The sequence below is a fragment of the Scleropages formosus genome, chromosome 13 (genome assembly GCF_900964775.1).
Source record: "Scleropages formosus chromosome 13, fSclFor1.1, whole genome shotgun sequence".
In the NCBI taxonomy this organism is placed as follows: domain Eukaryota; kingdom Metazoa; phylum Chordata; class Actinopteri; order Osteoglossiformes; family Osteoglossidae; genus Scleropages; species Scleropages formosus.
This window is the reverse complement of record NC_041818.1, coordinates 1,171,659-1,232,606: the sequence shown is the minus strand read 5'-3', so window position 1 is coordinate 1,232,606 and position 60,948 is coordinate 1,171,659. Positions and strand designations below refer to the sequence as shown.

The 60,948-nt window shown below is 43.2% G+C and overlaps 2 protein-coding genes across 4 annotated transcripts; both read right to left on the bottom strand.

The window, feature by feature from the left end:
- Nucleotides 1-742: 742 nt before the first annotated feature.
- Nucleotides 743-32,836, bottom strand: sncb (synuclein, beta). The gene is made up of 6 exons (XM_018746644.2): nucleotides 32,564-32,836; nucleotides 31,512-31,640; nucleotides 24,206-24,235; nucleotides 20,737-20,855; nucleotides 9,646-9,735; nucleotides 743-2,971 (listed from the first exon to the last, which is right to left on the bottom strand). Exons 2-6 carry the CDS (start codon nucleotides 31,630-31,632, stop codon nucleotides 2,936-2,938), a joined length of 396 nt encoding a protein of 131 aa, XP_018602160.1. The 5' UTR covers nucleotides 31,633-31,640; nucleotides 32,564-32,836; the 3' UTR covers nucleotides 743-2,935.
- An 11,589-nt stretch (nucleotides 32,837-44,425) lies between these two features.
- Nucleotides 44,426-56,113, bottom strand: LOC108931436 (pantothenate kinase 3). Of its 3 annotated transcripts, XM_018747390.1 has the most exons (7): nucleotides 56,044-56,113; nucleotides 54,006-54,358; nucleotides 52,385-52,638; nucleotides 51,485-51,661; nucleotides 50,181-50,304; nucleotides 46,577-46,702; nucleotides 44,426-45,447 (listed from the first exon to the last, which is right to left on the bottom strand). In XM_018747390.1, exons 1-7 carry the CDS (start codon nucleotides 56,072-56,074, stop codon nucleotides 45,397-45,399), a joined length of 1,116 nt encoding a protein of 371 aa, XP_018602906.1. In that variant the 5' UTR covers nucleotides 56,075-56,113; the 3' UTR covers nucleotides 44,426-45,396. The 3 variants fall into 3 exon arrangements, with proteins under 3 accessions (XP_018602906.1, XP_018602739.1, XP_018602812.1); XM_018747223.2 differs by lacking the exon at nucleotides 44,426-45,447 and having other exon boundaries at nucleotides 46,396-46,702; XM_018747296.2 differs by lacking the exon at nucleotides 44,426-45,447 and having other exon boundaries at nucleotides 46,396-46,699.
- Nucleotides 56,114-60,948: the final 4,835 nt, after the last annotated feature.

Below are 60,948 nucleotides of genomic sequence, written 5' to 3'. Positions count from 1 at the left end.
CTACAGAATTAGTGTTCTCTGTAGCCAATACTATGTGAGGGAGAGAGCGTTTCATTTGGGCCCCAGTTTCTGTCCAAAATCCTTGATGGCATCACTGGCCTTTTCCGCAGTCGTGCTTATGGCAGTCTGTGTCTGTTTTAAGGCCTCATCTGCAGCTGTGAAAATAGCACAGTGGCTGATTAGGGCATGTAAAAAAGGTTGTTATTTAACACTGCCATGTTAGAAACACTATGGCTGACTCTAACTCACTAAACACACTTACTGTATAACACTATTCTATTAATATTATTGCCACATAGAATTAACTGTTATTTTTTACCTCTCCCTGAACTAAATCCTGTTATGAAAACAAAGTTACAAAGACCCCATCTTGTTGGTTAAAAGTAAGACATTACATGTTTATTAGCTCAGTCAGTTTGTTAGATCACATATTTATTTTCAGCCACAAAAGAAAGATACAGTAATATATTGTTGTGTTGAGGAACAAAAATACAAAAGAAAATAATAATAGAAAAAAGAAAAACAAATACAATGCAAAATGTAAGAAATAAAATATGTAATATACTGCTGAATATTGGTGTGTTCGTGTTAGGGTTAAGGACACATTAGAACATTTACATCTACATGTATTCATTTAGCAGATATACATCTCATAGAAAAAACAATGCGTGCATTACATTAGGAGAAAGAGACACTCAATTCTAAAGTACAGTTAGTTTGTTTCTTTCCACCATATGAACCAATGTTCATCACATGAGTAGCTGCATAATTAGATATATAATAATACATATACATTATCTACCTTAACCTGTCTTGTCATTTAGGTATGGCAGTGTTCAAAAAACTAGAAATATTCCAGCAAGCATGTGAGTGGACAGAGTGCAGCGTGATGCCTACCAGCACTCGTGGATTCTTTGGCAGACTCTGCCACCTGCTGCACAGCATCCTGAGCTGCTTGGACTGAAATGAGAGGGAAGCTGTTTTATCTGTGCCTTCTTCAGTGTGAGTGGCAGAAAAGGGCATACATTGGAAATTGCACCTTCGTTTTGCTGTTAACGTGCCATTTTCAGGAGCAAAATCCACACAAATTTCTTTTTAATTTGGCTGTCTGAATTTTTCCAGTATAGCTAATATAATCATTTATCTCAGACATTTTAATATACACTGTTCCTATAAACAATGATCTCCATTTTGTTATCAAGATACTTCATAGTTATAAACAAATGGGGTTGTTTCTTAGGAGACAATTATGTAGTACTAATTGTGCTCTATATCTTTGTAAACCTGAAGTTGACATAGGGGCAAAGATCAATAGTTCTTCGTCTTTGCTATGCAACATAAAACAGCACTATTTTATACACTGTAATATGGGGTGCTGTTGCTTTTGGGTAAGTCTGTTTGGTCCACCTAAAATAACCATCCAGAATTATTTATTTTCACTCAATGATATAGATGTAATGAAATACACCCAGTTATACTGAATGCAGATTTAACATGTTACACACAGAAAGTATGTAGTTTAAGAAATAAAACAGCAACAATTTATTTGGTTGCTCTTGAATGAATGACGTTCTTGAGAACGTATTGCCAGAAGATGTCCCACAGAAAGGTTCTGTAAAGACTCTGTGGTTCCACTTCCTTTATGCTAATGATGAATTTCACCAAAGGCTGTGCATGAATGCATATTTCCAAGTAGTGAAGTGAAGGAAACATGGGAAGCTAGAGGGTTGTCCTACCAGCAGAGTCTGCAAAGCCCTTGCTGGAAGCCTGTGTGGTGCTTTTCAGCCCCTCCAAGGACTTCTTAATGGAGGTCATGTTCCTTGGGTGTCCCAGTGCCGCTGCCACCTGTCATCGGGAGCTTCGAGGAGGGAACGCCACTTTAATAGCCCCGACCCTTGGGCAGCGCTGCCAAGCCTGGGCACGTTAAACTGATTACACACACAGAACTGTTGATGGGCCCAGATTAAAGTATTGCTCAGCAGCGGAATGGGGAATCCTCGCACCTCAGCACTTTTTAAGCACTGCTGAACATCCCACAAAGATCACTGTATTCTCGCCATGTTTCACCTCACATGTGAAGAGATGAACATTAATCCTGTCACTTGTCTCTACAAACACTGTGGAATTTCACATCAAATTACTCCCCTCTGAAATTCTGAAACGGGATCATCTGAGAAAATGAAAACACACTGAAAAGTGTAAAACTTGAATTATTTTCTTATTTATATGTGATATATCTGCCCCTTTTAACACATACTTAGTTGCTGCATTTTGTAAAGCACATTTTATACTGAAACACACAATTAACCACATTAACTTTTATCTTTATTAAAATGATCAATACACACATACACACATTTATATACATATATCTTTTGTCATCCATTTCTAACATATGCATTAATGGAATGATTTCACAAGGAATTGTAAAGATACAATGTAGAAAATTCTAATATGTGAAGCATCAAATAAACAACCTCTATTGATAAATGAAAAAAGAACCCACGTACAGGCATTGTACACAGCTTTAAAGGATTATTGTTCTCTTATAGTTATAAGTAGAAAGACCTTTTCTACTCATATTTCCTATTGGAAGATAGGAAACATCTATATATATATAAACACAAGTACACAAATACAAAGGCACACAAACTAACGTCAGGTCTCATTTCATTGGGAGGGAAGCAAGGAGATGAGACCTGGTCAAACAGTTCTTCACTGAATAACTAGACCAAACACATTACAGAAAAACATAACATTTACAATATATCAATACAATATATTGTCATTTAAAAGTTTTTTTTTCTTTCAGGAAGAACATATCCATGGGAACCATTTTTTGCAACAGGGGTTACTGTGAGGATTTCAGCATTTGTCCTTTTATTGTTAGAATCTTTATTGTGCTGCTGGTCAACAAAAACCTGTGACAGGGAGCTTATGCTTCTGGTTCATAGTCCTGGTACTGCTCCTGCTGAAAGACACAAAAAGGAGCTCTGTGAAAAGCTGCTAGCTCAGGTACTGAACTTACTTTCATAAATGTCCTGTGTTCACCCTTTGCCACTTTTATCTTGTTGCTTTTAGCCTTAGATAAATTTTGTAGTAGTATGAGTTACACTGACATTGGCAGTCATGTATAGTGCACAGCATTTCATTTTTGATTCTCTTTGCATTATTATTATAGTGTATGCTTATTCCTCATGAACACTACAAAGAAATAAAATAATACAAAGAAGATGCAGCAGAACAAGAGGAAGAAGAAGAAGAAGAAGAAGAAGAAGAAGAAGAAGAAATCAGTGGAAAGAAGATGATGAAGGACATCCATCCATCCATCCATCTTCCTCCGCTTATCCGGGACCAGGTCGCGGGGGCAGTAGTGCAAGCAGAGTCCCCCAGACTTCCCTCTCCCCGCACACCTCCTACAGCTCCTCTGGGGGAACCCCAAGGCGTTCCCAGGCCAGCTGGGAGACGTAGTCTCTCCAGCGTGTCCTGGGTCTGCCCCGAGGCCTCCTCCCAGTGGGACATGCTCGGAATACCTCCCCAGGGAGGCGTCCAGGAGGCATCCGGAACAGATGCCCGAGCCACCTCAACTGGCTCCATGCGGAGGAGCAGCAGCTCTACTCCGAGCTCCTCCCGGGTGACTGAGCTCCTCACCCTGTCCCTAAGGGTGCGCCCAGCCACTCTGCGGAGGAAACTCATTTCTGCCGCTTGTATCTGCGATCTCATTCTTTCGGTCATGATCCAGAGTTCATGACCATAGGTGAGGGTAGGAACGTAGATCGACCGGTAAATTGAGAGCTTCGCCTTACGACTCAGCTCCTTCTTCACCACAACAGACCGGTACAATGACCGCATTACTGCGGACGCCGCACCGATCCGTCTGTCAGCCTGCCGCTCCATTTTTCCCTCACTCGTGAACAAGACCCCGAGATACTTAAACTCCTCCACTTGAGGGAGTAACTCCCCCCTAACCCGGAGGGGGCAATCCACCTTTTTCTGACTGAGAACCATGGCCTCGGATTTGGAGGTGCTGATTCTCATCCCCGCCGCTTCGCAGTCGGCTGCAAACCTCCCCAGTGCACGCTGCAAGTCTTGATTCGATGAAGCCAACAGGACCACATCGTCCGCAAAAAGCAGAGACGAGATCCTGCAGCCACCAAAACAGACACCCTCCGTTCCCTGGCTGCGCCTAGAAATTCTGTCCATGAAGATAATGAACAGAATCATACAGGGAACGAACAGCCCATAGCAACGAGCCCTGAACCCCATAATCCCGAAGTACCCCCCACAGGATGCCACGAGGGACACGGTCGAATGCCTTCTCCAGGTCCACAAAACACATATGGACTGGTTGGGCAAACTCCCATGAACCCTCCAACACCCTAGTGAGGGTATAGAGCTGGTCCAGTGTTCCACGGCCAGGGCGAAAACCGCATTGCTCCTCCTGGATCCGAGGTTCGACTATCGGTCGGATTCTCCTCTCCAGTACCCCTGCATAGACTTTTCCAGGGAGGCTAAGGAGTGTGATCCCCCTATAGTTTGAACACAATCTCCGGTCCCCCTGCTTAAAAAGAGGGACCACCACCCCGGTCTGCCAGTCCAGAGGCACCGTCTCCGAACTCCACGCGATGCTGCAGAGGCGTGTCAGCCAAGACAGCCCCACAACATCCAGAGACTTGAGAAACTCGGGGAGGATCTCATCCACCCCCGGAGCCTTGCCACCGAGGAGTTTTTTGACTACAGCCAGGGTAATGGACGAGTCCCCCTCCGAGTCCCCGGCCTCAGCTTCCTCTGTGGAAGGCATGTCGGAGGGATTGAGGAGATCCTCAAAGTACTCCTTCCACCGCCTGAGGACATCCTCAGTTGAGGTCAGCAGCGCACCACTTCCACTGTAAACAGTGTTGGCAGAACACTGCTTCCCCCCTCTGAGTCGCCAGATGGTTTGCCAGAATCTCTTTGAGGCCGACCGAAAGTCTTCCTCCATGGCCTCACCGAACTCCTCCCAGGCCCGAGTTTTTGCCGCGGCGACTGCCAGAGCCGCGCTCCGTCTGGCCCGCCGGTACCCGTCAGCTGCTTCAGGAGTCCCATGAGCCAGCCAGGCCCGATAGAACTCCTTCTTCAGCTTGACGGCATCCTTTACCTCCGGTGTCCACCACCGTCTTCGGGGATTGCCGCCGCGACAGGCGCCGGAGACTTTATGGCCGCAGCTCCGAACCGCTGCCCCGACAATGGAGGTGTGGAACATAGTCCATTCAGACTCAATGTCCCCAGTCTCCCTCGGGACCTGGTTGAAGCTCTGTCGGAGGTGGGAGTTGAAGACCTCTCTGACAGGGGCCTCCGCCAAACGTTGCCAACAGACCCTCACTATGCGTTTGGGCCTGCCAGGTCTGTCCAACTTTTTCCCCCGCCATCAAATCCAACTCACCACCAGGTGGTGATCAGTTGACAGCTCAGCCCCTCTCTTCACCTGAGTGTCCAAGACATATGGCCAAAGATCAGAAGAAACGACTACAAAGTCGATCATCGACCTCCGACCTAGGGTGTCCTGGTGCCAAGTGCACTGATGGACACCCTTATGCATGAACATGGTGTTCATTATGGACAAACCGTGACTAACACAGAAATCCAATAACAACTCACCACTCGGGTTCAGATCAGGGAGGCCGTTCCTCCCAATCACGTCCCTCCCCAGGTGTCACTGCCGCTGCCCACGTGGGCGTTAAAGTCCCCCAGTAGAACGACAGAGTCCCCAGTGGGAGCGCTTTCCAGCACGCCCTCCAGGGACTCCAAAAAGGCCGGGTACTCTACACTGCCGCTAGGCGCATAAGCACAAACGACAGTGAGAGACCGTTCCCTGACCCAAAGGCGCAGGGAGACGACCCTCTCATTCACCGGGGTAGACTCCAACACATGGCAGCTGAACTGGGGGGCTATTAATAAGCCCACACCCGCCCGCTACCTCTCACCCTGGTCAACGCCAGAATAGTGGAGAGTCCACCCTTGGTCGAGAAGAGTGGTTCCAGAACCCAAGCTGTGAGTGGAAGTGAGCCTGACTATATCTAGACGGTATCTCTCAACCTCCTGCACTAGCTCAGGCTCCTTCCCCGCCAGTGAGGTGACATTCCAAGTCCCAAAAGCCAGAGCTGGCGCCCGAGGTTTGGGTCGGCCGGGCACTCGGCCCCGACCACTGCCCAAATCACAACGCACCGGCCCTTTATGTCCTCTCCGGCAGGTGGTGAGCCAACCGAAGAGTGGCTCCACGTCTTGGCTTCGGGCTAAGCCCGGCCAGGCCCTGTGGGCATAGACCTGCCCCCCCCAAGGCCTGATTCCAGGGTGGGGCCCCGGTGACCCCATACCGGGCGGGGTGAACAAGATCCTTGATTTAATAGTCATAAGGGGATTTTGAACCGCGCTTTGTCTCGTCTGTCACCCAGGACCTGTTTGCCTGGGAGACCCTACTAGGGGCATATAGCCCCAGGCAACATAGCTCCTGAGATCATTCAGGCACTCAAACCCCTCCACCACATTAAGGTGGCGGTTCGCGGAGAAGATGATGAAGGACAAAAAGCAGGAAAAAATAATAAGAAAAAGAAGATGAAACCAGAAAAAGAAAAAAAGAGTTATCCCAAAAGACATCTCCCAACAAGGCACAGCATAGCCTTTTCAGAATTTTGCTCTGTGATTTTCAGCACTGAGTATTTATAAACAATACACCTCCAGGTAACAACAGGCCTGGGACACATGTCCTTTACTTTAGCGTTTAAATACACTGAGGTCACATAGCCACAGCAGTATCTTTTGTCCCCCAAGAGATTGTGATGGAACACCGAGTCTAAATTAACCCACAGGATCACTGCTGAGTTTAGCAATATTCCCTTCATTTATTTTTCATCCCACATTGGGACTGCAATAATGGCCAAAGCAAGGATGAACAGTCACAGAAGGGAGGCACGTGACATGAACAAATAATAGCTCTGAGTGTGTAGCTGTAAGATGCAGGGGAATCCCTATTTATAGCAGCACGGGGCTGTCTCTGCTATTACCCACAATGCACCTCTCCTTGCATCAGTGCTGCACCACACCCACACAGTCAGTGGAAACTGAGATGGGGGAGGGATGCTAAGCGGCACAGAAAGGAGAGTTTGAGGAATTCACAAAAAAAGCTGACACCCTTTCATCGCTACTCTGTCTTTTTACCATCAGGTGATCAGGTGCAAGAGCCGCATGCATTCAGATGTTTTTATTGCAAAAAGATAAAAAATGTCTTCTGTGAGTACCCCTGAAAAAGTAGTCTTTGATTCTCTGTGACATCACTGAATAGCACCGTTTAGAGACAAATCCTTAGGACAAAAATTATTCACTGTAGACATTTACCGGCAGCATATTTTTCATCAGCATCTTTTTTCTTATGTCAGTGATGCTGCTTACAGTAATTGGTTGCATCATAAACATGAGGGTCAAATCATTTATATATTAACTGGGTTCTCAACTTATGAATGTCTGAATTACAGATTTTTGAAAATACAAACATTTTCAGTTCATTCATTTGTTCATTTATTTGTTCAGTCATTTTCACATCACTTTCCTGATCAGGGTTATTGCAGTCCGGAGCCTATCTTAGAATTACTGGGCACAAGGCTGAACGGGGTAAATCTTGGATGGGATGCCAATTCATCACAGGATAATTTTCAGTTTATTTATTTATTTTGACATTTTCCTTACTTGTCTGTTTTAAAAAAATGTTAGTCAAAGAGCAAACATAACCTGCATTTCTCCACACAGCCTCAAGATGACCGTAAAATGTGCAAAGAAAGTAGGAGTGTGGGAATGAATAAGTTCAATGGACTTCTGCAATGTTTACTCTTGTGTCTGGTGTTCCTCTAGGATTGGTGATCAATAGCAATGTGAAAAATGTTTACACATTTAGGGAATAAACCAATTCATAATCAACATTCAATAGAAATTTGAGAAGGCAATAAAGACACCCCTCAACTTACGCAAATAGACCGTTCTTCAACCCCTCACATAAGTCAAAAGTTACGTATATCAGATTCCCCCACCTCCCCCACCATTCGGCACAGACCAGCTTAGCCTAGCCTAGGGATTTGTTGCACACACAGGTATAAAAAAAAATTACATTTCTATAGACAATAATCTTTGTCCACCTTCATACTTCCTTATTATTTTCAGTTTTATCCCCAAATCGATTGCCGTACGCTTGCAAGATGGTTCTCATTTTCCTTCAGGTGCATGTTTACCACCAGCCATTGTGAATAATGAAAAGGGTAAAAAATATGCAAAAAAAAGCACTACACTAATGAGAGGAAAAGCGTTTACGGCTTTTTACACACAGACACTGGGAAGATGCAGCTTCCTGCCTTGTCTGGCTACACTGACTTACGCTTAACGTATTTCATATGTTTTGTGTAAGCTCTAGCCGTGAATAACGTGTATGCCGGGAATTTTTAAGTCAAATTTACGTAAGTAAAGAGGTGTGTGTATGTTTTTCATTCAATGTAAATTAATTAGGGGGGCGTGGTGGCGCAGCAGGTTTGGCCAGGGCCTGGTTTCTGGTGAGCCTGGGGTTTGAGTCCTGCTTGGAGTGCCTTGCAGTGGACTGGTGTCCTGTCCTGCGTGTGTCCACCCCCCTTCAGCTTTGCGCCCTGTATTGCCGGGTTAGGCTCCAGCTCGCCACAACCCCACTCCAGACAAGCGGTTGTAGTGTGTGTGTGATTAATTAATTAGCTATTAATATTACTTTTATCAGTTCAAAGTTAATGCAAAATTTTAAAATGATACTAACAGTGAATTTTTGTACAGCTATTTCACAGAACCTACTCAGTGAATAAATCAAGCAATGTCTCTATTAAACATTATTATTGACGATCTAAGGTAATAAATGAAACAAAGTGGCCAAATGCTGATTAATGTAGAATAGGAGGTTGTTGAAATGACATAACATTTTTTTATTTTCAACAATTTCAAAGTAAAGTTTTAGAATTTCAAGTTAATAGAAGAAAATTAACTAAAAGTCCTGCAATGGGCTGGTATCCCATTCATGGTGTACCATGTCTCACTCCCTATTTTTCCAGCATAGATTCTGGAATGCAGAGTGACCCTGCATAGGAGGAGTGGTTGGTGAAAATGGAATAAGCAAATAAATAAATAAATAAATAAATAAATAAATAAATAATAATAAAATTTTACAGCAAATTTTTATTTCATTATAGCTTCATAGTATCAATTATCAGCTACACCAGCATTATTGTTAATAAACAGCTCAATTAAATCTTAAACTAACTGAAAGTTTTGCCAGGTTTAATGATTATTCTACTAAGGAAACTCAAAGAAAAACCACACCTTAGTCCATTCAAGCTTGGTTCACAACAGTATTACTTATACCATGTATAAAAGATGTACAATTCAATATGAAAAACCACCTGAAAACAAGGATCAAAATACTCTTGCATTTTAAGTGACATCTGTGTTTTTTCCCTGCCATTAGCAATGCAGGTTCAAGGGACAATAAGCTACTCATCTTCACCTCCTTGATGAACATGATTGTTAAAAGTGCAACGTTTCATCACGTGAAACGCTTGAAGTTTTTATATCCTGTGCATTTTCAGTAAGTGATTTATGGCTGCTTACTTGTGGGGCATCATCATATGTCTCGCCCTCAGGCTCCAGAAGCGATTCTCCCATGGCCTCTTCCATTGCCTCCTGGCCCAGCTCCTCCGGCTTTTTGGAGGAAAACACACAAACGCACACACGAGTGCATTAGACCTTTGCGAGGAGACTATAAAAATCCCATTAATGACACAACGTTAATGTTATACAATAAACTTATTCACTATTTCATGTTTTTCGGAAATGCTAAATCAAAATACAGAATCTGTCCATGTTACAGCTCTTTCCACAAAGTACGTAACATCTGAAATTCTACAGAAGCTCTTTAAACTTAGCAATCAACACTGCCCAAAAATGGCATGGTTTAACACAGAGAGTTCAACTGCCATATTTTCCATGTTGACAAACACAATGTTTTCCTTGCAGAAAAGCCTTTGAAAATCTCTTTTGAATGGACAATAATGCATTATTAAGATTTTTTAAATATAAACACCAACACTGCATAAATATGTTGGAATACTTTACAGCTTCACTAGTAGTACTAGTAAAGCTTTACTTTGCTACTATAGTTCCTGAAGTGATTTTGTAAGTGCATAATAAACGTTTCAGTGTTTATGCTTAATAATTTTTTTTTTATAATTAATATAATTTGTTTAATAGCAGAAAATCCTTTATACAGTTACTTGTATGATGTACAGTGGTTCATATGGTTGAACGTGACAAATTGACTATACTCTAGAATCTCTCCTTCTGCTGATGTAATATACCTTTTATATTGCTAAGATCAATGTCACTCTGGAGAAAAGTCTCTGCTAAGTGAAGAAAGGTAAATATATATACATGTAGACTTAATGTATATCTAACCCTTTATTTATGTCACTGAAATGTCTCTTGGTCCTTTGTTCAGTGCTCTTTGTCACTGTGTGAGAAGAACACTACTGTATATAAAAACAATATGAATTGAATTTAACATATTATGGCTGGCAGTCACTGTACAAGCTACCATTAAGAAACAATAGTTGTCTATACATTGTGCATAGATGTGCATGCGTTTAAAAAAAAAAAAAAATTCTTAAAACTTAAAAATTTTCTTATAACTTAAAAATTAATCAATTCTAGGTATGTTCCATATGTCACTTTATGACTTTTAAGAAAGTGTGCAGAACAAAGTTTCCATCCTGGCTGAGTCTGCTGGCTAATTCTCCTCCAGCTCAGATAAATACTCTGCTGGAGCACCTGGCCCACCATGAGCTGTCCGCTCAAACTTACTTCCTGGAATGTCAAGGCTATCGGACATTAAACAAAGAAAGACGACATAAGCAAAAGAAGACACAAACATTGTTTCAACATGGTAGCAATGGCTGAATTACTACAGAGAACTGTACATAAACGAGACTGGGTCAGTCAACTTCACTTTATTTCAGTGTTAATAAGAGATACTGCTGATTTCATCAATCAATGAACATTTTCACCTCAAAATCTTTCTCAGATTCACAAAATTATTCATTCTACTTATTCCAGTAGACTTGAATAGAACATTTTCAACATCTCAGCTGTGTTTTAAATATAATGTCCTTTCTGGAACTTTGAAACATTTATTCTGGAAATGTGAGAAGAAACAACTGGAATGGGGTTTATTTCAGTAGTCAAAAGATCTTTAAATAAAATTTTGACTTTCCCCTCTATATTCCTGTTAAACCCATTTTTATGAAGATATGGAACATACATTAGGTTCACTATACTTGCACATCTGAAGGGATCTATAGATCACAGGCCTCTTTCAGTCAGTCCGCAGAATTTCTCTGGGCTTCACATACCTCGGGATTGGAACTAATGGTACTGCACTCTCATTGTTCAAAAAATGTTCATACAAATATGTCAAAACTTTTTTTCTGCTGTTTTTCAGTGCAGTGGAGACTAATGATCTGCTTTTACTTGACTATAGAGTAAGGCTTCACCAGATGCTAATTATTAACAATTACTTGCAGTGTAAGAACAAGCTAAATAGAAGTGCCACTGAAAAATAGTTTATAATTAGTTCTATTTTATTCAAAACTGCAGTTCAGCAGCTCAAGTAAAGCAAAATGAGAAATGCATCAAATTGCTAGAGGTTAAAATATCTGTTTTTGACTTGGATGTCTTGCTTTTAAACAATATTACCGTATTTCTGAAAACACTGGTGACACTGAACAAATTAAAATACAGCCAGCTCTCACACAAAACAGTAAATGCACTTTTCTTTTTTCCGAGCTGAAAGCCTGATTGGAGAAATTGCCTATTGACAAATTTTTCCAAATGTTGCCTTGGGATAAAAGTGTCAGCTAAACGAATTAATAAAAATAGGTTGTAGCACGCCAGGGCGGGCTAAGGGCCAGCCGGGGGGGGGGGGGGCGTTGGGAGCACCGGATTCTAATCAGGAGTCAGGTCCTCTATTTCTTCCCTTGGGCAGACCAGTGAGAGAGAGAGAGCCTGGACCCCAGAGACGAAGCCGGAGGCCCAGGAAGCACAAGTGAGAGCACACAGCCCCCAATCCCACACCCGGAGTACCACCCCCCCGACACCAGTTCCCTGTGCCCTCTTTTCCCCCTTGTCCCTCTGTCCCCTGACCCGGCTACCCATTAATAAAACCCCGTTAACGAGCACCGCACGTTACCATCTCGGCCTCCCTTCTGTTACATGGGTGTAACTCAGTCTATCAATAAATTGCATCCGTTTGTTTTGGTTACCATTGTCAAAGTAGTTTCGATTTTGATTATGACTATCAGGTGACGTGAATTAGCCTGGTTTAAATAGCACCTGGTAACCCGTAGTGGCAGCCTCTTGGTGTGAAGACTCGGGGTGCAAAGACAAGGGAGTCTACCTGTGGGAGTCCACTGAGGGAGGCCTCTGCCACTATGTGATTTCTGCCATCACCATCCTGTTCCGCGAGAGATCAAGTGTCAAACATGTCGAACATCAAAGTTGTCTACGGCAACCAAGCTGTGCAACACCACCGCCAGAGACTCAGACGCTCTCGCTGCTACAGTGACCTGGTTTATCCTTGTCTATCAAGCCCTCCATCCTGTTTCAACCACTCCATGGGACTCTGGAACTGCCAATCTGCAGTGAGAAAGGCTGACTTCATACCAGCCTATGCCTCGCATCTCTCACTGGACCTCCTGACTCTAACTGAAATCTGGATCACCCCAGACAACACAGCCACACCCGCAGCCCTCTCGACTAACTACTCTTTCTTCCATACCCCTCGTCCCTCCGGCAGAGGTGAAGGCACAAGCCTGCTCATCTCTCCTCAATGGGAATATTTTGTTCTCTTTCTCCACCTGCATGACCTGTTCTCCTTTGAATTGCATGCTGTCTCTATCACTGCCCCAATCACATTGTTGTAGTTGTTCTTCATCACCCTCCTGGCCCTCTTGGCTGCTTCCTGGACGACTTAGACATCTTGTTGAGTTCTCTCCCAGGGGACAACACTTGGTTGATTCTCCTGGGTGACGTCAACCTGTTATATCGAGGACATTCATGCAAGTGGCCTTCTGTTGCTCCTGCAGTCCTTCGACCTCTCCCTGTCCCAGTCCCCTGCTACTCATAAAGCAGGCAATCACCTTGACCTTGTCTTTTCCTATAACTGTGGCTGTCCTGTCCTTTCTGTTACTCCACTATATGTCTCTGATCACTTCTTCATCTCCTTCCAGTCCTGCCTCACTACTAATCCCTCTCCTTCTTCTGCACCCCTTGTCACCTTCCGCCGTAACTTAAAATCTCTCTTGCCTTCGTGTCTTGCCTCTGTCACACTGTCCGCTCTCCCTTCTGCTGCACAGTTCTCGGATCTATCAACAGAAAATGTCACTAACATTTTCCTCTCTGCCCTATCCTCCTCTCTTGACTCACTATGTCCACTATCTTCCACACCAGCATGCCCCAGTGCCACCCCATGGCCGACTGATACATTACGTGCTGACAGGACCAAACTCTGGGGTGCAGAGCAACGATGGCAAAAACCCAAGACTCGCACGGACCTGAACGTCTACAAAGAACTCTTAGCTACTTTTCACTCTGTTGTCTCCTCAGCTAAAACAACCTTCTTCCACAACAAAATATAGTCTGCAACTAAAAAAACGACACAGCCTCTTTGCTACCATCTCACCCCTCCTCTGTCCTCCACTGCCTCCTCCTCTTTCTTCTATCACTGCTGATGACTTTGCTTTGTTTTTGTCAATGCTACCATGGGCAGGTTCTCAGTATCACACTGCCCGCTTCACGCTGGACCTCCCTGCAAAGTCATGCTCTCTGAATTCAAGCTACTCTCAGAATCTGAAATCTCCGACCTCCTGATATCACACTGAGCCACCACCTGTTCGCTTGATCCGTTCCCATCGTCGCTCCTACAGACTATCTCCCCGCAACTCTCCATCTTCACCTCTGAGATCATCAACTTCTCGCTCTCCTCTCGCTGCTTCCCATTTGTCTTCAAAACTGCTTTTATTTCACCTCTGGTAAAGAAGCTCTCATTGGATCATAACTCAGTCCAAAACTACAGGACAGTCTCCTTCCTGTGATCAACTATCTGAATTCCTCACCTGGTATCATGCCCTCGATGGATATCAGTCTGGATTCAAAATTGGTCACTCCAGGGAGACATTGCTCCTTGCAGTGTTTAATCCGCTCCAGTCGGCTACAGCGGCCTCCCTCTCCTCAGTCCTCATCTTCCTTGACCTGTCTGCAGCCTTTAATACTGTCAACCACTAAATTCTGCTCTCCTCTCTTAGTCAGCTTGGGATCAAAGGAACAGCACTAAGATGGTTCAAGTCCTATCTATCTCATAGATCCTATCAAGTGGTCTGGCAGGGCTCCCATTGTTCTCCTCTGTCTCTCTCAACTGGTGTCCCGCAGGGCTCGGTACTGGGGCCTCTGCTCTTCTTGATCTACACCTCCTCCCTCAGCCCTGTCATAGCCTCCTATAGATTCAAATACCATTGCTACGCTGATGACACCCAGCTCTTCTTCTATTTTCCACCTGGAGCATCAGACATTTCCACACCTATCGCTGCCTGCCTGTCGGACATCTCTGCATGGATGACTGATCACCACCTCTAACTCATCCTCTTCAAAACAGAGATCTTACACCTCCCAGTTGGCCTATCTTCCTGTCATAATCTCTCAATCAAACTAGACAACTCAGTCATTTTGCCTACCTCCTCAGTTAAGAGTCTGGGAGTGACGATTGACTCAAGTCCGTTTTTTTCTCAGCACACCAAAGCCACAACCTGGACCTGGAGCTATATCCTGCATAACATCCGCAAGATCCGTCCTTACCTCACAACAGACTCTGTGCAACTACTTGTCCACGCCATGGTGACATCCCGTCTGGATACTGCAACTCTCTCGTCTGGCTTTCCTGCTACTACCATCAAATCTCTACAGCTGATATAGAATACTGCTGCTTGAGTTGTGTTTGACTTGCCAAAGCGTTACCATGTATCTCCTCTACTTGTTTCTCTGCACTGGCTTCCAATAGCTGCCCGGATCAAATTTAAGACCTTGGTTATAGCCTACAAATGCATCAATAGAACTTCTTCCAACTATCTACAAGACCTGATCATCCGCAACATCCAAGCCAGACCACTATGCTCTTCCTCATCTGCCCACTTTGTGGTCCCACGCACTAAAGGTAAAGCATGGAGGTTCTTGCATCTGGCTCCGTTGTGGTGGAACGACCTCCCCCTCTCTGCTGAAACCGCTGAAATTCTTTCCACATTTAAAAAGGGTCTGAAAACTCACTTCTTCCAGACTCACTTCACCCATGATCTCTTAAGTTCATGTAAGATGTAAATGTTCATGCACCATAACTTTAAATTTTCATGTCCGGATGAGCCTTTACACAGCTACTCCTGTAATGTACGTAAATGTTTGTGTATCTCAAACAAAAAAATTAGTAGTAAGGTGATCTGGAATCGTCAATATACTGAGTTATATACTGCTACCCGTGTGATTAAGGATGGTGCATGTGGTAGAAAAAAAGACAAACTAACTGTATTTGCTCGCGGTGGCTCCCGGAGAGGAGGATGGTGCTTGCCCATGATGTGGGCTGATTTTTTAGTTATTTTTTTTTTATGTGAAGGGAACTGTTTGGTGGGGGTGAGGGGTATGTGGGGTTTTGGGAGGGATGGAGTACTGTGGCGTGGTTGGTTTGTGTCCAGCCCCCCTTGATTTTGGCACGAGGGGTTGAACATCTTTCTCTGTGTATTATTGTATGTTGGTTCTAGGTGACTAGTGACTGCTGTGAACAGGGCAGCTGGCAGCATGGGAAAAACCGTGTGACAGCAAGGAGAGACTGCTGGCAGGAGGGAATAGATCCCACTAGGGGCTGACATGGGCTAGCAACCTTTGTCAGCAGCATCGTATGCTCTTGTGTAGCGGGAGGTGCACCTTGTTTAAGCTACAGACACACAAATGTTATCAATACCCCAAGAGCCAGCGAGAGCAGGGGTGGAAGATGACTCATTGGTGGTGTGAACTTGACCATGAGTAGGGGGGAAAGCACGAACACAACCACGCCAAGCAGGGGTGGATCGGTGCTGCAGGTGTGTATTTGTGGTTAGAGGAAGGTGACTTCAGTGAGAGGCCTAAGAATTCATCAAGGCAAGAAGAAGTGCTTGGGGTTACGAGGGCAGGGTCCTCGCATTGATCACCACGACCTACAGAGTGGTCCAAATAAGTCGGATGAAGTCCAGGGGCAGGTTGCACACCAAAGACCACAGGACATCAATACCTCTGTCTTAGAGGAGACAAGACCAAACATGGATGCACAAGGCAGCATCGATCATGGGGAGGATGCCGGGCCGGTGATACCAAGACGGGCAGGGAAGGAAAGGCGTAGGGAACAAAAACTTAAGGTGAGATGACCAGGCGTCACTGACTGTAAGGAGTGGACCTCTGTTAACGATGACCTGAGAGGGATTTTAAATGGTTTGAAGGGTACGGCTGAGTCTAAGATAAACCAATTGGGTGAGATTATATACGATTATGGGAAGAAGAGATTTGGGGTGTTCGAGAAGAAGCGTAAGGGTGAGCAGAGCATGTTAAAGTCAAGACAGCAGATGGAAATTGAGAGGTTGATTCAGGAAAGAAGACACTTAAAAAAGCTTTGGAAACGAGCAGATGAGGAAGGTAGAAGTGGTATTAATATCTTGCATGAAGAACTGAAACGTAGATTGGTAGTGTTGAGGAAAGCTTAGATTGAGGAGAAAGAAGAAGAAGCAGGCTAGGGTGGCATTTTTTAAGGACCCATTTAAGTTTGTGAAGTCCTTACTTGAGCAAGAGAAGTCTGGTTGTTTAAATGTTCAAAGGAGGGAGTTGGAGAGCTATCTGCGGGAAATGCACACCGATGATGAAAGTGAGAGGGTTTTTGAAGTACCTGCAGATATTCCTCTATTAGGGGAGATCGTGGTGCAAATAGACGTGTGTCCTCCAAGGTTGAAAGAAGTACAAGAGGTGGTACGGCGTGCGAGGGCAGCATCTGCTCCAGGACCCAATGAGATTCCTTACCGGTTTATAAAGGTGCCCCGGATGTTTTCAAGTTTTTGTGGAAGCAGATGGTGGTCGTATGGAAAAAAGGTATCATTCCAAAAGAATGGTGGCAAGCAGGAGGGGTATTTATACCCAAAGAGAAAGATGCGGTAGATACAGGGCAATTCAGGCCAATATGCCTTCTTAATGTTGAAGGGAAAATATTTTTTAGTGTTGTGGCGCAGAGGTTGTCTGCATATTTGCTGGCCAACAACTTAATTGACACATCTGTGCAGAAGGCAGGAATTGCGGGTTTTTCAGGCTGTTTAGAGCATTGTAGTATGATCTGGCACCAGATAAAGGAGGCCAAGATGGAAGGTAAAGATCTCCATGTGATTTTTTTGGACTTGTTGAATGCCTTTGGTTCAGTGCCGCATGTTTTGTTGTGGAGGGCATTTGATTTTTTTAAAGTCCCAGAGTGTATTACGAGATTGGTTAAGGTGTATTTTGAAGACATCCAGTTTTATTTTTGTACCAAGCAATACACCACATCTTGGCAGCGGTTGGGGACTGGCATAATGGCCGGATGCACAGTCTCGCCTCTGGCTTTTACCATGGCTATGGAGGTGTTAATAAGGGCGTCGAGATGGGTGGTTGGGGGTTCTCACCTTCCGCCAATCAGAGCGTATATGGACAATATGACTGTGCTTACTACTACTGTCCCATGTACTCGTCGCTTATTAACAAAGTTGAATGGAAATCTAAAGTTGGCCGGATTGAAAATTAAACCTAGTAAGTGTAGGAGTTTGTCGATAGTTAAAGGAAAGTTATCGCGGTAGAATTTCCAGATTGATGGGGAAAAGGTTCCGTCAGTGGCTGAAAGGCCAATTAAGAGCTTGGGTCGGTGGTATGATTCCTCACTTAGCGACAGGGAGCAGGTTAAAAGATTAAGGGGGGATGTAGTGCAGGCAATTAATAGGATTGATAAATCTTTTTTGCCAGGGAAGCTGAAGGTTTGGTGCCTTCAGTTTGGTTTATTGCCTCGTATTAGATGGCCGCTAACTATATACGAGGTCTCTATGTCAGGGGTTGAAAGACTGGAAAGGGTTATTAGCAAAGCTATTAGGAGATGGTTGGGGGTTCCTCACTGTTTGAGTAGTCTGGCTTTGTATGGAAAGGGGGTCTTGGAATTACCACTGACTAGTCTTGTGGAAGAATTCAAGTGTGCTAAGGTTGACTTGGAATTAACATTGTCAAGCACAAGAGACCCAGTGGTGAGATCGGTTCCTGTAAGTCTAAAAACAGGACGTAAGTGGGATCCACGGGAAGCTGTTGCGCATGCGCAGACAGCGCTTGAGCACAGAGATGTGGTCGGTCAGGTGCAGGTAGGTAGGGCGGGGCTCGGTGCCGGCGATCGAATAAAGTTGTGGAGTAAAGCTAAGTTGCCAGAGAGGAGAAAGATGGGGATTGGTTTTATCCGCGAACAGGAAGAGGAGACGAGGCGGGCAACTGCGACGTCACATGGTGTGCAAGGGCGATGTTTGGCTTGGGAGCAACGGAAGATCAGCTGGCGTGATCTGTGGGTGATGGACGCCGGTCGTATTAAGTTTCTCATCGGAGCCACCTACAATGATGTTCTCCCTACTCCACAGAATCTTAATCGCTGGGTAGGTACAGAGCCGACTTGCAGCTTGTGTGGTGTAATAGCCTCTTTGAGGCACATTTTATCTGCATGTTCACATAAGGTTAGTTTATCTCAGGCAAGATATACTTGGAGGCATAATGAAGTGTTAAAATCCTTGGCATGCTTGTTGGAGAACAAGCGGGTTAAAGTTAATTCACTCCCGCGGTGTGGGAGAAATAAGGTAATTTCTTTTGTGTGGGAGGGGGAGAGCATTGCATGTCACGCACGTGGTCGTGGTGGTACGAGTTTTAAGTGGGGTGAAGTGCGTGACTGGAAGTTGGTAGCGGACGTGGGAAAACAGCTACAGATGCCACAGTACATTGGGATCACGGCGTTGAGACCCGATATTGTGCTGTACTCCGAGGGCGCACGGATAGTGTACTTCATTGAATTAACAATACCCTTTGAAAACGCATTGGAAGATGCCTTTGAGAGGAAGAAATTGAAGTACACTGAGTTAGCTGGTGAGATGAGGGAGCGAGGTTGGCAGTGCGTTATTAAACCGGTGGAGATCGGTACAAGAGGGTTTGTTGCAAAATCAACCACGTAGCTACTGTTGGAGTTTGGTTTTAGGGATCAGTCGTTAAGAGCAGCGATTAAAAGCTTGTCAGAGGTAGCAGAAAGATCCAGTCAGTGGCTGTAGATGAGGAGGCATCAGGGTGTTTGGGGGAAGCACACTTGAGTGGGGAGTACTTGCCTATGTGAACATCAAATGGTTTGAGTTTTGTTGTCACCTCCATGTGCTAATGTGGTGTGTTGGTTGGTTTGTTGGTGGTCGATGTATGGCTGGAGTGGGAAGTTTTTTGGTGGGTGGAGTCGCTGGGATGGCACTGCGGGCATGGAGGAGGGTGGGTCTGGGGCGCCACATCTCACCATTGAGCCTTCTGGAGGTGTCGTGGGCTCAATTCAATGAAACATCAACGAAGGAAGGTGCCCACTTGACAACCCCAACGAAGTGCTCGCGGTGGCTCCCGGCGAGGAGGATGGTGCTTGCCCATGATGTGGGCTGATTTTTTAGTTTTTTTTTTTATGTGAAGAGAACTGTTTGGTGGGGGTGAGGGGTATGTGGGGTTTTGGGAGGGATGGAGTACTGTGGCGTGGTTGGTTTGTGTCCAGCCCCCCTTGATTTTGACACGAGGGGTTGAACATCTTTCACTGTGTATTATTGTATATATTTAAGAATCACACATCTGCAATTATGTCTCTGTTTCTCCTAATGTAATGCACAAATTGTATTTTCTATGAGATGTATGTCACTTTGGAGAAAAGCATCTGCTAAATGAATAAATGTAAATGTAATAATAATAATGGGGCAGCTTGTATAAATGGTTAAATAATTGTAGGGAGACTAATACTATATGTAGCTTTGGAGAAAAGCATCAGCCAAATGAATAAATGTACTAAAGATGGTACTGAGTATGCAGTGAAAACATTCACATTAATTCATTATTACGATTGGCTAAGATTATCAGTGTGATGCAGGAAACAGTTCTCCCATGTTGTCTTGCTCTAAGCGTAATTACAAGTTTAAGTTTACAAATGGACTTTCAGTCCCAGGTGTGTTAATAAATTGAGAAGCCAGTCTGCAAGTGTTTTTTTTCCCCTAGATCTGCTCCATAACAGAAAAAAAGAATACGATAGATAGATAGATAGATAGATAGATAGATAGATAGATAGAATAATTTATTGATCCCGGGGGGGGGGGGGGGGGGGGGGGGGGATATCAGAAGATAATTACATTACCTTGTTATATGTGTCAATTAGTTTTAATACTGTGTATAATGATGTAGTAAGGATTATACAAAAACAAGATTATACAATTATGCAAAGAATTATACAAAAGTATAGTTTTATATTCTAGTTTTTACGATGTTGCATCAAGAAAACAGTTAAACAGTAGTTTTAAGGATGAAGTACAGCACCTTCATGTCAGCTGGAAATTCGTCTTTCTTCACGAGGCCAGTGGCTGCTGCTATGTTTCCGGCTCCGGAGATGACAGCACCGCCCAGCTGTGAGGCTTGCTCCTTTGTTTTCTCGGCCACTACAGAAGCCATTGGAACACAATACAAAACATCATCCAATCATAATTTAATTTCATTATATGTCAAAGATCCAGCAATTTACACCACTTGTAGTGCCTTGCTAAACTTGATAATAGGACAACTATTTTGATAAGGAGAACATTCTTTAAAAAGCTTAGAATAACATTACTTAGAGTTGCAGGATACATTCATATTGCTGAAGCCTTTACATGACTATTTCCCTCTTAGTCTCTCTCCATTAGCTTCCTGTAGCTGTCTGTATGAGGTGGTCCTACTCACAAGGCATGGAAATTCAGAAGTATGGAGATTTTTGGTTACCTATGTGGTGGAATGAGCCCCCTCTGTCCCTCAGAGCTGCTGAATCCCTCCAAGAAAGAAAGGTCTCAAACCCAAAGGTTTCAAACTCTTTCAGACCTTTCAGACTTTTCTCCTTGTCTCCTAACTGCTCCATAAACTTACATCACACTAGTTGTCATGATCACCTTTATATTTTCTATCAATTCCATATGCAGCTACTCTGTAATGTGAGTTAACAAAAACAGTGGTACAGGACACTACAACAGTGCTTTGACAATCATGTGTCTGTATCTAGAGCTTTTGGCCTGCTGTGAAATAGACTTGTTAATGCTACACACCATCTTAGAGCCCTTTAAAAACAAGGATAAACACCCAAAAGTGCTATCAAAATTTTCAAGGTCAAATAACCTGGCAAGCGCATCACACATATGCTCACATCTAGTCAGCGGTTTTCTCTCTGTTCCGTTAGTTATATCTCTTCTGGAACCAAACTCTGCACACATTCTGGTTCTCTCACAGAACTTTTATTAAATGCTTTATTTTATGTAACTATCTGTCGTATGTAGGTACCTTGAGTGAGGAAGCATATGACGGGTCTGATATTGAGTCATCTGGGGAAGAGAGGTCTCTTTTCACAATACAGCTTAACTCTGTACATTGTATAATGAATGTGCATTACTTTAATTGGCTGTTTATTATTGCCTATGCTTGTCATGTATTATATAATGTATAGCACTGCTTGTGGATTAGGTTAAAAATCGGAATGGCACATCCTATGCTATGTTGAATTGACCCCATAGACTTTTGTTTAGCATTCCATTTTCTAGTAATCAACATATTACTGTGCATTAACATAAAATTTAAAATGATAGAAACAATGTCTCTGCAAACTTGCACAGGTGTGAAATTTTGACCATTTCCTCAAATAAATATGCAACTCTTTTCAACTTACTATTGATCTCCATCAGTTAGAAACACAAGTACGATGCCTTCAGAAAGTATTCAGAACCCTTCAATTTATCCGCACTTTGTTGTGTAAAAAATGCAATTTAAAAATACCCCATAACTACTAAGTGAAAACACATTTTTAGGATTTTTAGCTAATTTATTGAAAATAAAGAACTAAAATCTCCCATTTACATACATATTCAGACCCTTCATCCAGTACTTTAACAGTAATTACAGCTGCAAGTCTTCTTGAGTATGCTTGTACCAGCTTTGCACACCTGGATTTGAGCAGTTTTTCCATTCTTTCTTGCAGATCCACACAAGCTCTGTCAAGTTGGATGGGGCTGTTAATGAGTTGCAATCTTCAGGTTTATCCAGAGGTTTTCTACAGGGTTAATGTCTGGGCTTTCGAATGAGCTAAAAAATAGGACTTCCGAGGCCATTCCGGTGTTGCCTGAACTGTGTGGTTTGGATCATTGTTATGCTGAAAGGTAAATCTTTGTCCTAGTCCAAAGTTGTGTGTGCTCTGGAGCAGATTTTCTTCAAGGACATCTCTGTATTTGTCGTTGTTCTTCTTTCGCTCAGTCCAGGTCAGCCTCCTAGTCCATGCTACCCAACAGCAACCCAGACACAACCCAACAGCATGATGCTGCCACCACCATGGTTGACTGTAAGCATGGTATTAACCAGGTGATGAACAATACTTGGCTTTTGCAAAACACGGTGTTTGTCACTGAGGGAATTTTTTGTCTCATCAACCAGATGATTGATTTTTTGTCTCAGAGTTCTGTAAGTGGCATTTGGCAAATTAAAAGCTTCTGCCTAGCCACCCTACCAAAATCCATGGAGATCTAATTGATAGAGTGCAATAAAGATGGTTGTCCTTCTTGAAATTTCTCCTGTCCGTACATAGGAACTCTGAAGCTCTGTTAGAGTGGTGATAGGGTACTTTGTCACTTCCAAGAGAAGTGCTCTTACTACTCAAAGACCCAGTTTGGTTAGAAGTGCAGCCTTATGAAAAGTCTTAGTGGTAACAAACTTCTTTTATTTGACCATGATGGTGGCTACTGTGGACTTGAGAACCTTCAATGCACTGAAATTTTTATACCCTTTTCCAGATCTATGCATTGACAGAATTCTGTCTTGGTGGTCGATGGACAGTTTCTTAAACCTCAAGGCTTGCTTTTTACTGTACCATGCAACAGTGAAGATAGGGACTTCATAATACTAGGTGTGTGCCTTCATAAATCATGACCAATTAAGTGAATTTGCAACAGATGGACTATCATCAACCTTGAGAGGAAACTCAAAGATGTCAAACAGAAACAGGATGTATCGGAGCTCAATTTGGAGTAGCACAGTAAAGGGTCTAAATATTTGGGTAAATGAGGGATTGCAGTTTCTTATTTTTATAAATTTAGGAAAAAAGTGTTTTTCCAGTATCATTATGGGGTCCTGCCTGCCAATTAATAGCAAAAAAAAATTTTAAATCTATTTTGAAATAAGGGTACAGTATAACAAAGCGTGTCAAAAGTCTGAATACTTTCTAAGGCACTGTAACTTCTTGAAACAGAGCAGTATGTGGCACAGATGGTGGAACAATTTTAATAAAGCAAGAAAAGGATAGAAAAATCCATCTTTCTAAAATTTTTGGCATATTTCTGGAGATAGCCTATGTGCTTGTTTTTTAATTAGAGCAGGTTTTGAATGTTTGATGGTGGTTTCTGTCCATCCATCCACCCATCAGAAGCTGTTTGTCTCATGCAAAGCTGCAGTGATCTGGAAACATAAGGTGCACTCTGCACAGGATGTACTCTGCACAGGATGTAACAATCCATCACAAGGCAATTACGAACATTCTGTCTCACACACACACACACACACACACACACACACACACACACACACACACACACACAACATGACAAATCGAGAAGAATTCTAACCCTTATCTGTACCCATAGCCAAGGAGCTGTGAAATACCAGTGGTAACCACTGTGATTTTCATTTAATTTGTTACATTTTATATATGGATGAGGACAAGGCTTCCTAAATATTACAAAAGAGATTAAGCCCCAAATGGACATCTTGAGTGTCAACTTACCAGTTGCAACACTGTCTTTAGTCTTGCTTCCTATGGAGACAAAAAGCTGAATTAACATTCTTGTTACAAAACAGTAAAAACTACAGGGAAGATCACACACCTTGATGAAAATGTGACATAAATAATGGATACTTTATAAGACTGTATTTTAAATGCAACTGATTTGTTTTAGAGAAAATACAGTTTCAAAGATTATTTAGCAGGCATTTTTTTCATTCACTGAAAATGTCAGTAATTACTCCATGCTTTTGCAGCTCTTTCCATTGTTAGAGCCCTGAGGATCCAGTGCTGTATCACTCCCTTGCTGGATGGAGCACTGTAAAAATGAAAGGAAGCCCATCTTGCAGAATACAATGATTTCATGTAAATTAGTTTTATATAAAATACTCGGTCTTTGTTGAAGCAGGTACCTATACATATCTAAAATGCTTTGAAAAAACAAGGGCTCTCCAAGATTTAAGAAAAGAAAATGGTCTTTTGAGAGATTCTGAGAATCATAAGTATGATGAAAGACCTGCTCTCTAAATTTTCTCGGCTCACCCAACAGATGGCCCCACAAAGTCCCGTGGTGTAGCAGGCCACTATCCCACAGAGAGAGCTTGGAACTGAGTGAAAAGAGCAGAAAAGGCCCTAGGAGGCGCACGATCCGGAGTGTCCAAATGCACAGGAAGCGGCAAGGAATGTCAATGTGCTTTTCTGGAGGATTTACTCCATTAAGGGCCAGACACCTGAGCTGCTTGCAATGAAACACCCATCTTTTCCATAAACTGCAATGGTGACACAATGAACATAAAACAAAGAGACGCACAGAGGGTTCTGACAGTAAGTGGAACAGATTTACATGCATGAAGTTAATACATAAAAACGAGACATGGACGAAGTGGGAGTACGGGATCTGGACAGAATTACAAAGAACGAGTACAGACAGGACCGGATCAGAATTTGGAGAACAGGTCAATGACCACATATCACTCAGGAAGCCATAGAAAAGCACCCATTAAGAAGCTACAAACCAGTGACATGACTTCAGCCTTTTTATAGGGCTGGAGGCTGGTCAAACGGTCAAGTGAGGGCAGGTGTGTTGATGCAGTTAGACTGAGGTAATGTGATACCTCTAGTGGACATCAGGGGTTTCACCCTTGATATCATGACAGTTACTCCAAGTAAGTGATCAACTGGTTTCTAAGTTACTGCGTCAACCAAGTTGCTACCTAGTACTCTAAAGACAAGTTCCAGAGTAAAGGAGAAATGAAGGCTATATACAGACCATATGATACACACACACCACCACTCATGCATGCACTGCATCCCTTGATTTAAAGCACATATGTGCATGCTTGCGAACTGCCAATACTCATTCCAGACAAAAAGGATATTGTAACAACCCACTGAACACCGTCACGTTTGAGTGGGAAAAGATGTTCATTTTAAGTACAGGTGGTCCCCGATTTATGATGGTTTGACTTATGTTTTTTTTCCCCACTTTACGATGGTGAGCTGGCGATAGACATTCAGTAGAAACCATACTTCAAATTTTGATTTTTTTCCCAGGCAAGCGACATGCGGTGCCATACTCTTTTGCGATGCTGGTCAGCAGCAGCGATCCGCATCTCCCAGTCTGTCACCTGGTTGTGCTTTGTGCATCCATAATGTCACAGAAACGCCCATCTGTGTCTCCTGCTACTGGTGGGAAGAAGAAGAGGGTAATTTCTCTTGAGGAGAAACTCAAGATAATTGCCCAGCTTGAAGGCGGCAAGCCCCTAATGGCCATCGCATGTATGCTAGGCTATGATGTTCAGCAGGTTAGGTGTATTAAATACATTTTCGACTTACGATATTTTCAACTTATGATGCGTTTCGCAAAATGCAAAAAGCCCCATTGTAAATTGGGGACCACTTGTAGTTGGGAATAATGAAAATTGTGGGAAAGATGTAAAATATGTGTTAACCGCTGTGAGGGCTTGACAGGGACTATAAAGGGGTGAGTGCCTACCGGGCAATGTGAAAAAGGCTAAAAAGGGCTGAGAAGCCTGGCTTGAGGTGCAGCTCCTTGAGGAAAAGGGGTCCTTGGACCGAAAAGCTTTATTTCCACTGTTACTCACTGATAACTCTCAAAGTGTTCGGGTGATCTAATAAACATTCATAACGAACGGTGTCTGTAGGTCATTCTACGCTCCATCCGAACCTCAGAGTACCAGGCGCTACAATATTAATGATGCTGTGCAGCAAACTGGGTATCTACTGAGAAACTAAACATAACAAGCCTTTATGCAAAATCTTCAAATTTCTCCTTATCCATCAGTCTGAACAAATGTTGGGCTGCTGTCAATGAACTCATACGCAGTGTGTTGCAGTTGTAACTGCAGTATTTCCATCACTCTACAGTGGCGTCCACTGCAATACATTCACTCTGAATGTTTGCTTTTTACATCTTACTATATTCAGACAGGGGGTGCGGTGGCATGGTGGTGCAGCAGGTTTGGCCTGTGCCTGCTCTCTGGGGAGTCTGGAGTTTGATTCCTGCTTGGGGTGCCTTGTGATAGACTGGTGTCCCGTCCTGGGTGTGTCCTCTCCTCCTTCTCTAGCCTTTTGCCCTGTGTTGCCAGGTTCGGCTCTGGCTTGCCGCAGCCCCGTTTGGGACAAGTGGTTTCAGTCTGTGTGTGTGTGTGTGTGTGTGTGTGTGTGTGTGTGTGTGTGTGTGTATTCAGACTAATTCAATTTCACAAAATTATACATATAATAACACAGCATACTCTGAATTTTGTGTTCACATTTTAAACAGTGATATACAGCAACTGTATAAGGTTCATTAAGGGTATCCCATATGGCAGTATTCAAACTCAACACAAAGTTTTAACCTGAAATTCTTCACACATGCTGTGATCAGGATATGACTATGAACATGTTGAGTCAACACTCAATGTATCTATCTCTCTGAAATGGTGTTCAAATTTAAATTCTGAATGTAACAACAGGTCTCCCCAGGAGTCTTGACTGTTTTTTTTAACAGTAGCCATCTGCTCCATTTCAGTAACTGCTAGAAAAAAATCCTACAGAATCTCATTTAAAAAAAAAAAAAAGTAAAAATCAATGTGCAGTAATCACTGTCATTAACAAGCTTACCCGTATTGAGTACAGAAAATATATTAAAAGATATGATATTACATAACAAAAATATAATTTTCCGAACCCTTAAAAAAACCAAAGCTGTACTTGAACTGCATATCAACAGTTAAGTGCCTCAGACTTTGTAACTACTTATAAGGAATGTGTTTTGATTTCACATTTATTTAAGTATATAGCCTCCAATCTGTTTGGAAACACTGACAGTTGCTCAGCCTGGACAAAAAAAAAAAAAAAAAAAAAAAAAAAAAATATATATATATATATATATATATACACACACACACACACACACACACACTTTCTGAACCACTTGTCCCATACAGGGTTGCAGAGAACTGGAGCCTACCCAGCAACACAGGGTGTAAGGCTGGAGGGGGAGGGAACACACCCAGGACAGGATGCCAGTCCATCACAAGGCACCCCAAGCGGGACTCGAACCCCAGACCCATCAAAGAACAGGACCCAGTCCAACCCACTGCGCCACCGCACCCCCCAACAAAAATACAATGAAAAATAAATACAAAGTGTTCTGAATGATCTGGATTTAACTGTCCATCCATCCTTAACCATTAGCCACTTGTCCAGTTTTGAGTCCAGAGTCTGTTCCCAAATGTATAGGGCAAAAGGCAGGACACACCTTGGACAGGTTGGCAGATTTCTTTCTCTCTCTCTCTCTCTCTCTCTCTCTCTCTCTCTCTCTCTCTCTCTCTCTCTCTCTCTCACACACACACACACACACACACACACAAACACTTACTCACTCACACTCACACACAAAGGGCAATTCAGACTCACATATTCACGTGAAACATATTTTTTCAACTGTTGGAGGAAACCAGAGCACACAGAGGAAACCCACACAAACACAACTCCACATGGACTCAGCTGGATTCAAACCCAGATCCAAAAAACTAAATCCGGGATCTGTGAGGCACCAGTGCTATCTGCTACACCCACTGTGCTGCTCTCAAATAAACTAACAAACTATGTAATTTCTTTATATTCCTGCCCATTAACACACACACACACTTTCTGAACCGCTTGTCCCATACGGGGTCGCAGGGAACCGGAGCCTAACCCGGCAACACAGGGCGTAAGGCCGGAGGGGGAGGGGACACACCCAGGACGGGACACCAGTCCGTCGCAAGGCACCCCAAGCAGGACTCAAACCCCAGACCCACTGGAGAGCAGGACCCGGTCCAACCCACTGCGCCACTGCAACCCCTCTGCCCCTTAACAATAGTGAGTAAATAAGAAAATAAGGTTCAACATTGTTTCTTACAGTGGACCTATGCAGTTATCTACAATATTATGATATAAATATATGGATATCATGCACACCTAAGTCCAACAGCCACAGTCAGCCACAGTCTGTGCATGTGAGGTGGCTGTTCTCAAACCTGACTTCAGAGAATATAGGTTGCCAGCTGTTACTGAGACCATCAAATGTTTCACTTTAAGGAGTGTGCTTGAAAATATGACTGTCACACCTTATAACAAATAAAAGTGGCAAACAATCAATTGTCCAGATGGTTCTCATCCAAATAATAATGTAAAAAAATGTATATGAAATCCTATGTAAATTACCATAATCATGTAGAAAATACACACACGTCCCATACGGGATCACAGGGAACCAGAGCCTACCCAGTAACACAGGGCATAAGGCTGGAGGGGGAGGGGACACACCCAGGACGGGACACCAGTCTGTCACAAGGCACCCCAAGCGGGACTCGAACCCCAGACCCACTGGAGAGCAGGACTGTGGTTCAACCCACTGCGCCACCACACCCCCTGTAGAAAATACTTTAAAGTCAAAAGTTGTGGTAACTGTCCAAAGAGGACAGCTGCAGCTATAACAGACGCTACCCACACGTGTGGCTCGCCTGCTTTGCATGGACTCGGCGGAGCCCCACCTCTTCCCCGTGGCTTCACTCTGGTCCCCTCTCTGATGTGCTGCTGGTCTCAGTCACCATGCAGAAGGAAGGGAAACCCATTTGTGCACCATCGCCCTCCTCCACAGCAAGCGTATTGGACTGTGCCTTGAAACCACGGTGCCCAACAACACAAAGATGAAGTGAGGCTCAAACGTGATGCTACAGTGGCTCCAGACCTCAGGAGGATGCACAGCCTGTGACATTTGTTCACTCAGATGGAACAAAGCTTGTTACAGCCGTGCGACCCTGAAAGCTTGTGGTTTCTCACTGACATAACAGTGTCAGAGAAGACCAGGTCATTTCCTTATTACTGCATGTGTGGGGGAGGACCATGTGTGTTTGTACACATTGCAGCGAAAACAAATATAAAGCAGGTTGCCTCTTTGATGTATCTTTTTTGTGCTCCCATGATTTGAGCAAGACTTCCGGAATTGTGCAGATAAAGCAATGCAACAGGATGGCTGCCATAATTTCTGTCCCAGATACATTATCATGATTTGATGGGCATGTTCCTGAAGCTTAGACACCCCACTGTGCTAATAGAAACCTATGTTCTCAAAAAAAAAAAAAGAAAAAAAAACAACAGCCACCCCCCCAAGTAATGACAGATACATAGCATTAAGGGAAATCATGTGCATCATAAAGTTTATATGGGTTTTAAATATAAATGATCAAACCTTTCTGACAATCTGTTAAATAAAGTTTAATGTGTGCTCAGTGACTAACAGATCTATTCAAAACGTAAGGGCTTCTTTGACTGCAAGGCTTAAATACCATTAACACATGTAAAAAAACAAACACATTTAAAAAAGAAAAGAAAAAAAATCCTTACTAAATGCAGATGCCCCAGAAGAGGTGGTAAGTTTACAAACTTACACTGAAAAATAAAAACTGCTAAATTTGTCAACAGCATTTCAGTTTGATAAACTTGTGTAAAAATTAATCTGCCGAAGACTACACGGTATAATGTAAATTATATATCAATTCCAGCTTTGGTTTGCAGAAATGTCGAGACTGAAATATTTGACAAAGTCACTGCCCTTGAATGTTACTAAAAGAGAAGCTCTTCATGTAAGGTTTGTGTACATTTGGTCAGAATAGTTTTTGGCCATTAGTCTGGCTTTCAAGGACATGGTGACAATCTCAAAACCTCATGCCTTTTCCATGTGCTCCATGTGTACAAAAAATATCAACTCAACACACACACACATAATTTGTAATTGCACTCACAGAAAATTCACACAGAAGTTTTGTGCTTAAATCTGTTAATATTGTGACTTTTACGGGCAACAAATCAAGGGCACTTAAGTAAAAAATACCATCACGCTGAAAAGCAGTAGTTTTAAACACCAGCAGGCCCACAGCCACTAGCATTTACATTTATTCATATAGCAGATGCTTTCTCCAAAATGACTTCCAGTGAAAACTATATAGTGTAATCAGCCCACACCTTATTCACTTATGAGTTACACTGCTAGATACACTACTTACAATGAATTACTCGTCAAAACGTAAGTGAAAGCAGTGTTTCATCTAATGCTTAGCCTCTAACACATTTTGTGTGTGTGTGTGTGTGTGTGTGTGTGTGTGTGTGTGTGTGTGTGTGTGTGTGTGTGTGTGTGTGTGTGTACACATTCTGGAAACCATGGGTCACAGAAAATTCCACATTAACACATCAGACATTCAGGTCACACTTTACACTGAGTTAAGATTGCTTAATTTTGTTTGTAAGGCCATTTATGTGTTTCTATTGACCATGCATACATCACAATAAAAGGTGGCATACATAATCCACTTACATTTGCAAGGACATTCATTCCTTATGTATTTCTATTAAACATGCATGCATCAAAATATAAAGAGACGTTAATAAATGAAATCAAGTTGGTATCAACAAATTTTTTTTTGTATAGTTGTTTATTCCACGTGTAGTTTTAGTGAGCGTGCATGAATGGGAATAGAAGGCGGCGCCAATAAACGGATAACCCATTAAACGCGTTTTCCATCATTCATTGCACCTCACGTGGTAAGGTTTAAAGTTTTCAAGTACAGAAGACTACTAGACACACACACACACACACACACACACACAGAAACGTGACAGCACGGTCACGGTGCGCTCTCTCAGCGGGAGCTCCCGCACCCAAGGAGGTGTCATGATCACGCACCTGTCAGACGTCCACAGCCGTCAGTAACCGTTAAGGGCCCTTCGCTTCCGTGTTGTGTCATGTCGTGTCACTCACCCACATACATGACCCCTTCCTTGGTTTTCTCTGCCGCCACGGCCACCCCTTCCTTGGTCTTCTCGGCCGCGGCCGCCATGCCCTCCTTGGCCTTGGACAGTCCCTTCATGAGCACATCCATGGTGGCTCCTGCAGCGGGAGAGGCCGGAGCGGGAAGCGCAAAGACACTCGAGAAATGAGTACAGTGCAGTACAGTACATACAGTGATTCACACACATCATTCAATGCATGTCAACGTAAAGGGGCACGTGTGCAGCGCGAGGCGCCTTCGCGTCCGCGCCCCAAAGCAAGGCGTTGTCTGCGCCGCAGCTCCCGAAACGGCATATAAATATTCTTTCATGTAAATTAATAAGCAACAAACACTAATTTGCAAGGGGGCGGGAAGCACGTCTCCGAATGGGTTAAATGTGCACGCTCTCATTAATTATTACTACTAAGCCCAGTCACGAACTGAGGCGGAGCTTCAACCAGTCATATTTCTTTTAATAAACACCTTTTTATGACGGATCACATGTGACAGATGTATGTTCGCAGTCTGGGTAACATGTCCTTAGCAAGGATTGAAATAATTATCTTTAAAAAGTAAGTATTTATAAATAAACATGTCTTGTGTGACTTCTGGAATCGAACAAAAAGAAAATGAATAAATTTACCCGCTAAATATCCAGCGTTAAAAATATAATACGACCAGGTGTCATTTCCTCCATATTTATTTATTTGATATCTGATTTGAAAATGCATTCTTACTAACACTGAGTAAATACGCCATTATGATTATGATCGCCAAGACATGCATGCCTATCAAGTGCAATAAAAACGCAAACGACTGCGATATTAGTAAAACATGCTCTTAAAACAACAACTGTAGAAAAGGTTCGCATTTAGTTTACAGACAAATCAAAATGTATGATATCTCGCTCGCCATACCAGGCAGAGCGTCAAGTGTGCGTGTATAATTCATAAACGCTCGGGGCATTTTTTCACTTAATAAACAATTTACTGAGGGCCATTTTTCACATCTATAACGCACGGATGGCACATAAAACAAGTACCTTTACAGCAGCGCGCGAGCCGATCCCTTCGTGCTGGAGCGTCGCCTGTAGATGAAAATATGCTTTTGGAGGTGAATCGCAGTGTGAGCGCGAGGTGGGTCCCCCGCGTCTCCTCAGCCAATAGCAGCGGACTCCCTTGAGCGCGGCGCGCGCCGTCACGCCGCCGCCATAGATCCTCGGATCCTCGGTCCGTCCGTACAGCACAGTACGGTGTGGTAGAGCGTAGCAGAACGCGGTACAGGGCAATACAGCGCAGGACCCTCCGCAGCAGCCACAACCCAGATTGTAGCGACGAGGTGCCTTTTCTTTTAATGTGGGATACCGAATGTAATCGTCCTGTGGCACATTCCCGCCAGGCGCGCGAGCATCTTTCCGCTGGACTTGGTCAGGAGGCAAAGAGCTGGATAAGAAACTGCGGACGCTCGAAATGTTCGCCCAGGCTCAGGCAGCCACATAATTTGAGAGTTTTAATTGCCTTCCACAAGGATGAGATTATAGGGGAAAGATTGCGTCATCACCACCACCACCATCATCATCATCATCATGTTTCCTTATTTTAGTATTATTGTTGTTGATTTTGCTCATGTTATACTTAATATCCTAAATGTTGCTCATCTGTACTTTACCTTTGCCAAGATCTCTAGGGTGACATTTTGTTTTGCATGTCTATTATATAATTTATTGCTACATTAGCCTACAGTGTGTAACTGGAATATGACCCGCCACCCGAATGTATGTAAGTAGTGATTTAAATCAAGCAGCAGCAATGGAGGAAAGACATGAGTCTAGGAAAGTGGTCACAGTTACATCTGAAGGTACAAGTTGTAGTGTAGTAGAAAGGGATACTGCCTTGGGACCCAGAGAGTGCAGGTTTGATTACTGCTGCTGGTTTAAGAACACAGGACAAAGTTAACCAGTTGTATTAATTGCTGAACAATTTTAAGTACCTTCATGTGTTAGTTTCTTTATAGAAGACTGTCAGTTAGACAAATGTATGTACAGGACACCATGCAAAAAGTTAGACTAACATATTCAAGCCATACCACGTGTAGAGCTGCGTCCACAATGGCAAAGAATCCCCTGCACTCCCTTGGGATTTGACACAAGGTGGGGGTGGGGAGCAGTGTGCTACAACCAGCTTCTTGCGCTTAGCTTGAAACATATCTATATCTTCAATTATTTACACTGTTTAAAGGAAATATTTTTAAAGGGAGTATTAAAAAGTAATTTTTTTCTATACTTTATTGAATACCATAAGAACAAAATAAAACTTCCAACATTCCACATCAAAAATCACAAACATAAAATATCCTCACATTTCTTTATAAAACCATCTCTCAACATAAACATAACAGAGATTACTCACTTTTCCAAACATCTTGGATCACTAATATAAAAAATAATAAACATCAGAATTTAAAAGCAAATATAAATATCCATTATGACAAAAGAACCTGGGACTTTAAAACCCTTCACCAAAAAGTGGTTTAAATATAAAGTTGAAAACGTGTACCATACCCGCAAGAAAAGTACCTAGGCACCCATGCCAGAAATGCCACATTCTGATTTAGCTCCATCATTAAAAACCATAAACATTAAACATTCATACAAAACACATATAAAAACAAAACATTTTAAAATCTAAAATACTAAAAAAATCTACAAATTAATATCAATTACTCAAACAATTTTCTAAACAAAAATCTCCCTCCTCCACAGCTGTTAGGTGGGACTCTTCCCCTGGCCCTGACGAACTGAATCTAGGGGGAGACCCCCCCCCCCAAGACGAGTCAATAACTAATAAGCCTGAATGATCGGGTACCGCTATGGAGGAGGGAGCATCTTCTCGGCCCTTTTGAGGGGTCGCAGTCAAGACCGGCACCCCCAGTGTAGTACCGGAGATCAACCCAGCCTCCCTCCTGCGCCTTTTCTTTTTCCTGGTCACTCCCACAAAGTCCCATAAAATACTCGAGTGACCAGGTATGTCCCTCTCCTCCTTGGCTCGGGACCCCTCAGAAGTGCCCAGCGAAGAAGGAGCCCATGCCACACTGGCCCTGGACAACCGCTCTCTTACCTCAGCACCCACCGCTGATCCCAGCTGCTCCGCAACACCGCCAGACAAAGGCTGGGCTTCCACACCGTCCCCCGTCAGCACCGCCCTGCTCACACCACCCTGGCATAAGTCAGCTTGCGCTGCAGGCAGCTGTGGGAGAGATAATCTTCCCCCCTGTATTGGGTACAGCGGCAGGGGCCTACGTAGTCCTTGGCCAGGTGGCCGATCTCCAAACATTGCTGGCACTTCCTTGCCTTGCAAGATTTCCCGGTGTGTCCCTGACCAAGGCACAAATGGCAGGAGGGAGACTGACCAGAATAAAATAGGTAGCCTCTTGCCTTACCCAAGGTGAAATACACAGGCAGGTGCCTGTAACCATCCATCCCCGTAGGGTCGAGATGCAGGCAAACTAAAAAGCGTCTCCGTCCAGTCCAGATGCCCAGAAGGTCCTGGTCTTCCTCATGTCCGGGGAAGACATCAGCAAAATCCCCCAGGAAGGCCGCCACGACATCTGCCGACACGAAGGGGTTGAAGATGTGGACAATCACAACTCTTCTATCTGTCCTCCAGAGAGGCTTGATGGAGTAGGGGAGCAACTTGGAATGCATTGCACTCACCCTACATGTCTCCAACACTCTCTAATAATGTTCATCAGTTGCCAGCGTGATGCCGAAGAAGGACAATGGCCCATTCCTCTGGATGTAGACATTGTCCTCCGCCGGAAATCCCAGAAGTCCGAAGACGATTTCACGAACAAACGGAATGTGCTTGTGAAATCCGACGACGTTATCCCAGTTCCTCCAGCGGAAGCGGATGGTATTCTTCAATGCCTGCATCCTTCCAGCTGTCGTCCTCGCCGCCAATGATGGTCTCTCATTCTCCCCAGGGGCTGCCGAAGTCTTTGAGGAAAACCCTACTCTGGACAATCTGGTACAGAACGGCTAAAAACAAAATCTCTGCATCACTCTGCGGGGACGGCGGACAAACCACCCAAAACTCTGCACCTGAGGCTTATCAGACTACCCAAAAAGAAAATATAAGTCCTATAAGAGAGCAGAGCTTCGCCCCAGGAAAGCTGCGGACATGCCACACACGCTCCTGAACACTGCTCCACTCTGCCCCTGCTAAAATCTCCGGTACTACACTGATCTTAGCCAAAAGGCCGAGAAGCAAAAGTAAATGACCTTACATTGCACGTTCATTTTACCTTGTGCAGAAGGCTGCTTGTGTCCTCTTCAAACCACACATGGTAATGTACCATTAAAGCATCACTGTGGTGTGTGAGTGTGAAGCTCCAAGATCACAACTCAGATGTCCTTCCTAGTGGCAATCAAAAACAATATTATTTTCTTTACTCATCATGTGTGCACTTACAGAACATCTCTGTGGGGAACACAGACACACAGAGAGACTGTAAGTCAGAGGATGACTTGCTCATATTCCTCATAACTCTTGTCGCTTTTGAAGTGAGTGGTTACAGTCTTTGACAATAATTTCAATAAGCATTTTAGTTCCAAATAATATGGTCAGTCACCGCCCCCCCCATAGTTGCCACCAGTTCTAGCACTTTCTTTCAAACTGTAGCATTGGAGGGGTTTCACTATTATGGTTGTACATATATGGGAAGAGACCACTAGAGTGGAAAAGTATTAAATAAATGTAGCCCTGTAGCGCTACTAGGTTGCGTGTTTAATTTTGAAGGTTTACATAAAGCTTCATTAATTGGAGTCCTAGTTTGGTTGAAGCCCTACCACCATATGTTGGGACAGGTGCAACCTACACGTTGTGCTAATTCTGCCCGCACTGTGAGTTGATTGGGGGGTTCAGCTTGGTGCCGAACCAATGAGAGAACAGGGGGGATGGAACGAATGGGAAAAGTTTCGAGACTTTTCTAGAGGGGTCGAGAGAGAGGAGAGGGTGCGGAGGAGAGTGTGAGACGGAGGTGTTCGAAAGAGCGCTCCAGAGTGTCAGGAGACGATATTTTTCTGGTTGCTGGACGAGTAACCAGAGAGAAAATATCACTTCTCTGCAGTTGGATTGTGTTGGCGAGTTTAGTTTCTGTGGTGTCCTCGTGGTCCGACGAGACGTCCAGTTAAAACGACAAGATTTCAGGCTCAGCCCGTCTCGTCGAACTGCTACGCCGGTGTGACGGAGGAGGACTGAGGGGAACCCGATAGCGCTTCGTGCTACCGGTAATGCGCGAAGTTCCTCAGGCATCGCTGGGGTTTTCACCCGCCCCGAACGCGAGTGGACGGGGATAAGGTAAACTGCGGGTTTTTTTTTCTTTTTTGCTCGCAAGAGTGAAGCGACCCATAATTCGGGTCTCAACGCACACGAGCTGCGTCCAGGCCTGCAACGAGGGGTTTTTACGTGTGTTAAATACTCCGGAGTATGAAGAAGTGTGTGGCACCAAGCAAGGTTATTCGTGCTTGTTGTAAGATATGGAGTGTACGTGTGTTTTCTGTTAGGTTGTTTTATGTTTGTATTTGTTTTGAGGGGATTTCCAATTTGGGGTTAATAACAGTTTGAATATTTCTATGGGGGTTTGGAGAATTTATTAAATTTGTTGTTGAAATACCTGAGTTTGGGTTTTCTATTGGAATAGAACCCAGGGCACCACCCTCATAATTAGGCGAAATGGAGGGTGGCGCTACATAAATAAATAAATAAATAAATAAATAAACAAACAAACTCCCTTACTGGAGTGGGGCCTTCTGGTGGTGGAGGGGTCTGTATGATCTAGGGATCTCCAGAGCTATATCATTGGGAGCAGTATGTTCTTGGTAGGGTCACCCAAGGCGAACAGGCCTGGAGAGAAGATACAGACTATCATGATCCAAAAATCCCTATGAAAGAGATAAAGAGTACAACGTGTATCCTGCCTGGAATAGGTTCGCCAGGATGTACCCTTGGAGCCAGGCCTGGGGGTAGTGTTTTAGACCCGAAAAGGCAACATGGGGGGGCCATGTGGGCCCACCACCTGCAAGGTCCACCATGGGGGTTGGGTGCAATGCTTTTCAGGCAACAGGAGAGAGCAGGGTGACGCATAGCATCACGGACCCTCACAGCAGAAACTGGCTCTTGGCATGTGAAATGTCACCTCACAGGTGGGAAGGTGCCAGATCTGGTTTGGGAGGTTGAGAGATACCAACTAGATATAGTTGGGCTCACCTCCACTCACAGTGTCGACTTTGGAACCAAACTCCTCGATAGGGGATGGTCTCTCTCCTAGTCAGGAGTTGCAAAGGCTGAGAAGTGCCGGGCAGGTGTGGGGATACTCACAAGCCCCTGGCTGGCTGCCATACAATTGGAGTTTCTCCTGGTGGACAAGAGGGTTGCCTCAATGCAACTTAAGGTTGCAGAAAGGAAAACTTTGACTTTTGTATGTGCTTATGTACCAAACAGCAGTTCAGAGAATACATCCTTCTTGGGGAGAGTTCAAAACCTCCATTGTGGAAGCAGCCAGACGCAGTTGTGGCCGAAAGCTTGTGGGTACCAGTCACGGCAGCAACTCAAGAACCTGCTGGTGGACACTGGTGGTGAGGGAAGCCATCAACCTGAAGAAGGAAGCCTTAAGGGCCTGATTGGCTCTGGGGACTCCTGACTCAACAGATAGGTACGAGCAAAGAAAACGGCAGCAGCGGCTGCGGTTGCAGAAGCAAAATGCGGAGCAGAGGAGGAGCTTGGAGAGGCCATGGAAAATTACTTTTGGATGGCCTCAAAGAGGTTCTGGAGAACCATTCGGCGGCTCAGGAGGTGTCGGAGGAGCTTCACTCAAGCTGTGCTCAGCAAAGATGGAGAAACTCTGACCTTTGAGGACATTGACGGGAGGTGGAAGGAGCACTTTGAGGAACTCCTAAACCCGAGAGATATGCCTTCCTTTCAGGAGCCAGGGCCAGATGCTTCCGGGATATCAGAGTCCATTTCCCTAGTGGAAGTCACTGAGGTAGTTGGAAAGCTCCATAGTGGCAAAACACTGGGGGTAGACGAGAGTCGCCTGGAACTGCTTAAGGACCTGGATGTTGTGGGGCTGTCATGGCTAACACACCTTTGCAATGTTGCAGGGACCTCAGGGACAGTGCGTTTGGATTGACAAACTGCGGTGGTGGTCCATATCTTTAAGAAAGGGGACCGCAGAGTGTGTGCCAACTATTGGGGCATCATGCTTCTCATCCTCCCTGAGAAAGTCTATGCCAGGGTACTGGAAAGGAGGCTCCGGCTGATAGATGAACCTCATATTGAAGAGAAACAATGTGGACCAGCTTTTCACCCTCTCACAGATAATTGAGGGGGCATGGGAGTTTGCTTATCCAGTGTACATGTGTTTTGTTGTGGGAGGTGCTTCTGGAGTATGGGGTGCCGGGATCACTACTGGAGGCTATTTGGTCTCTGTACACACGGAACAAGAGCTGTGTCTGCATACTCAGCATTAAATCAAGCCTGTTCAATGTGGGAGTTGGACTCTGCTAAGGTTGTGCTTTGTCCCCACTCCTGTTTGTGGCTTTCATGGACAGGATATCAAGGCGCAGCCGAGGTCAGGAGGGCATTCTATGTGAGGGCTGGAAGGTGATGTCTCTGCTTCTTGTGAATGATGTTGTCCATTTGGCACTGTCACATGGATGCCTCCAGCATGCACTGGAATGGTTTGCAGCTGAGTGTCAAGCAGTTGGTATGAGGATCAGCACTTCCAAGTCTAAGTGCATGGTTCTCTCACAGAAAAGGATGGCATGCCCCCTTCAGGAAAGGGGAGAGAATTTGCCTTAGGTGGAGGAGTTAAAGTATCTTGCTCACTTCCATAAAAAAAAGAACACCTTGTGTAGCCAGAGAGAGCAGCCCAAGAGGAGCAACATGGTCTCTCCTGACAAGGATGAAGGTGAAAACCTAAGCTTCCTCTTGAGAACAGCAGGTGCTCAGGATTTATTTAGGATGATTAATTAAATGTGGTACGAGCTGGTGGGTGGGCCAACCCAGGGCAGGAGGTGGGACTATCATGATGGACAGCTCCCAGAGACTGCCCCTGCCCTAACTGAATTATAATGGTCAGCTGTACCCACTGAAGCACAGCATGGGGGTAAGTGTAAAGGCTGCTTGCCTGAGGACTCAGGGGAGCAATGTACTGGCCATGTTGAGGGAAGAACAGGCCAACAATGTGGCCTGGAGAAGGATGGTTTTTGGTCCTGTCTTTGTTTTTGGTTTAGTTATTGCCTTATGCCCAGAAGAGCCGATTTCTGTTTGTTCCAGTTTATGAATGAACCCCTTTTGATTTAGAGTCCTGCTGTTTTGTGCCTTAGTCCTACCCTGTGAGTGCCTCTGCCACACAACCGACAACGGTGGAGTTGCGGAAAGTGTCGTTAATAGTGTAGCCTGTTCTGTAGTTATTTCTGCCACAAAAAAATGGCAACACCATATAACTGAGGCCCTTTCAGTCATTTTTACTAGCAAAGAGTAGGTGAATAAAGTCCTTAGACACAACCAAATGACCCACATTCATGTAAAACCAGCTTGCACCTGACAGGATTAATTTGTTTCTCTAAGTCACCCTGTTAGGTACATTCCTGTTGTTAGGGGATTGAATTAACATTTCTTTTAGAAAAAATAAGTTTCTGCACAAAAAAAAATTCCATAAAAATGTGAGACTGCATAAATATGGTACAGAGTATGAGAGACAAGACACTACATGGAGAAATTTTGATAATTTACATTTTTTTATTTATCTATCAGATGCTTTTCTCCAAAACATCTTCCAATGAACTCTATGTAGTGTTATCTGCCCACACACCTTATTCACCAAGGTGACTTACACTGCCAGATACATTACTTACAGTGAGTCACTCAGCCATACATCAGCATAACACACTCTCTCTGTGTCACTCACTCTCTATGGGTGAACCTGAACAGCATGTCTTTGGACAGGGGGAGGAAACCAGAGCACCTGGAAGAAACCCACATAGACACGGGGAGAACATCCAAACTCCACACGGACTGAGCAGGGATCAAACCCACATCCTCTTGCACCACCCAGGCACTGTGAGACAGCAATGCTACTCACTGTGTCACCGTGCCAACCAACAACACAAATGACCCGCAGTTTTGCTCAAGAATGTTTATGACATAAAGAAATAAAATTCTCAAGAACACCAGCTATGTAACTTTGCAAAGCACACAGATACTAATATACTGTTAGAGGCACTAGGCAGTATTGTAAACAAATGTTTAATGCTAGGGGGGGCGCGGGGGCGCGGTGGCGCGGTGGGTTGGGCCACAGTCCTGCTCTCCGGTGGGTCTGGGGTTCAAGTCCCGCTTGGGGTGCCCTGCGACGGACTGGCGTCCCGTCCTGGGTGTGTCCCCTCCCCCTCTGGCCTTACGCCCTGTGTTGCCGGGTAGGCTCCGGTTCCCCGTGACCCCGTATGGGACAAGCGGTTTGGAAAATGTGTGTGTGTGTGTGTGTGTGTGTGTGTGTTTAATGCTAGATGACCTTCAGTTGGTTGCAAAATAAAGGCTTTATTTATGCTAGTGTAAGGGTGTTTGTGTTCTTCAAGCTGTTTATATGATTGGGGTTCATGTGCTCACAAAAGCACAAAGGGAGGAGGAACAATATTCACATCAGTCTCTGTCCCTCAGCAGAAGATGGGTTTGTGATTCAGAGAAGGAGACCAGAAATCATGTCCCCGAGAGAACTTCCATCCCAGACCTTCCCTGTGCCCAGTCCCTCACTGATGTCCCTCACCAATCACCATTTCTGTAAACAGCACAAATACAACACAGGATTCTCTCTCATCTTGTGTCTGTCTTCAGTCCTGCTACTTAAAATAGCATGGTGTGTCATTGTGATATACATAATTAATAGTTACATGTATGTAGTTTATATCTATATTGACTCAAAGAACCCAGTTTCATATCCCACTTCCTAGACAGCTGGTATTGTAGTGGTTAGAAATACTATAATATGTCATATGTATATTTATATCTCCAATATATAGTGCAGTACTGTATGTCTTAAATACTGTTATTCAGTTTAATTTGTCATTATTCAAATACTGTTATTCAATGTAATATACTATGTGTGCCTCATATGAAAGAAATAACATTTAAAATGTTTACTGACATAAAAACTTATACATAACCTGTGAGGTATGGCTAATGGGTGGGGGTGTGGTCAGTTCTGACTTATGTAAATTTTGAGTTACTTTGGGGTATCTGGAATGGAACCATTATGCAACTTCAAAACTGTCTGTATGAATAGGAATATACACACATACACACACACACACACACACACACATACACACACTGACTGAAACTGCTTGTCCCGCAGCGAGCTGGAGCCTAACCCGGCAACACATAGTGCAAGGCTGGAGGGGGAGGGAACACACCCAGGATGGGACACCAGTCCGTTGCAAGGCACCCCAAGTGGGACTTGAACCCCAGACCCACCAGAGAGCAGGTACAGGCCAAATCCGCTGCACCACCATGCCCCCCTGAATAGGAATATACTTCATTTAATTTTTTTTTTCTTTTTTCAGAGGGGGGTGCGTCCTGGGTGTGTCCTCTCCACCTCCAGCCTTGCACCCTGTGTTGCCAGGTTGGGCTTCGGCTTGCCGCGACCCTGCTCGGGACAAGCGGTTTCAGTCTGTGTGTGTGTGTATAATTTTTTTTCAAGCAATTTGTAGATTTTCCAATAATTATGAGAAATCATAATTTGTCATATGATTTTTGTCATATTGTCATATTGTTATGTGGTTTTTAAGAAAAATATATATTTTCTTGTTAGGATTTTCTTTTCTTTGAATTATTGTGTCTCATTTAAAGGTTAGATTTCTTTAACGCTTCAAGTGTAAGCTCAAACTGATAAAAACAGACAAATTACATTCCTACATGACTTTTTCCCTCTATAATATTATTATGGAAAGTAGTGTAAATGACTTTGCAGAAATTTGATAAATAGAGTTACATAAATTGCCACGGGGATAAAAAATATTGAATAAGTGTTGAGACTTCAGTATTAGCAAATGTTGAACATCAAAACAAGAAATAAGCTAATAATAAAATGGATTAATTGGCTGTAATTAATTACTGAAAAAAATGTAGATTTGAAATAGAAAAAATTAATAATAAACTGATAAGATGAAAACTGTTGTGATAAGTTTGAGACAGTTTGCTCCTCATGACCAAGTACTTATCCAGAGCCAGCAACAACATTACGGTCAACTTTTTTGGTTATGAAAAATTTAGCCTTACAAATATATCTGAACATAGAGGTATTAAAGACAGTTGTGCATTGTATAACAAATATATTAGATTGATAATATTCAACTGCTGAGGTTAAGATAAAATTTTAAAAACCTTCTGTCAGCGGAAAAGGACAGCCAACTTTAAAGGACGTGGCAACTGACGTGAAGGTAAAGATTTAAAGTTACATTTATTTGTTTAGCTGACAAATTTGTCCAAAGCAACAAAAAGGGTGTAAAGCTCACCACTACACTACCAGCTGTCTCTTAAGAAAATGAGAAGTATGATGAACCATATTTCTGGATATGGTTAAATGTCAGAATTTAAGACAAACTTTCAAAATTCATATTCACATTTCAATGGAATAATTATTAACTGTATGAGAGCAAGTTTAATTGATAGCTAAGAATACAAGGGAGAATTATGCCTTACTGCACAACGTACTTAGTCTCTTTTAAGATATGGTAAGTAAACCAAACAATTTTTCAAAGACATAAAAAGAAAACCCTCATAAATGTACATGTGAAAGAGAGGCACAGTGATACCAAAAAAAAAAAAAAAGAAAACACACAAATTTTCTGAACTGCTTGTCCCACATGGGGAACCGGAGCCTACCCGGCAACACAGGGCGTAAGGCTGGAGGGGGAGGGGACACACCCAGGACGGGACGCCAGTCCACCGCAAGGCACCCCAAGCGGGACTCGAACCCCAGGCCCACCGTAGAGCAGGACTGTGGTCCAACCCACTGCGCCACCGCACCCCCCCCCAAAAAAAAAAAACAGAAAACAGATATTTAGAAAATATAATCAAGACTCTTACATGTAGTATTTTAGGTGTATTTATTTCCTCTGTTATTTTTAATCTGACATGAATACAAGGCAACAAGCTGAATCAAAGGCAATTTGACCCTTTCTGTTAATAACAGAATGTAGGTGGCCTGTCTATGCAACCTCTTAACAGTAACACGTAATACTTTTCGATACTACTTTCTAAAATAAATAGCACAGACAAATTAATACAATTAAATAGACACAAATTAATATAATTAAATAGGGAAAACCATATTTTTCTTCTCTTCTTCCAGAAAACACTTGAAAGGAAAGTGGAACTCAGAGAACACTTTCATACAATGAGTTGCACTTGTTACTGGACAAAGTAGTTTACCCATCCTTATTTAGGGTAATACTGGTAACATGGATTACGATGAGCTTACTTGAGGTAGGTGTCAAGTATAATTACTTAAATTCAATTGGAAAAATCTGGTATGTCTGACAAAGATGATAATGGAAAGGGGATAAAATTAAGGCACCACCAACTGAAATACTACCATTTGCAATTTATGAGTTCAGTTTCACATTGTAACCCATAAAATACATTGGAAAAATGATCTTTAATGCCATTTATAAAAAGGTGAGACACTACATGAAGTTTAAGAATAAATGAACATACAGAATTATGAAGTTGCACCTTATAAAACTCACACCATATAAAGTAACTTTCATGTTTTGTAGATTTCATAGCATGTGTTTTAATTACTAATGTATATATGTATATATATATATATATATTTATAAAATAAATAAGAAGCTACTTAAGGATGTTACAAGTACTTCTGACTAAATCAGATGTTCAAAAAAGTATATTTAGACAACACTGTAGCATGAATCAAATTTTATGTGAGGAACACACTAAGATAAATTTCTCTTATTTCAAGTGCAGTAAAAGGCAAGCCTAACCCGAACACTAACATTTTCCCCCTTTTCATGGCATATTTTCAGTTATCTCAACTTTTCACATATTTGACAGTTTTCTGTTTCACTGGTGGCTACTGCAACATCCTACAGGATATTTGACTATTCTGTCACCAAAGCAGAAAAGGGTTTTATAAGTATTCCAGAAACCATAAATTCAGGGAATTTATGGTAAAAGTTAAACATTTCCATTGCTAATTACTGCATATTCAGTCTTTGCTCAGGCAATAGTTATTCCATTCAGGTTCATAAATTCAGGCCATGCCCAGTGCCACGCAATGTATTTACACAAAAGTATGTGTAACAAAAAACAATGTATTTCTTACAAAATGAAAAACTGCCGCAAAATGCTTTGTTTGACCACTTTGCATGTGGAACCTGTCTGATTTCACCTTTTCTGATGGTAAGCGAAATACTGTCCTGTTCAAGTTTTTCAAAAGAAACCAAGTTCTCAGATGAAAATGAAACAAGGCAAAATGTACTCAGATATAAGCATAGGTAGTGTTATTTCTAAGAAAATATGAGGTTATGACAAACCAGAGAGCTCTTTCCTTATTGTGACAGAACTATGTGAAACAAGTTCGAAGGTGAATAGGTTGTGTGAAGACAGTCACTCATATCGGAATGGTAATCATGACCAGAAGGATAAACTTCTCCTCGACTTTTACCCAAACTCTAAGACTTTATACTCTTCTGTTGAAAAACACAGCTTTGTTGTGCGGGACAGAGTGATCACCTCACACAGCTGACAAACTTTACCATGGTAGGATGGTGGCAGTGGCAATGTACTGACACCAGCTCTAGGTGAAATTCAGTAGCCCAAGAAGGGCACCCACTGCCCCGAAATAGCCCTGCAAGACAACATTCAAATTAGGGGATGTGGCAACCTTTTAAATATAAACTGTTAATTAAATTTATTTTACAATAATTTCTAACATTTTATAACACGTTATCTGGCAGTGCAAACTGTAGCAAGTTATTGCACATTGCTGAGAACAACATAAAGCAGTAAGGGCAGTATGTATATATTTTTTTGCCTCGTTGAAGTCATAGTACAGATATTCAGTTCTTGCAATAGTTTTTGAAGCTAAATGTAACAGTATGAATGATGGCATTTAATGAACTTATTTATTTCTCTACTTATTGGAAGTGCTAACATTTATTTTCTACCTATTTATGTGTTTCGTTTACGTGTGTATGTGTAATAAGCTGAAATATTCACAAGCTGCTTAAAATTTCACTTAAACCTCACACACGGGGGTCGGGGAGCCTACCCGGTAACACACGGCGTAAAGCCGGAGGAGGAAAGGACACACCCAGGACGGGATGCCAGTCCGTCACAAGGAACCCCAAGCAGGACTTGAACCCTAGACCCACCAGACAGCAGGACTGCAGTCTAACCCACTGCACCACCACACCCCCACTTAAAAAAACACTTTTGACAAAACTTTATCATCTGTGTTACCATAAATGTAAACTTGAATATTCATTATTATTTTTGGCATGGATGAAGGTGAATTTGCACGGTATTCAGTTCACCATTTATCTGATCTGTGAGAAAAATAACATAGTATACTTTTCTCCAGGGGGTGTGGTGGCGGCGGCACAGTGGGTTAGACCACAGTCCTGCTCTCTGGTGGGTCTGGGGTTCGAGTCCTGCTTGGGGTGCCTTGTGACAGACTGGCGTCCCGTCCTGGGTGTGTCCCCTCCCCCTCCGGCGTTACGCCCTGTGTTACCGGGTTGGCTCCGGTTCCCCGTGACCCCGTATGGGACAAGCGGTTCTGAAAATGTGTGTGTGTGTGTGTGTGTACTTTTCCCCCAATTATAATCACTGTCTTTATTAATTTTAAAATATTGTACCTGTTGTACACTAACTTTAACCACATTTTGAATTTACACTTTCCTTTAAATTATATGTTTAATTTCTTCGTAAACATTCCAATTTTCATTCTTATGTAGTAACCTTTGTCTTCGACATACCTCATGCTCAAGGAAAAGTGCCTTCGTCTGGCTCTGTGACCAGTAATCCAGAGCGTAGGCCAACAGTTTCATTGACAGTGTGTTCACACGGAGGAAGTTCCCTACAAAAACCACCCTGTTGATCTTCTGGATGACACAGACAAAGTATGCAAACACGGTGAGCACTAAATGCAAACAGAGTGGTGTACACATTACCCAGAAAGCAGGTTTTGTTGGAAAACCAGTGAACTGCTCAGCTTTTGAGGCGATGTGGGAGCAGCAGTCGGGATGTGACGACAGTGTTGTGTCTCAGTGCTCTCATAGCCCTGTACAATGCTGCTTGATTCACAAGCCACAAGGCAGCACTGTAAAGAGGCCAACAGCAAAGAGTGCAAAAAAGGTGAGTTAATGACATTTCGACCTGATGGCTGTAGGTCATCAGAGCTCTTCAACAGTTCAGAAAGGCTAAATAAGGATGCTACATCCATCGGCTGATTTTCAGCTTTTTCTCCTCTTACAGGAAAAGAATGCTCCCGGAGGATCCAATCACAGTAATAATACCAAATCTAAAGGGGAAGTGTGGGGAATGGACAGTTCAATAGGCGGTTATGAAATGTTTACAACTTCAGAGCTGAGTTGTTTGCGACATAACATCTGCTACAAAGCAAACTTGATGCACAAACAGGGACCCTAGCACTTTCTTACACTATACAATGCATTATTTCATATTTCCTTACATGTTACGGCACATTATTTCTGGTCAGTACATTAGTAAATGCTAATTTTATGTTACTGTGCTTTTTCTTTTCATAGTCGCATGTGCCACCTGTTTGTGTTATTGTTCAGAATGCTGTCATTTTGCAGAGAAGTGTGTTATTTAAAATGAGAAAAAGTAAATCGAATTTAATTGTATGAAAATTAGGCTCCAAGTACAGATTTGTAAAGTAAATAAACATAACTTCAGATAAAGGCTATAATATGTAATGAACATACAACACTAACTTTATTATTGCAAATGCAATGAATTACATAGGTGAAAGGGAAAGCAAATAAAGAGGAGAATGGGGGAACATTCAAAACATTAATACTATAGTAAATATACATTTTTAAGGTAGCAGATGCTTTTCTCCAAAATGACATATAGCTCAATGTAAACAAAAGCATAATTCATAACAAAGTGACTTCCATTCTCAAAACACATTACATTTTATTCATTTAGCTGACACTTTTCTCCAAAGCAACTTACAGTGTTGAGGTTACAATTATTTAGCCATATATACAGCTGGGTAATTTTACTGGAACAATTTAGGGTAAACACCTTGCTTAAGGGTACTACAGCCAGAGGTGAGGCTTGTAATTGTAAAATTAGCTGCCTATAGAGTCTGATAGAAAACACAAAAATGGTTGTGATAGATGTGACACAAATTCATACAAATGTATGTAGCTGTCAGAAGATCAGAAGAGAAATGGCTCTGAAGAAGATGGGCTTGAGCGCCTGGCTGAGTGCTGGGAGGGTTCAGTAGCTCTGAGGGAGAGTTAAAACTACAGCCTTGTGTTTGGGACCAGCAAGTGGCCAGAGGTGGAGGAGCACAATGCTCTTGCTGGGGTGTATAACAATATATTGTAAAATATAATAATGTAATGTGGTGGTGCAGCAGGTTTGGCTGCTGCTGTGTGGTGGGTCTAGGGTTCAAGTCCTCCTTGGGGTGCCTTGCGGCGGACTGAAGCCCTGTCCCGGGTGTGTCCCCTCCCCCTCCAGCCTTGTGCCCTGTGTTGCTGGGTTAGGCTCTGGTTCGCCGCGACCCTGCTCCGGAGAACTGGTTGTAGACATTATGTGTGATAATATATAATATAATACAGTATAATGTGTGGTGGCACAATGAGTAACGCCTTTGTGGTGCAAGAGAACATGGGTTTGATTGCCATTCAGTCTGTATGGAGTTTGATTGTTCTCCCCCGTCTTTGTATGTTTGTTCCAGATGATCTGGTTTCCTCCCACAGTCCAAAGATTGGCAGCTCAGGTGAATTGGTGACTCTATATTGCCCTTAGTATGCGAATGGGTGTGTGTGAGGCTATCCTGCAATGGACTGACTTCCTGTCCAGGGTGTGTCCCACTCAGCTTTGTACCCAGTGCTTCCGTGATAGGCTCCATTTCACCGCAACCCTGTTCAGGACAAGCAGTTATTGAAATTGAATGGACAGATCGGCAACTCTCTTCCCTCGTGTGTAGATGTAATGTTTTCTTAAAGACTTGTCCATTAAGGTGACTTTCAAGAAGCCATAATTTCTCATGGGTAAAGGTATAATGCTTTGCCCTCCTGTAAAAAATGACTGAAATATTGCTGAAAAATCACAAAAAAACCACAACTCTAAACTTTCCATAAAGGGAAACAACTCCAAGGGAGTCTGTACAGCATAATCAAAATTAATTATAATGTTCCATTCTACATGATGAAAATATTCAGTGTATATTGACATTGTTACTAGTCTCAGACAAAATCCAAAATCTTTTGGTTGGCTTTTCAAGTTTTTTACACTTCCAACAACAGTATTTCCACTTAAACAGGTAAAATGCACTACTACCATTACTATTATTTCCGTTAATACCAACTGTGAAAGATTATAGTGAATTTTCCTACTATTAGCTCCAAAACAGGTGCTTTTCATTAGTTTGCAGGTAATTATTGGGCTAATGAGGGAAAACACACACTGACTGAAACCACTTGTCCCGAGCAGGGTTGCGGTGGGCCAGAGCCTTACCTGGCAACACAGGGTTTAGGGCTGAAAGGGGAGGGGACACACCCAGGATGGGACGCCAGTCCACCACAAGGTACCCAAGCAGAACTCAAACCCCAGACCCACCAGAGAGGAGGCACAGGCCAAACCTGATGTGCCACCATGGCAATGAGGGAATGCCTATTTAACAAATATGGACGGCCCTCTTTTCGAATCACTCAACTAGCATCTTCTAGGTTGCTTGACCATTCAGTGTACACACCTGAAATTGTTCTTTGGAAAACATCCTTCAGGTTATTGAAATTTTGATGGTAAGCTACCACAGCAGCTGTCTTAGGTCTCAAGAAAAAATAGTTTGTACTGTAAATTTTTGCAGATATTTTAAAAGCCTGACATACACACACTGGCTAAAGCCACTTGTCCCAAGCAGGGTCACGGCAAGCTGGAGCCTAACCGTGCAACGCAGGGTGTAGGGCTGGAGGAGAAGGGGGCACACCCAGGACAGGATGCCAGTCCATCACAAAGCACCTCAAGCAGGACTTAAACCCCAGACCCGCTAGAGAGCAGGACCTGACCAAACCCGCTGCACCACCGCACCCCTCCCCTCCCTGCCATATAACTCTCTTTAAAAGACATCTTTATGAACATACATTATATATGAGCAGATGGATCTACTGAGAGCTGTAGACATGAGGTCCAGTATGGCAGACCAAGAAAGAAATAATTCCAAGAGTATTTCTTATATTAGGCATCACTGTGCACTACTAATTGAATACTTGCAGATCCATGTCAAACTATTGTTTATTTAAATACCCCCTCAACAATAATTTAAGAAAAAGCTAAATTTCACCATTAAAAGCAGATTACTGAGTTACTTTGTGCTCATACCTCATTCACAGCGCTCATTTTGGCAATCCAACCAATGTTGTTGGTGATGGTAACAAGCGTGGCTCTGGCTAAGTCCTCCTTACTAACAACTTCTCGTTTCTCTTTGTGGATCATGTTGCCAAAGCTGCAAGACACAATAGTGCAACAGTCCTTTCAAAAGCCCCAAAACAGTGTTTATTTTCCAGGAAGAGGATGCAAGTTGGTCTTATGTATATGCACAGAAAATGGTGACAGTGTCCTGCCTTCCATGGTAACAAAATGATTTGGCTGATGTTTATTTTACTGCCTTATGTCCTCATAGCATCCTGCCAGCCCAGGATGTCCATACTCCCTCCAGTCAATCAGCACAAAGCAACCCTTACCCTCAACCAACTACATTTACAAAATGCAAACTTTGCAATTTACATGGCACCAAAAGCAACGAGAAATCAATTTCTGAGAAAACAAAAATAGAAATCATCGTCTAATTGGAAGCTGGAAAAAAGGGACATCAGCCGGGGTACTACTGTAGCTGATGTCATGTGTTCCTTACACTGCATGCACCTCCCGCTTTCTATGATTCATCTTGGTCATGAAACAACTGATGATCTGGCACCTGACCCTTATCCCTCCTTATCCTCTTCTAGCTAAACTCCACACAAGATCTAGCATACAGCTAGCTACAAAAAAACAGATTTATTTTCCCTTAGATGTAAAAGATAATGTTATTCATTGCTGCATTTAACATGTTTTAAAGTATTTAGAAACACACATTTTCTGAACCGCTTGCCACATACAGGGTTGCGGGGAACCGGAGCCTACTCGGCAGCATAGGACGTAAGGCCGGAGGGGACACACCCAGGACAGAACACCAGTCCATCACAAGGCACCCCAAGTGGGACTCGAACCCCAGACCCACTGGAGAGCAGGACCCGGTCCAACCCACTGCGCCACCGCATCCCCTTAGTATTTAGAAACATTTTACATTTTCTTTCTATTTATAAGTACAGATAAAATATGTTTCTCACACACATCAAGCACACAGCCTATCACAAAATAATGAAAAATTAGTATTTTCACTGAAAAAATCTAAAACATATACAAAAAACAGCCCTGCTGTATGTTGTTTCACAATAAGATGCTAGTGGTGTATGATGGGGTCCCCCTGTAATCAAACACATTTCACTGAGCAGAAATATTATGTTCAGACTTTGGTCAAATACAGAAACTGTCAGTATTTAATCTGCTGTAGTGTAAATTGTGGAGCTGCAACAAATCAAATTGAAATTGAGCACAACACATTCAGCAATGGTCTTTTCTCTCACCTAGAAGCAACTGCCCAGCCAGGTAGGTCAAAACGCTCATAGTCGCCACCATAGATGTCCCGTACCAGTTTGTCTGCGTGAGTGCTGTCTCCACGGGACGCCAGCTCGAGTGCCTCGTCAAAGCTTTCACAGCCAGTCAGCAGGCTGCACAAACCCAGGAAGGTACCACCGCCAAGGCTAAACATAATAACAGCACAGCAAAGTGGTAAAGGAGGCGGGGAGTCAGAGAGGGAGGGAGTTCAGGAGAGACTGGAACACAAGTTACTGCTTGGTCTGCATAGATATCGTAGCACTCTACTGTGGCATTCCCAATGGAACCCTTGTCATTTGTACAGGCAATAATACTTAACACCGATGTAAGACTTGATAAAGAGGTAAGGAAAACCCAGCAGCCAATCTGGTCTTTAAAGTCTAAAGTTCACATTATCTCATTTAATATCCATGTGACTCCTCACAATAAAAGGTTATTAAAAATCGATCCATATAAGAAAAAAACTAACATTACTTTGAATCACGTGACTGCATCTAAGTCTCTCTGCTAATCTAATGTACACATTGTATTTTCTATGAGATGTACGTTGCTTTGGAGAAAAGCGTCTGCTAAATGAGTAACTGTCAATGTAAAAAGAGGACCTTCAGATGAACTGAAAACTGGAACTTTCCAAAATAAATAAGCAGGTGCTACTAGGAAATAAGCAGCAAGCAGTACAATGGTTGAGGAATTGGGATTTCGACCAAAAGGTTGCTGGCTCACATTCCAGTTGCTGAAAAGGATAGTTAAGTTCAACAGTAACAATATATTTTTGAATTGCAATTCAACAAGGGAAAATACTGGGGATTGTCAGAGGCTGTGAATAAACAGCTTTTTTACAATGTGAGAATAACATGCTTATGAAATACCTGGTTCCAGCGACACGTTTGTAGTTATCTTTGGAGTAGACAGCCAGAACGCTGACACCTGAGCCAATGTTGACCACTAGCAGTGGGTACGGGTCTTGCAAATTGTAAGGCATCTTTCGGCACTGCTCTGGATCCAGGGCATTCTCGAAATAGTAGCACTCTGCCTGACCGTTGAAACTAGGGGAGTCGATATACAGCAATCCCTTAACCAGACAGTCCAGCTCATCCAGTTTGTGCAGTTGCAAGTTTCCAATCTATCCAGAAAAGACAAAAGTGCACATTGGAGAGAATGCATGGTCTAAAAACAGAGATGAAATTAAAGTAACCGCATCACTCAGACAGTTTTGGGTGAAAAGTTAAAGATATGTGGAATGCAATCTGTTGACAATGATTTGGGCCACCTTTTAAGATACACTTGTACCTTCTGTTATGAACATCCAAGTTACACATTTCCCAGTTTATATGTTTGTTTTCAACTGCATTTTCTTCAGCCTTTCATCTTCTATTTTTTTTTTTTTTGTTGCAGAGTAAAAAATGGCCTGAATTTCCCCTTACAGCTGTTAGAGGGCAGAAAAAACACACTTAGGTAGAAAAGAAATTCAAATGGCACCGTGGTGAGAGGAGTAGGGAGACCAGGAAGCTCACTCACTTTCCATAACAACTTATCCTGGTCAGGGTTGCAGCAGTCCGTAGCCTATCCTGGAATCAATGGGCAGAATACTGGGGAGGTGGCACACCCTAGACAGGATGCCAGTCCACTGCAGGGTAGCCACACACAGTCACTTACCTATTCACATGCTAGGGGAAATTTAGAGTAGCCAGTTCACCTGAACTGCATGTCTTTGAACTGTAGGAGGAAATCAGAGCATCTAGAGCACCTCACACAGAGGGAGAACATGAAACTGCACAAAGACCTAACCTGATTCAAACCTAGATACAAACATCTTAGATGCAAGGAGGCAGAAGTGCTACCCACTCTGCCGCCATGCTGTCAGAACAGGAAGCGTATTTTTAAATGTATTATTGCAATATCTAAGACTTTTACAGAAGCTATCAAACACATATATAGATTTATTATTGCACTTTTTTGACTACAAACTTATATTAGGCAGGTGCAGACAAACATTTATGTGATGCAGTGGTCATTTCTTTGTGGCTGCTTTGGTGAAAGATTATGAGTCTTACTTAAGGTGAAACACTTTTTAATTTGTTCTCCCCATGCGATCCTCCATTACACCTCAGTTCACCCTCATTTGCTTCATTCTTCTGTGACACTTGATGCCCAGAAGCAACATGTCTCTACCTTGCGTGTATCAAGGACATCACAGTTAACAGAGAGCCTGAACAAACAGCATAAACTGTTTATAAAAATGAAAAAAAAAATAAACAAGTCTTGCCACTAAATTTTTAATTAATTAAACTCTTATCTGATTTTTTTTTAACAGAACCTGAACTGTGAATAAATCGAGGTTATAAGCTATGTCATTATGAAAGTGATGTAGTGGGTGGACTTATGAACAATACTGAGCTACGAACTAACGTCTGGTCTCAGTTGTGCTTGTAAGTTGAGGTACAAACATATGAGACAGCACAAGTAAACACTGAAGCAGGAAGCCCTCACCGTACGGAACTCCTCCTCAAACTTGTAGGCTCCCCCACCTGTGGCACAGAGCACAGTGTGCAGAGTGGAGAAGTTCTTGTCACGGCCCATGTGAATGAAGGTAGCCATGTCATGTGTGGGGAAACGGATGAAATGTAGGTTTCCTCGACGGCCATGCAACATAAGGTTTTTGAGCTCCAGGTGTGTGTCACGGATGCCGGTTGAACCATAGGCAACATTTGACATAAGGTACTTGCGGATGCTCTTCAAGCATTCAACCTCCTCTTGCTCCTCCTCCGCCGTGACGTCTAGGGGTTCAAAGTACACCAGCTTGACTAAGGTCCCACCGATGTCCATACCAAACCAAGGGAATGCTGCAGTCAGAAGTTGAAATTCAGTCTCAAGCAATGAGCAAGCAAAGCTGATGGGCCCAGGACCCTAAATTCTACACAGATGTCTCAACGATAATTGTGTCCAGTAAATACCTCTTCAACAGGTGGTCCACAAAGCTGATTTCCCATAAAAAACAGCAGCTTGAATTAAAACTGCTATGAAAACACATGGCCAAATGTATGACTCTTGTCAAAAGCGAGAGTGTTTCAACAGAACAGCAACGAAGCTTAAAACTTCTGCAGGAATATAATGTATAACATAAATAACAGCATTATTTTCACAGTATGCAGTTATCAAAGGTCTATACTTTTCACTTTAGGTGCTCCAATAAGGGGTGCAGGGGTGTGGTGGTGCGGTGGCACGGTGGGTTGGACTAGGTCCTGCTCTCCCGTGGGTCTGGGGTTTGAGTCCTGCTTGGGGTGCCTTGCGATGGACTGGCGTCCCGTCCTGGGTGTGTCCCCTCCCCCTCCAGCCTTACGCCCTCTGTTGCCGGGTAGGCTCCGGTTCCCCGTGACCCCGTATGGGACAAGTGGTTCTGAAAATGTGTGTGTGTGTGTGTGTGTGTGTGTTCTAACAATATATAGTTAAATTTCCTGGGAAAAGTGACTTTGGAGAAAAAAGAATACATATGTAGTACAAACAGGTGTTGCACTGGAATGTAATGTAGGGGCCATAATAACTTTGGGAAACCAAAAAACATTAGCTATATGTTGTTGTGGTGTGTGTGGGTCCTGCTGGAACATGGGTGACAACGTTTGCTTTTATTCTAATGAAGCATGGAAACTGAGGTGATAAAATAAGAAAAAATAACTATTTACTTTTAACTAATATTGACCAAATGCAGTACGACCTAGCTCTGACTCAGCTTTCTCTAATCATCATGTATAGCGAACCCTTTCCATAAGAAATGCTGATTGCAAACAGGAGCCACTGCGGTGTACCTTGGCTTGAGAAAAGGAATTGTGACTAAATTTTCCGTATGACAGTGCTACATTTATTAAAAAAAACAAACTGCTTCTACGTTTAACGGCGATACGCATTCATCATTTTCGTTCATGTCATAATTTAACAATTCACCCGTTTCCACCAAGTAATCCGCACACAACGTCAACGATACGCAAATAAACAACAAGTACGCAGCATATTATGATATTATTGAGAGAGAAGAGAAATGCTTACAAAACAGCACTGGGTGGGACTGACTGAGTCGCTCGCCTTACGCAGGAGCGCTATGTGCTCGTGCTCCTTTGCAGACTCCCCGCCCGCGCGCCGATACCACCGTTGCACAGAAACTCAGTGTGACATGGCTCTACTGCACAATTATTATTTACATGTCCGTCCGTGGCCGTGCCGTCCAAGCGCTCCTCGTGAAAGAACTGACTGTGCCTGCTGCTCGCCACCCGTATCCCCCCATTGTTTTCAGCCTTCTGTATGACGCGGAGGTGCTCGACACTGCAGCATGATGCGCTACAGTACAGGGACACTGTTCGCGCCGCGCCGCGCCGCCATCACTCCGTGGACGCGCGGACAATACGCGAGTCCGGCAAGATGTCCGCACAGAACCACGAGCGCCACAGTGACTGTTAGTTTAGTAGCGCGTCATCCCCCGCTGATTGTAATAAGTACAAAACGAACGAATACATCGCTTTACGTAAAGGTGACTTACATGTCTTTTTAGCATCTGGCTGAAGCTTCATTTTGCAAGGTGAGGCACGCACGGGGGCGGGGGGAGGGGAACAGAGGGAGAGCGACAGAAACAGAGAGAGAGAGTGGGGATAGGGGGGAGAGAGGGAAAGAGAAACAGAGGGGAGGAGAGAGAGAGCTGAAACACGGTTGTACCACACGGCTTTACCGAACACTGCTTTCTCTATCCGGACTGTGTAGAAAATCAAAACACCAACCAAATCTCATCCTGCCCAACACGACTGTATCAAGCCCCGCTGTACCAAACACCATGCATGCCAACCTTGGCTGTACCAAACTCTGCTGGGCTGAGCACCACTGTGTCAGGCTCTATTCATTATTGTGCCAAACACCACACACTGTACCGAACACCACTGTATCCAGCCTCGCTCTAGTTAACACCGTTGGACTAAGTCCTGCTGTACAAACACCGGCGGTGTGCCGAACACCGCCGTACTGAGCTCCACTGTGCTGAACCCCACTTATCAAACACTACTGTACTGAGCACTGCGGTACCAAACACCACAATATGAAGCACCACCGTATTGCGCCCTGCTGTACTGAGCACCGCTGTAACCAAACAGTACTGTGCTGAACACTACTGAGCCAAACAGCATTCTGCCGAACACCGCTGCATCAAACCGCACTGTACAGAGCATTGCACTACTGCGGCCTGGTGTACCAAACACCACTGTACTGTTACTTCAGCTGCAGCACTAAATTATTATAATAATGTGAATGAATTAGCAGCAATAAAGGGAGCACGTTTTAAAGTAAAAAGATAGAGATAAAGCTAATAGCTTGTCTTTAACGTACTACATTTTTCGAAAATACAAAGAAACCAAACTGACACACAATTGTCTTTGAGCAGAAGTGTTACAATGTTAAGTGTCCACTTGGTGGAGACAAAGACTGTCTTTTCCCTTGCTTAGTTCTCTATGTCTACATATTCCAAGGTTCTGGTTACTGTGGTTATTCTATGTTTTTTAAAAAGAAAAGTGAAAAAATTTACCGTTTAGTAAACTGACAATAAATGACACCCAAGTAATTTGAAAATGGTCAGTTCCACAATAGATTAAAACAAATTACCAGCTTATGTGTCAATATGATATTTATTATATATTTGGATTTGAGGGGGGGTGGTAGGGGGCACGATAGTGCAGTGGGTTGGACCGGGTCCTGCTCTCCAGTGGGTCTGGAGTTCGAGTCCCGCTTGGGGTGCCTTGCGGTGGACTGGCGTCCCATCCTGGGTGTGTCCCCTCCCCCTCCAGCCTTGCGCCCTGTGTTGCCGGGTAGGCTCCAGTTCCCTGTGACCCTGTATGGGACAAGCGGTTCAGAAGATGTGTGTGTGTGTGTGTGTGTGTGTGTGTGAGTGTGATCAATGACAAGTCAACTTCAGATAGCTTTAGGAAATCTCTGCACATAATGGACAGAAAAAAACTGGCAAGAAATAGACACACACCCGTCTGAACCACCTGTCCCATACGGGGTCGCGGGGAACCGGAGCCTAACCTGGCAACTCAGGGCTTAGGGCTGGAGGGGGACCCCAAACCCACGGGAAAGCAAGACCCGGTCCAACCCACTGCACCACCACACTCCCCTCTGTCATTGATTAGACAGTAATTTTTCAAGTATTCATACAAGTTTTACATTGTAAGTCACTCTTAACAAAGGCATTATGTAAATGAATAAATAATTAAGCTATGACTTTTTTCGCTCAAGGAAATCATTCTCCTTTTTAAAACAAGTTTCAGCACAGCTTTGGCTTTCTGCTGTGCACCAGTCTTTCTTCTTTTCATGCACACACACACACACATTTTCAGAACCGCTCGTCCCATACGGGGTCACGGGGAACCGGAGCCTAACCCGGCAACACAGGGCGTAAGGCTGGAGGGGGAGGGGACACACCCAGGACGGGACGCCAGTCCGTCGCAAGGCACCCCAAGCAGGATTCGAACCCCAGACCCAGCGGAGAGCAGGACTGCGGTCCAACCCACTGCGCCACCGCGCCCCCTGCTCTTTTCATGCAAACACCAGATTTTAGCACCAAGTAACTACTTGGATAAGCCTGTCCCTCTGTCCTTCCAAACTGGTTATCCCGCTGGTGGCACTGTAAACACCCATTCTATATACATACATAATACATATCATATTCTATACTGTTTCCACAATTTTACTTTTGGAAAAATGGTGCACTCCGGAATTATTATTATTTTTATTATTATTATTATTATAACCTGAAGTAACATTTGCCCTATTTTTTGTAACCTTTGCTAACATGCTCAGATGCAGGAAATTGCCTTTATCGTTCATCTATCCACAGTTCATTTGTGTTTGATGAGAGATTATGGCTCATAACGATTTCAGCCAAATTACACCAGTCACCAGTCATTGTAGAGGTCTGAAGTTGTCAAAAGTAAAAGTCTGAACGTGTGTGTCAGCATGACAGGTACAGTGGACAAGCACCCAAACCACACCTATGCCCTACTATTGCAGAAATTATCACCTATTTAACTCTCTCTCCAGTTGTGCAGGGTGTTTAAGACCCTGGTATCTTCAAGCTCCCCTAGTGTGTCTATGCTGTTCTGTGAATCTCAGTCCATGTCCACACACCCCTCCTCTGCACTTCTGCAAGGCTATCTTGTACTGTACCGAATCACAAATAAATCTGTCTCCGCACCTCCCTCCAAGCTCCTGCCTTGTCCTGTGCGGTGGAACCAGGAGCATGTTACAGAGGGACGTTAATACGCACTGATTACCTCTTGGCACTTAAAACAGGTAATCTGCCTAAAGCAGGCTGTTCATCAAACCGAGTGGCGTGAAAAGTCGCATCAGAGAGGCCAGTACGGTCATTCCAAGGAACTGTAAATCTGTCAGCAATAGCTCAGCTACTTCATAAACTGGTGTACAGTATAATAAAAATGTCAAGAAGAAAGACATACAAATCACGTCTAGAATTTTCAAAAAGTCTCCAGGGAGGAAAACATGACCGAAGATCCCAATTAAACAAAAAAAAAATATTCGCCATAGATTCAATTCTGTTCCATTTTCAAAATGTAAAGGATTAAATATGGCAGAAAACAGCAACCTTAATGTGTATTGCAGTAGCACCATCAGGCTGTGAGCTTGCTTTTCTCTGATACAGAATGATTTCAGGACAGAAGGCAGACAGGGTCTGTTTTTGTGAAAGTAAATTTTACAGTAAAATCTGCATCATGCTGTAATACCTACCAAATACCTAATTGAAATATGAGTGGTTTTCTACAAAACTATGAAATGGGCTCAGAAAATGACACAGACATTCCAGAAATACAAACTACATAATATCCACTGTAGTTAAAAAAAGGAATTTTCTGCCTTGAAAGCAGAAATAACACAATTAGGAAAGCAAAAGTACAGCAACGGAAGCAGAAATTATTGTTGCTCTCTAACACATGAACTATGAGTTTAGGAGTAGGTTTGAATCATTTCAGGGTGTGTGGAGTTCGCATGTTCTCCCTGTGTTCCAAGTCCAAAGACACACAGGGAAGAAGGCCATGATAAACCACTTTTGTACACACACACACACACGTCTGAGTTGCTTGTCCCATATGAGGTCGCAGGGAGCCGGAGCCTAACCCGGCAACACACAGCATAAGGCTGGAGGGGGAGGGGACACACCCAGGATGGGACGCCAGTCCATCGCAAGGCACCCCAAGTGGGACTCGAACCCCAGACCCACTGGAGAGCAGGACCCAGTTCAACGCACTGCGCCCCCCACTTTTGTACCCTTTACCAATAAAACAGTGCAAGTGATCACTATAAGTGAGTTCTTCTCAATAGCCCTTAACATCACCTTAAGAAATATGCAATAACACATAAACTTACAGTCTGTTGGATATCTCTTAGTCATTAGAGATTGAAACAGTGCTGAGCCAAGGAGCAAAAGAAAACCAGATACACAAGTACAACTTTAATTGCATCTTCAAAGCAAATATATACAGTACACTAAGGGGTCATGATTTGTCACCTTGTTATTTTTGTGCCAGTAGAGAAGCTGTCTTATTTGGAACTGAGAAAATTGCAGGTTAAGCTCAGGAAAATGGAAACACATGAACAGTAGTCAGGGAAAATCTATTTTTCAGTGATAAGGCAAAAGAATTTGTGTTGACAATAATTGCATAATGAAGTCAATAACTACTATTAAGGGGAGACATGTACATTTTAAGGCACCTGGGCTTAAAGTCATGTTGTAACAGTAAGTCAGCACATGCCTCAATATTCATGTAATCCTTTAGCAGAAATTAGTGCCATCTACTTCTTTTGAATGTACGCAGGTTCCTTAATTTACAAACACTAATGGGACCAGAAGGCTTTTTGTGTCTTCTGTTTGGAACTTAAAAGGCATTTTTACCCCAAAGTCACAGACAATAAAGTCTGGCTAATCCTTCTTTTTATTCAGGTATAAAGTTTTGTAAGAAGTTTTGATATGCAGTAGCTGCAAAAGTAAAACAAAACTTTTATTTTACTATTTTAGTTGTTTGCCAAACTTTGCATTTTCAATGAGTAAAAATAAAAATGCACTGGCTTCCCAAACTGCTATTCGGTTGAGACTCCCGTAGGATGACATCAATTGCCATGTTGACCTCTTTTTACAGCCACCAAGGCATGTACAAACCAAAGGCACAAGCTTTAAACAATGTGAAAGTAAGTTGCAATAATGTAATAATTTGTATGTGAATGTTTGTGTACCTTTTTAATAAGAAAAAGAAATTGTGTGATCAGGATTCATTTATCCTGATTCATTTTTCCTGAGTTTTGTGCACCTACTTGCGCGATGAACATCGGTGCATAAAGTGGAAAGAAACAAACTAGGTTTTCTCAAGAATCACGTCTGCAACTATGTCTC

Excerpts from the sequence above, each read along its gene's own strand:
- sncb (XM_018746644.2), bottom strand. The coding sequence starts at position 31,632 with ATGGATGTGCTCATGAAGGGACTGTCCAAGGCCAAGGAGGGCATGGCG. Across the intron at positions 24,236-31,511 it reads GGAAGGGGTCATGTATGTGG|GAAGCAAGACTAAAGACAGT; the intron begins GTGAGTGACACG and ends TTGTCTCCATAG. Across the intron at positions 20,856-24,205 it reads TAAAGACAGTGTTGCAACTG|TGGCCGAGAAAACAAAGGAG; the intron begins GTAAGTTGACAC and ends TGGCTTCTGTAG.
- LOC108931436 (XM_018747223.2), bottom strand. The coding sequence starts at position 56,074 with ATGAAGCTTCAGCCAGATGCTAAAAAGACAT. Across the intron at positions 51,662-52,384 it reads AAACGTGTCGCTGGAACCAG|CCTTGGCGGTGGTACCTTCC; the intron begins GTATTTCATAAG and ends TATTATGTTTAG. Across the intron at positions 46,703-50,180 it reads AAATGAGCGCTGTGAATGAG|AAGATCAACAGGGTGGTTTT; the intron begins GTATGAGCACAA and ends TGTGTCATCCAG.